The following is a 72,089-nucleotide window of genomic DNA, read 5'->3' on the forward strand; positions in this document are numbered from 1 at the left end:
CAGTAGATTATGAACAATTAGTCAATTAGGGATTGAGTTGATAACTAACATTTTACATTTCACAAATTCACAATTAGGGATTTAGGGTTCAAACATTTCACAAATTCACAATTCAGATAATGCAAAATTCTCTGAAATTGAGTTGATTATTGAACAATTAGGGATTTAGGGTTCAAATTTAGTATTACTAAATCATAATTCATAACTAACAACTAACAAGTAATATCAACAATTAAATAAATAAATAAAAAAAAAGCTGAAAGATGAGTAGATGAGTAGATGACTAACCTGAAATTATGCGAAGAGGAAGATGAAGCGAACTAGCGAAGAGGAACTGAGGTCTGAGGAAGATGCGAACTTGAGGGACGGATTTTCAGACGTTAGTATTTTTTATTTTATTTTTTTAAAAAAAAAAAAAATTTAAAATTTTTTTTGGGCCCTGGTGAGTCACTTGACCCACCAGGCACAAGCCCAGGTCCACCACTGAAGGCATATCACCCTAACTAGAGGTGGCCAGTGGGCCGGGTTGGACCCAGCCCACCCTAACTCGCACGGCTGGTGGGTCACGTGGGTCCGACCTGGTTTCAATCCGGCACAGCTCGGATTTAATCCGGGTTGTGTCGTGGGTCCAAAATTTTCGACACAACCCATTTTAACCCAGCTCAGTTTAACCCGTTTGATTCGACCCAAATCGCACAACCCGTTTTGACTCATTTAATTCGACACACCTAGCCCGTGAACCCACCTAACCCGACCCACCTGGCACAACCCAGCCCGCACGGCCCACCCGCACGAATGACCCACCCAACCCGCACGAGCCAACCCACCTAACCCGCACGCATGACCCACCCAACCCGCACGCATGACCCACCCAACCCGCACGGCCGGCACAACCCGCACGGCCCGCACAACCCGCATGGCCCGCACAGCCCGCACAATTCGCACGACCCGCACGGCCTAACATCCATTTTAAAAAAAAAAACGGCTAGTTTTTTGTATCTAACGGCTAGTTTTTTGTATCTAACGGCTAGTTTTTTAAGTGTATGATCATCCATTCTATTTTTCCTATAAATACCAATTCCATTTCACTCAAATTTCCACACAAATTCAAGCTTTCTTTCTCTCTTACTTAAAAATTCTTATTGTTCTCAAATTCTCAAGTGTTATATAGAGTTATATTTTTGTTAAAAAAAATCTCCTTAATATTATTATTAGTATTCTTAAGATTCTAAAAAAAAAAAGTTCTTCTCCATATTATAATTAGTAATCATACAAAAAAAAAATGAGCTCAAGAGGAGGAATGGGAAGGAGTCAAAGTGGTGGTCGAAGTGGTAGCCAAAGGAGTGGTGGTGCAAATTTTTCGTATGAAATTAATACGGAAAATTTAAACCAATTTGTCAATGAATATGGAGATTATGGTTTAGGAGATAGGCAAAATATTCAAACGTCTCCACCACAACATTTCTCCCACGAGTCCCACCAATCATCAAGTTCAACTATGCCACCTCCATCGCAACCAACATCTCAACCTTCATCTCAAGGTAATTTCTAATTAAATTTTTATTGTTATGAATATTTAAAAAAACTATTATTAATGATTATAAAGTTAGTTTAGTTTCCAATTTTCTATGATTTACAATTAGTTAATTACCATGAAAAATGCGTTTAAATAAGTATAATTAAAATATTTAAAATTTAAAAGCTTATTTTCATGAATAGCATTTAAAAATTAATTTTAATAATTTGATTTATGAAAGGTGGTGGCGGTGAAAGTAGAGGTCGAGCACATTTTTCTTGGGTGTGGAAACATTTTGAACGAGTTGAGGTCACACCCCCGGGATGGCAACCTGGTCAACCAAAGAGGTTCACGTGTACATGCCTAGTTTGCAAGGCGCTAGGTGCAAATGTCAAGTCATATAATTGGAAAACGGGAGATGGAACCGGAACCTTGAGTCGGCATTTGCAAAATAAACACGACTTGTTCGAAAATGGCCCCCGTCCTTCGGGGGGTGGCGTCCAAACACAATTGGGTGGATACATGAACCAACCCGGCGGAGGTACACCTTTCATTTATAATAAAGATAGAATGATTGATGAAATGAGTACTTTAGTTATTGCTAATGAATACCCTTTTAGTTACGGTGAAAATGCAAACGTTGAGCATTTTAATAAAGTTGCATTACAACCTGCATTTACTCGTGTCCCCCGAAATACCCTAAGACGTTATACACAAACTTCTTATTATAAGTATAGGAGTGGTTTGATTGAATTATGTCGTACTTTTGATGGTCGTGTTAGTTTTACAAGTGATACATGGACTTCTAGTTTTGGCGAACCTTTTCTTTGCATTACTGCTCATTGGGTGGATGATGATTGGTTTATTCAAAAACGTATACTATGTTTTCAAGCTATGGAAGAAAGGCATACCGGTTTTAACATCAAAGTTCGTATTTTGGATTGTTTAAAAGAATTTCACTTGAATAATAAAGTTTTTTCTTTGTCTCTTGATAATGCAACTGCAAACACAAAGTGTATTGACTATTTGAAAAATGACTCCGAGTTGAATTTGTTGTTGGGTGGTAGTCTCTTGCATGTTAGATGTTGTGCTCATATTTTGAATTTGTCTGTTCAAGAGGGTCTCGCTGAGTTGCAACCATTGCTAAACCCAATTAGAACAGTTATAAAATGGATTAGGATTACTCAGTCAGTTAGAAGAAAGTACATAGCTATGTGTAAAGAGAGAGGTCTTAAGAAAAGACAATGGTCTATTGATACCCCTACCCGTTGGAATTCTACTTTCAAGTTGTTGAGTGATGCTATAAAGTATCGTGATATTTTGACCCAACTTTACAATGAGACTCGTGTTGATCCTACTGAGTTAATAACCGAAAGTCATTAGACTAATGCTTCTTTTGTTCGTGATGTTTTAAATTCTTTTGATAGTGCAACTCATATTTTCTCTTATATTTATGAGCCTAACGTTCATTTAGTCATAATTGAGTGTGTTAAAGTTGTTCACACCATCGAAGAGCATATGAAGATTGATGGACTTCGTCCCGTTCTTGATAGCATGAAACGTAAGTGGCATACTTATTTTAGTGAATTTCCAATCATTTATGGAATTGCTGCTATTCTTGACCCCGGTGTCAAAGCTGAAGGTTTGGAAAATCTTTTAGAATTTTATTATACAAGTTTAAGTATCGATTATGATGTTAGTGAATATATTAACAAATGCAAATCTGTTTTGGGAGACCTTTATGATCATTATGCATCTATTTATGGTTTTGATTTGGCAACACCAACTACTACTAGCACTTCCGATTCTAGATTTGGTTTTCTTGATAAAGTTATGAAAAAAAACACAAAGCATCTACATCATTCTCATCATCATCTTCTTCAACACTTGCTATTAATGATTATTTGTCATATCAACATGAGACCAACAACAACTTTCAAATTATAAAATGGTGGCAAGAACATAAAAAAAGTTTTCCTATATTGGCGAGAATTGCAAAAGATATACTTGCAGTTCCCGCTTCATCTGTTGCTTCCGAGTCTGCTTTTAGTGCAGGTAGAAGAGTGTTAGATGAAAAAAGATCTCGCTTAACTCCGGAAAGCATTCAAATTTGTGTTTGTAAGAAAGATTGGGATCAAGCTGAAAGAAGAACTCAAGGTTTAAAGGAAGACGAAGACGATGAAGATGATCCTGTGATGATATTGGAGTCGTCAACGGATGATGCAGCTTCCGGGGATGATGATGCAACAAACATGGGTGGCTAGAAAAGTCTAAATCAGGTACGCTAAGAACTACGTGGGCTTTGATTCTTTCGGGATACGTAGGCAACTTATTTTTCGAAAATTACAATTTAATTGCAAAATTAAATTTTAGTTTTCTAAAGATAGGTCCAAGCCCCCCCCCCCAAATTTCAAAGAAGTACAATATAAGAACTACGCTGGCTTTGATTCCTTATTTTATAATATAAGGATACGTAGGCATCTTAATTAAGAGCAAGCCATCAAATTTTTAATTTTGTAAAAATTAAAACACCACACAACCCACCCGACCCTAACCCACGAACCCACCCGACCCTAACCCACAAACCCACCCGACCCTAACCCACCTAACCCACAAACCCACCCGACCCTAACCCACTAACCCACCCGACCCTAACCCACCTAACCCACAAACCCACCCGACCCTAACCCACTAACCCACCCTTCGACCCACCCTAACTCACTAACCCACCTTGACCCGTCTAACCCACGAACCTAGCTCGACCCACCCATGACCCGTCTAACCCACAAACCCAGCTCGACCCACCCACGATCCGTCTAACCCACAAACCCAGCTCGACCCACCCACGACTCGTCTAACCCACGAACCTAACCCTGGTGTGTCCAACTTCTCCGACCCAACCCACGACCCGGCCCACCCTACCCTACGTGTGTCGTGCCGTGTGTCATGAAACCCCAACCCGCGACCCACCTAACCCTAACCCAGCTCGCACGACTCGCACAGTGGACACCTCTAACCCTAACCCATTTTTCTTTCAACCGATGCTGCCAATATTGGAAATCCAACTTTCTCTTAGGGATATTGTTATTTACCCCCTTTACGTAGTCTTCCCCTTCCTCAATTGTTGATATTGCATCTCCTTGGCCGCTTAAATTATTCGTAATGCTGCTCCAATTAGCACCCCAAAAAGTTCGATTATCCAAGCACCATTTTTGAGCTCTAGCTCAAAAACAATCAAGGTTTTTAGCCAAGATAAACATACTAGAACCATTCATGGAACTAGCCCATATATCGGTAGCCAAACCTTTGATAGCGCTATACCGCAAGCACCACCTTTTAAGCTGATAAGGTCGGTTAGATTGATGCAAAGAGGGATCTGAGTCATAAAGAATTGCTGCATGATCCGATACTACTATCGGTTCATGAAAAATTCGACCTTTCGGAAAATGCACAACCCATTGATCCGTACAAAAAGCTTTATCTAAAAGCTCCATAATGAGACCATTCTCCAATTGTTTGTTAGTCTAAGTGAAACGAGGCGCAGAGAAAGGAACATTAATCACACCATTATTTAAGCGCCAATAAACAAAGGCATCTAGCCCTTTTATCACTAATGAACCCCCTAACTTGTCTTGCAAAGAATCGACTTGATTAAAATCCCCAATCAAGAGACAATTAGGAGTTATGGAAAGAAGAGTAGTAATTTCATTCCATACTCTAGTACTATCTTCTACTTTAGGCTCACCATAAACAAACATCACATTTCTATTACTTCCATTACCGTCATCGAGGGTTACACAAAATGTAGTTCGGATGGAGTAGAAATAACACAAGTACCAACCCCTTGATACTAACTAAAAACCGCTAGACCTCCCCTTGTAACATCCGCGTCCACTCTATAAGAAAAATTTGGAGTGAGCGGATCAAATAAAAGTTTACATCAACAAAAGGCATTTTAGTTTCGGATAAAAACAAGAACATAGGAAACTTAGAAGAAATAAATTAGCACACTAAATATGGATGTGTAGGGGGTTAGTGTGTCATTAAGACCCTTAAAATTCCATGAGATGATCTTCATATATCCATCGAGAGCTGATCCGGTGCAGCCACCACACCAAAACTCTCACCCATGGATCTCTAAATAGCTTGTTGAACCTCAACTTCCATGTTATCATCTTCTTGTTGTTTTCAGTTCACGTCCTCTTCCTTTCTCTTCTTAGAGGGACTTGAGAAGGAGGAGGAAGATGAGTATTGAATTCTCTTTTTCAATTCCTCTTGTTCCTATTTTCCTTTCGAAGCCGCGAGATGCACACCTTCACCCCCTAATGCCTAGCCATGACAACATCGGATATTGCCTTTGATTTAACTCGAACCCCATATCTTTATCACGTTGCCATAAACTGAACCCACCCTTCTCAAACCACCGATCAAGAGTCTTTCTCCTCTTTTTAGCAACCCAGTCAAGAGTAAAAGCACACTTACGAACATAACCATCATCACAAGACAGAGCTTCATAATGTATCTCATCTTGAACCCTTTTGCGCAGCCAAAACTGAACAATATCCAATTTAGTAGAAACATCGTTACCCCCATGGAATTTGGCTGAGACAGGGGAATTAGGAGGGTCAAATTCCATCATTGGCATCATTGGAAAAATTGGCTCAAAAAACGGAGAGGTGTCTTAAATTGGTTCTGGAAAAACCCGAGAAGACGCATGACCATTGCGAAGAGAGTGAACAAGGCTCCTCCTTACCTCAATTATATTCAGAGCGTTAGGAAAAACAGAGAAGGAAGAGGGAGATAATCGTTTTACCCTCAGCGCTGGTGGAGAAATCGCCATCATTGATTCGCCGTAGCATTGGATGTCGTTGTCGAAGCTGAAATACCCAAGTTAAGAATATCCTGTAGCAAACCAGTTTGAGCCGATTGATTTAAGTGATTAAATGGAAGAGTGACCCACTCATCAGTGGCCAAGGTATTAAACAACGTGGGCCAAAATAATTCTTGGTGACCCGCTGCATTCGAGGATTCACCAATCTCAAAGATGGAGTTCCCAATATGTGGCCTTGAAGATTCGCCCACCTCAAAGGTGGAGTTCATAAAACGGGGCCTTATGAATGGTGGAGAATCTAGGTCACACCCAACCAGTGACGGACCTGGGCTTGTGCCTGGTGGGTCAAGTGACTCACCAGGGCCCAAAAAAAATTTTAAGTTTTTTTTTTTTTTTTTTAAAATAAAAAATAAAAAATACTAACGTCTGAAAATCCGTCCCTCAAGTTCGCATCTTCCTCTTCGCCTCTTCCTCAGACCTCAGTTCCTCTTCGCTAGTTCGCTTCATCTTCCTCTTCGCATAATTTCAGGTTAGTCATCTACTCATCTACTCATCTTTCAACTTTTTTTTATTTATTTATTTAATTGTTGATATTACTTGTTAGTTGTTAGTTATGAATTATGATTTAGTAATACTAAATTTGAACCCTAAATCCCTAATTGTTCAATAATCAACTCAATTCCAGAGAATTTTGCATTATCTGAATTGTGAATTTGTGAAATGTTTGAACCCTAAATCCCTAATTGTGAATTTGTGAAATGTAAAATGTTAGTTATCAACTCAATCCCTAATTGACTAATTGTTCATAATCTACTGCTCTTCGCTAGTTTGCTCACGCCTCCAGTGCTGGCTGTGCTACTGGCCTGCTGGCTGCTGCTCGCCTAGTCGACTGCTCCAGCCTCCAGTGCTCTGTGCAGCTGTGCTCTATCCTCTGCTGCTCGCCTAGTCGCCTGCTCCAGTGCCTAGTCGCTGACTTGCTGTCTTGCTGAGTGTTGGGCATGGCCCTGCTGCAGTGCTGCTCCGCCTGCTCCGCTGCTCGCCTCAATCATTCAGCGCCTGCCGCCTGCCGCCTCCGCCTAGCAAGGTAGGTAATCATCAATTGATTCTTTTTTTTTTTTTGTGAATTTTTTATCAAATTTGCATTACTTGTCTCTTAAAATTAGTATATACGGTGAATGTTCATTGAATTTGCATTATTTGTGCAAATTGTGTTTTGACTGTTAAATTGAACTTATTAGTTTATCTGTTTATGTCATTATGTGAAATTGTGAATATGTGATGTCGGACATTGTATAAGACAACAATTAAACTATTAGTGTAAGGAGGATTATAAATTTATAATTAGATTACAGTTTGGACTGGTTAGTGCTTAGTGGTGCTAGTCGCATATTCGGCTGGAAGTTCCGTATAGACTAGTGGAGATATTAGTTTGTTGATTTTAGTCTTGTCAATTTTAAGCTTTTTAATTATTAGTTAGTATTGTAATCTTGTCAATTTTCTATTTGGATGATCTTTGTAAATAATTTTTCTGGGGAATATTGCTTGATTTAGTTGAATATTGCTTGATTTAGTTGAATATGAACCGTCCAACCAATTATGAATAGGGGTAATTCGATGTTGGGGTTATTTGCATATGATTCATACTTGTGATTTCATTTGTTTTGTTAACTTTGTGTTTGATTAGGTTGTTGAATTTATATGCAGGGAAGACTCAGCTTATCAATCATTTTCTAATCAACAAGAGTTGGTATATTGTTAATTTGCCTGGATATGGGTGAGTCTCTGTAATTTTGGTTTTAATTTGGGCAATTTCTGTAATTCTTGAGTCTATTTCATGCTGGGAATATTGTATACTTGTATTGTGAATCAATTGTTATTCGTGTTTATTCCTGATCATATGCTTGAATCATATTGAAGTGCCGAAAAAGGATTGCTTTTACGCCTTGAGGCATTGCTTCAAAATTATTGATCATCCTGTAAAACATGTTGCGGACTGATATGTATTTAGGCTACATCCGTTGTAGTTAATTTGGTCTCCAATCGTGTTGTTTATTTTCAAGTTTAGGAAGTAAATGTCTCCTTACATGTCATTGTGAAATTTTATTTTACATATTTGATTATCGATTGTGACTCACCAGTCGGAAATTCCTGGGTCCGCCACTGTATGCCTTCCACGACATTGTTTAATAGGGTTAAGCAGCGCTAAAGCGGAAGAAGATCATAACCCTCAAGAATGATAATGGTGAGTGGATTAGTGGCCAGGATGATATTTAGACTCAAAATCAAGATTCTCTTAAAAAAAATTTATTTCAAGATTAGGGACTAGTAGTCCAGTTGATGATGATATTGATCTATTATTTCGAGAGATGGGTTTTCCAAAATTGGCAGAATCGGAGGCGACGACTTTGATTAGGCCCTTTACAAGCCAAGAAACACTACTACAAAAAGAGGAATACACGTCGCCTCAAATAGGGTATATAGAGCGCCTCTAAGGCGCTCCTTTGAGGGGGTTCCATATAAAGTCTACAGAACACCTATTTGAGGCGATCTATATCTAATACAATATAGAGCGCCTATCTAAGATAACAACTCTCTATTCCATGTATAAAACAAATAAAAACAAGGAAAATCGAGCGGTTTTCTAAGGATAGGCGCTCTGTAGTTACGTAGAGAGAGAACGCCTATCATAGATAGGCGCTCCCTTTCCTTACTAATTTTTTTTAAAAAACAAAGCGATTTTATTATTATTATTTAAATAATAATAATAATAATAATTCGTACATAATTAATTAATAAAACAACATAATGAAATACTAATAACAATTGATTAATAAAAAAATTATAAGTACAAGATTACAAGTATTTTGATTACAATAACTAATTTAGGAAAAAAAATTATATTTCTATTACAAGTTTAGACAACAACCAGAAAAAAACAACCACCACTGTCACCAACACCAAACGTCAAAACGACAGCAACACCTCTACTCAGCGTTCTAATTTCTTCAACAACGATTTAGACAACCACCACTGCAATCACAAGCCGCAAGCCCGCAACACACACCTCTGCTCACCCACGCTCCCATATCAACCACCCACAAATTAACACTACAACAACATGCAACACTACAAAAAAAAGATGCATAATTATTGTTATTGTTAGTACTCCAATATAATTAAAAAAAAAAAGAATTAAAGCAGATCTAAAGATGAAAAATTAAAAAATTGGGATTTAAAATCAATTATTGAGAATTAAAACGGAATGTTAAAATGAAGATCTAAAAAATGAACAAAAACTTTTGTATACACCCGGTTTACACTAATTTTACTATACATCGAGCAGGATAAGGGTAACTTTTACCTAATTTTAGGGTAACTTTTTGCCTTTTTTTGGATAACTTTTAACATAATACAATTTTTATATAAATAGACAATAAGAAAAGTTTTATAATTGTAATTTAATTACATTTAATCACTAATAATTAATTTTTAGTTAGTTAAGATGTGATTCTTTACTAATAATTTTTATTTGTATTGGATTACTTTTATGCATATTAGGGTAACTTTTAATCAATCTAGTCTATCTTTATAGTGGATGTACAATAATTATTGTACACCCGATTTTTTTTAAAGTTTGTAAAAAATAAATTAGACAAAAATCTAAAACTTTGGATAAAAAAAGAGAAAATCGGAAATTATAACATGAAACTTAATTGATTGATATAAGATAAAAAATCATAAATTATAACATTAAAACCAAATACCCACTAAGCAACCGCACCAAACACCCACAAATCTAAAATAATTGAGTAAAAAACGAAATTTTAAAATGAAAATTAAAGAAGGAAAAAAAATCATATCAATCACTTTAAAATAACCAAAAACTGAATCTGAACATTGAAAGCTTCAAACTAAAAAGCGAATTTGGACATTGAAATTTGAACACAAAAGAAATTAATCTTTATATACCTCGGTCGACGGCTATAGTTCGTGGAAGGATTCACATCAACCCACTGCGGACAAACTGAGACAATGCATGTGCTATTAATCTTGATCGAAGCAGAGACAAATGAGGGGTGATTGAAGGGCTCTTGGGGTGATTCAAGGGGCTGTAATGGTGAACAAGTTGAAGCCTCGGAGGTCGTATAATTGAGGGATGATGTTAGAAGAGAGAGGAGAAGTAAGAGATTTAGAGAGTGATGGCTAGCAAAATGAGTTAAGGTTAGTGCGTGTGTTAGTAGTGCTTATCTTATATGAAGTGTTTTCCTTTTGTTTTAATTTTTTTAAAAGTTTTTTATAATACTTATAGATCGGTTATCTATGAGAGGAGCTCTATAATGAATGGTGTAAATTTTGGGTATATGAAACGGAGCGGTTAACCTTGGCATGCGTTCTATAGGTTCTAACATACAAAGCGCTTATCTTACATAGGCGCTCTGTAAAATTCTAGAGATCGCCTATGTAACTTGACAGTTGTGTATCGTGTGTTACTTATTCTCATTTTTGTGGTAGTGAAATTAGTTAGCGATGTTTTCTTTTCATCATCTAAAGTCTCCTGGGCTGAATGGGATCATAGTTGAATTTTTCATGTTCACTGGGAGTTAGTAGGAAGTTCAGTGGTAGCGGTTGTTCATCAGTTCTTTAGAATTGGTTTTCTGTTTAAGGAATTTAATTCTTCTCTCCTAGTTATGTTGCCAAAAGTCGATTGTCCGGAGGTAGTAGCGCATTTTTGACCTATTAGTCTATGCAACACTATTTATAAATACATTACGAAATGTATGGCGAATAGGATGAAATGGTCTCTTCTTCCGTCTATGATTACGGAATTCCAGCATGCTTTTGTTTTGGGTTGATATATGGAAGACAACATTTTTCTCATCCACAAGCTAACTCATGTTGTTTCTAGCACAAAAATTAAGGCCCCGATGGCTGCTTTGAAGATTGACATGTCCAAGGCCTATGATCTGGTTAATTGGATTTTTTTTTCTAAAAATCTTGAAGGCTAATGGGTTTTCGGACCAGTGGGTACAGTGGGTGGAGAAATGTATTTACTATTGTCTCTTATAAGTCTTTATTGAATGGAAGGGTTACAGAGTCTTTTAAGCCCGAATGCGGCCCTCGGCAGGGGGATCCTCTTTCACCTTACCTTTTCCTTTTCTGCATGGATATCCTGTCTAGGATGCTACTGCTTGCGGAAGACATTAACTTGATCAAAGGGATAAGGGTTATAAGATGATCACCTTCCATTTCCCATCTTTTCTTTGCAGATGATGCAATGATTTTCTTCAAAGCCACTTCTCCCTCTCTTGTGGGCACTTAGCTAATTTGCTAAGGCAATTTGAAAAGGTTTCGGGACAACAACTTAATCTCCAAAAATCTTTTATAAGATCCAGCCTATAAATGACAGTTCAGGATTCACAATGTTTTAAGGGCATCTTAAGAATGGATTAGAAGGAAAATTTAGGGATTCATCTAGGGGCTCCCATTGATTTCACTATTAAAAGGGCGGATAACTTTCGGCTTCTGGTGGATAAGGTTGCCAACAAAATTATGTGATGGAGCTTGGTGAGGCTTTCTCAGTCGGCCAAGCTCGTGTTAATTAACTCTATCCTCATTAGTATCTCTTCCCATGTGATGAAATGTTTTAAGTTACCTATCTCTACGGCAAATGCTATTGACTCCGTCATCGCAAGGTTCTTTTGGGCCTATGATGAGTGTCATTTTTGTCACTCCTTTGATCCTCCTTAGGGTGAAATTCATGCTATTTTATAGCTATTTTCTTTAGTTTTCCCTTAGTTTTACTCTTTATTTCTTCAGTTTGCATTTTCTTGGTTGATTTTCTATTTTTATGCATTTCTTGGTTTATTTCGCTATTTTCTCTTTTATTTGTTTGTTTTTGTTCATTTTTCAGGTTAAAATCATAATCTGAGGATTCTCGAGTCTCCTTCCCAAGTTCTACATCGTTTGAGATGCCTCTTGCCTACCATTTGAAGTTCAAGTTTGAAGGTGTGTAAAGTCCAAATCTTCTAGCTAGTGCATTCAAGCGGTGGGGGCACCATTCTTGGTGTTGAACCTACCGTGGAAGCTATTTGAAGGCTGCCACCTTACGTGTTCATCAGCATCATCAACTGGAGCGCACGACGAAAAGCAAAGTCGAGGGTGAAGGAGGTTGCCCTGCTCCCAGGCGCGGGCGCACGCGACCATGGCGCGGGCGCGCCTATTTGGGTCTTTGTTCCATAATCAGTTTTGCGCGGCCGCGCTCCCTCTTGAAGATGGTCGCGCCTATACGGGTCTATTTTGAACGATCTAACTAATTTCTCTTTGTTAGTTTTACTATATATAGACTTTCCTTCTATTTTTAGAGGGAGAATAGATTAGAGAATTAAATTAGAGATAGTTTTAGAGAGAGAAACTCTAGGTTGTAGAGAGAGAAGTTCATGGTTGATGATTGATGATCCTAAGTAAAATTTCTATTGATTTCACCAAAGTTTGTAAGGATTTCTTTTACTTTAATGCAATCTTAGATTTTGATTTCAATTGTTTTGTTGATTGTTCAAGTTTGATTGATTTGTGATTGATTTAGTTTGATTAATATGATGATGATGAATTTGTTGTTTAGCTTAGTTTTGATCTTGATTTCCACGGATTGTGAGTAGTTTTCTTGCTAGGGGAATGGTGAAGCATATATGAGTAATGGATTGATGCTAATTTGGGGAAATTGATAGAGTTGATGTAGTGATCAAATTGGTTGATAGAGTAGCTAACTTTGATTGTTGCACTAGATTGCATTGTAAGTTCACATTGATACGGACAATTGATTTGTGGCTTGCATTTGTCGATTGAGTTGGTTTGTGAAGTTCCTAGCTAGAGTCTCTCATAGTTGACGCTAGTTTGACCTCTAGGAGAATAGTTTATCATACTCTCTTGATTGCTTAATTGATTTTCCCTCGCAACACTCGACTAAGTCAATTCCAATCCTAATTAGTTGTATCCATTGCATGTATATGTGGATTCTAAACTCTAGTGTTTGATATATTTGGTTTTAATCTCGTTTTCTTAGTTGTTTTAGAGTACACACACCTTACTTTACCTCTTCGAAATAGCTTAACTCTAGCAATAGTGACCACCTTCCATTTCTAGTGGTTCGACCCTTGACTTACTCCTATACTAGTTACACAAACTTTTAAATAAAACGGATGTTCTGTAAATTACTGAACATCCATTATAAAGTGACAATAAAATACGCAAAAGTTACACTAAAATGCATAAAAGTTATCCTGATATATATGAGTTATTTATACTTCATTGATAAATTTGACAAAAGTGACACTAAATCTGACAAAAGTGTACCCGATGTATAGTAAATTACTGAAAACCGGGTGTATACAAAAGTTTTCCTACTAGTTATAAGGGGGTGTTAAGTGATATAAATTTTGTTTGGCCTAGGGAAGATTAGTCCAACTCCCTAGTCTCCACCTATAGTCAGCCTCGACGGGCGAAAAGGGCATGCATTGGATAAAGAAGGATAATCTTCACCTTCCAAAGGGGATGGGTGGATTTGGGATTAGATCGATGAGTACGCTAAATGGTGCAATGTTGTTCAAACAAGTTCAAAGGATGCACTGTAATCCTCAACTTTTGGCCTCCAGGGTGCTTTATCAAAAGGAAGTAATTAAGTCCTCTCACTAAAGGACGAAATGCGTGGAAATTGGGCTCCTCCCCATCTTGGGGGAGGAAAGGGTTGTTTTTAGTGGCCAACAGGATGGTCGAGGGTTTTTCTTGAAAAGTTGGCTTCGGGGATATGATCAAGTATGCTAACATGAAATGGGTTGATGGAAAGGTGCCTATCATGGCTTCCAACCAACCCTTAAGTGGTATAGGTGCGAGTCTAGTGAGTGATTTTTTGCTCAGCATTCCTAAAAGGTGGGATATCTCCCTCGTGAGAACAAGGTTTGAATGGTAAAGTGCCAGGGAAATCTTAAGTATGGAGCTGTCGAATGACCAGAACGAGGACTTATTATACTGGCCTAATCATAAGTTAGGGAAATACACGACTAAGACGGGGTATGCCTTTCTCCGGGGCTTGAAATTACAGGAGTCCTCTCACGCGTTGCATAAGGAGGTGTGGAAGCTTCTTTGGCGGTTGAACATCCTTTCTAAATGGAGCCTCTTCCTATGGAAGCTACTTTTGAACAGTCTGGCAGTTAAAACCAACCACCACCATAAGGGTATTCCAGTACAATTGGGGTGCGATGTTTGTGGGGAGGAAGAAGAGGACTTCCAACACTTGTTTAGAGAGTGCACGGAGGCACAGTATGCGTGGGATAATTGTTCCCTTATTTTCAACTTGAATCTTGCTGAATCTACTCATTTGCGACAATGGATTCAGAGGTATATCCCGCTTTTTTTTTATAGCGAGGATGTTATTCATAGTGATAGGATCACTAAGCTTACAGTGACCCTTTGGTGCTCATGGATAACTAGGAATGGACGGGTCTTTAGAGAAGAAGTTGGTGATTGGGTGGTGAGGCTTCATCATATGGGTAAGGCTATGGAGGAGCTTGAAACTTTCTGTGATATACAGGGTAGGCACTCTCATGGGGCAAGCTCTGATTTAGTAGTTGTAGATAATAGACCTTCGGGTTTTCTCCACGCTTCTCTGGGAACAGAGGTCTATACATTATTCCATACTCCGATTGCAATGCACGCAAGGTGTAACTGTTCTTATTGATGGCTCGTTGCAGAAGAACACAGGCAATGTGTGGTCAGGGTGGGCTTTCTCCACAAACGGTGATATTTTTCAAGACGGGGGTGGTCATTTTTGCAAGGCGGCTTTGACTTTACAAGTAGAGGCTCTTGCCTGCTTGATGGCTATTAGGTGGGCTATTTCTAAAATATTTCCTCAAGTCTTTTTTTTCTCAGATTCTTCTATTTTGTTTTAGATTCTCGGTTATCAGCACGCGGCGAACATCAATATTCTTTGGACTATACGTGACATCCAGAATTTGGCTTCAACTTTTAAGATTTGTGTTGCTTGGAAAGTAAGTAAGGATCAGGTGGGACAGGCTCACGGTCTGGCAAATGCATGTAGAATTAATCTTTATAGCTTTGTCACTTAGTTTTTGTGTTTTGCTATTGTAAAAAAAAAATCCATTATTGTGGCAACCAAAACTCCCACTCAAATTTTAGAGAAACTGAAAAATACATTTTACGCTCTCCTTTTGAGCATGACTTTGGGGGTGCAATAATCACAATTACACTAAGCATCGATGAAAAAGATAGGTTGCGTTTGGTTATCAGCATATTGAGCCAAAAAGAGCTTATTCAATACATTTGGAGGATTTGACCAAACCAATCATCTAATTGAGGTATTTGGTAAACAACGGGTCACATTAACTGATTAGCATGAATCATCTTAATTAGGAAATGCTCCTAACCCCAACGTTTTCAAATTAGCTTATTTGATTCTTTTGCATAATTACACAAATGCCCAAAAATTCACTGCAATAAATCATGGTTCTCTTGAGAATTCAATTAATAAAATTCAATTAATCAATAACATATTACTTGTAATAAAAAAAAGGATGAAAATAACAAGAAACCATTATTTACGTTCAGATAAAAAAAAAAAACCTTTAATCTACATGCAGAAGAATTTCTCCATCGATCTATCACCAAGTTTATTTTCACTTTAAAAATAGGTATGCATGTTTTAATTCTTGCTCTAGAATTGAGAATAATATTGAAATTTCACCTTCATAGTTCGGAGTAGTCAGATCTGCAAATAGATGTCAATAATTTTGATTTCCTTTCAATTGTTTTTTATAAAGAGATAGGATGATGGAGCATTACCATTAATTGATTTAGTTTTTTCACAATTAGAAAAAGGAGATAAAGATGGTGAAATTGGTTTGGGGGAACATGAAGAAGGGGTTATTCATTATGTATGCATGAGAAAAGCAATGGGCCATGTACTATGGTTTTTTCCCCTCAATTATTGATAAACTTAAGAGTTGGTACATTGATAACTTTTTAAAATGTTTATCAAAAATCTTAAATTACATAAATCAATAAATAAAAACACTATCAAAATGAATTTGTAAATCTTAAAAAACTAATTGTAGTAGTGAAATACATTAATACACTAAGATAAGAATAAAGAGATTCTCTTGATGAATTAAATACTTTTAGTGGGATTAATATTTTCTTCAATTTTATATACATATATGTCAATGGGCTAATTGGTCATTTTTCATAAGTAAATACTTATCAGCTAATAGTAGTTTACCAAACACTTTTATATTTCCTCAGAAAAAAAACTTTTATATAATCAGCTAATTAATACAATCAGTTAGTCAAATCAGTTAATATAATCAGCTAGTCAAAATCAGCTAATTAGTACAATCAGCTTTAGCTTTTCACCAAACAAGGCCATAGTGTTCCACTCCTGTCCAAGGAATTTACTAATATTTGAAAGCTCTTCACATGAATTTCAATACACTTATTAATATTCAATTGTTACAACTTATTACTTCTTTCGTTTCAGTTTGTTAGTCTTATTTAATTAGAATCTCTTGACTTTTGAAAATTAGAGCGAAAATTCTTAATTTCTTTTTATATAAAAGAATAAACATAATCATATGAGATTTAATTTTATTTGTCTCGATAAGTATATTATTAATATCTAATTTTCAGATTTTTTTGGGGGTGTGATATTAAAAATATTTACGATTAAAGATTTACATCGATCTAATAAATGGGACAAACATAATGAAACTGATGGATGTACTTATTAATATTCAATCGCCGCAATTTATACTTGTTAATAATTAAAGATTTTATTCCCTTAAAAAATTAATTAAAGATTTTAAGTAAAATTTACTAGATGAAGTTTGGGTTGACCCACGATATATTTGGATGTTTGGGTTGGGTAATGACGAGTCATTTTTAAAATACCAAATCAAGTCTGGTCGAGCTTAATTAGATTCGGGTCAAAGTTGTGTTCCAGTAGGGTCGAGTTAAACTTGAATTCGGGTCAAGTCAAATACATGTTGAGTCATGTTGAGTTCAAATGAGCTCGGATTTGAATCTAACCGGGTTTATTTGAGTCCGAATGGATTTAATAGACTTTGATTTGGGTCATATATAGTATTTGGTTATACTTCAATTCAAAATCAATCAAGTTTCGGTTAAATTTGAGTCGGGTTATGTTGATTATCAGCTCAATCTTAGGTTGAATAATTTAAGTTTTGAGTTTTAATTAACTGCGCCTTTAGGTTTCAAGTTTATGAGATAGTGTTGTATAACTTTACCTACACAAGTAATCTATTATCTTAATCTATTGTCTAACTTGGGTATTCTACCCAGTATTGTTGAGGTTCCTGTTGTAGATGAAGTGTATTACGGAAGATCAATACAATCTTATACAAATGAACTGAAAGCACTTGGTGTTGGATTGGATTTCTGTGGCACGTTGAACATTGTGGCCAATCAATTAAACGAACATATATCATCTGGCAAGATGTCACCCTCAAAAGTAATATTACTGCTGCAAGGCATCAGGAATATGTTGAACACCACACCTGATCATTTGCATCAAATTCGTGAGGCTTTGTCTGGAGAAGCACTTTTCAAGACCCACTGTGGTTTCCGGAGGCCTAGTGAATCCATTCTTTCTACTCAGTCTTGGGCGTCTATCTCACTGTTAATAGATCTTCCAATGATTGGATGATTCATACCATGGTATTGACATATATGGCTACCAAGATGAGCTAGAGATTCTTGGAGTTATAGTTGGCCTGGAAGAAGGAGCTCATTTCGTTGCTAAGGGTTTGAAAACACCGATAAAGACAGACCAAATCACTGCTGAAGGTGCTTTAACTTTGCTCAAATGTCTCAGAATTCTAATGTCACAAATCTGCAATGAGAATTTTTCACTTGCCCCCTTTCTTGAAAATGTTATGTCCAGTGAGTTTTTGAAGACCAGTGAAGGTTATAAAACCCCTAAGCAATGCGTATTACTTCATCCAGAATGGAAAGATATCCTTCAATATACTGATTTGCCATTTCTTGATGAGATTTACTATGGCAACCGTGTTTCTGACTACAAGGATGAGCTGCAAAGCATTGGAGTAAAAGTTGATGCAGCCGAGGCTTGTGCTCTCCTCTTCGAATCCCTTTACTCACTTAACGAGTCATCATCAGTAAAGCGATTCTACAAATTTTTGCACAAGTATTCCAATGATTCAATTTTTCCTGATAAAGTTAAAGAGTCTAAAGTGTGGATACCTAGCCAACATGATTCTGACAAAGGCGAATGGGTAAGTTCAGAGGTCTGCATAGTTCATGGTAAGGATGGGCTTTTCCACAGTCTGTTTCATTGCCTGGATATCCATTATGAGGACGCATTGCTTGACTTGTTCTCTCGAGCCTTTGGTGTAGTGGAAGTTCCTGGATTAGATCACTACATGCAGCTATGGCAAAGCTGGGTGAAGAGAGCGGATTGCCAACTATCTTCCTCAGAATGCCACTCTTTTTGGAGCTTTGTTCTTGACAACTGGACTCCAGAGACCGAGAAGGTTCTAAAGCAAAACCTGACTGAATTGCCTGCTGTATCATCAACTTCAGGAATCCGACTCCTTAGAAAGGAAGAGGTGATTTTGCCAGATGATTTGCTTCTTAAAAAAATGTTCATGAGTCTTGATAATTGTCCTCCATATGTGTGGTTTCCAAAAGGGAGCATCACCTCATCTTTTACTCCTGCAAAACTCCAGCTTGTATATGATTCTCTTGGAGTGCAACGCCTGTCTGAATTTGTCAAGCTTCAAGTCAAAACTTGTTCTGTGTTTAATCAACAAAGCCTATGCACTGACATGAAAAAGAAACTCATCTCCAGAGGTCTAATAATGATCGTGCTTGCTTACCTTTCTGGCCCAAAGGTTATTTTGGGTGTGAAATTGAGGCATGAAGCTGTAATGTCGATTCTCAACTTGTCAGTATATGAGTGTAATGAACCAATACTAGTGAACTATGCATTGAATCTGCCTGGTTGCAAACCATATGTAGTGGAATCTCGAAAGCTGGTTCATTGGAATAAGGAGTCATGCATGCTGCTCATTGATAAATCTTCTTCTGGAAATCGGAAGTTGACTACGGAATTCGGGAGTTATTTTTCACAGGAGCTTGCTGAAGGCCTTCTAGCTCGGGAGAGATCTGTTGCAGTGAGCGATTTAAGAATGATGATCCAGCTGGGTTTTGATTATGAGTTCGAGCAACTGTCTGTTGACTTTCTTCTTACAAGAGAGAATTTGGAGTTGTTGCTAGAAGATGAAAAATTTCTTAATGATGTGTTTCCTTTCGAGCAGCTGGAAGCGGATGGTTCCTGCAAACGCATTTGCCCATCCACTCCTTTGCCTTCCTCTAAGAAACAAAGATACTAGTTAAGAGGTAAGTTATATAGATTCAAGTTGGTGTTTTACTAAATAATGTACATATATAGTTCAGAAATTTGTAATTTTCTGAGGTTTTTAATCATTCTAATCAGCAATTGTATTGACTTCTGTTATGTTTTCTTATGCAGATAATGGCACTTTTGGTTTAATATTGTGAATAGCTTTCCTCAATGGCTGATATTCGTCTTCAATGGCATCCGAATTTGATGAGTTGCTCAATATTTTGATGTAACCAATATTGGCCTGTTTTTTGCTTGTTATCAGAAGGGATCTTTTCTGATTGTTACCTCAGCATTGGAGCTTGAATATCTATATGCTATTTTGTAAAATCTGTGAAAATGCATGGCTATTATTGACTTATTGTGTATACTGTATGAAACAAGGGAAAGTCTAACTAAAGTACAAATCTTTGTGTTTGTAGTCTTTACCTAAGCTTTTAATTTCTGTTCATGTTTCTTTAAACAGGCCAATATCAAAATCACTGGCGGAGCCAGCGTGGGACAAGGGGGGACAGTTGTCCCCCCACTTCCAAAAAAAAAATAGTATAAATACAATATTTTGTGCATAATGTAATAGACCAAAGGAGTTAGCGCAATGGTTAAAGTAAGTTGCATGAGTTTGTACTTGTAGTCTTAGGAACTGGGTTCGATTCTTCCTGTGCGCTTTTTCTTTCCTTTATTTTTATTTTTTTTTGTTTTTTTTTTTTTTTTTAAATTATTATATATATAAATCTTTATAAGATTTTGAAACCTAAATTTTTATAAGATAGTATTACTTCAATTTAATTCTTAACATTACCCCATTTACTTATTTGAATAATTGTAACTGTAGTTCCCTTTATTTATTTATTTATTTTATTTGTTTTTTAATAAATCTTTATAAGATTTTGAAACCTAAATCTTTATAAGATAATATTACTTCAATGCATTTCTTAACAATTACTCCATATACGTATTTGAATCTTTGTAATTGTAGTTTTGCATGAGCTTTACCCCAAATTACGATTGTTATAGCCTAATAGATAATTATGACAGTACTACATTTAAATAACTATATTATTTATTGTTTGAAATCTTCAAAAATTATGAACCCCTAAACAAATAGTTTATGGAGAAAAGTGGTATACGATGTTGATTTTTTGACTAAGTACTCCGTATTTTATATTTTGAGCTGTAAAACTTTAACTATTCAAGCATATTTTTGCTCCAATATTAAACTAAGTGATGATGTTTATTTGTCCCCCCGGTTTGAAATTCCTGGCTCCGCCACTGATCAAAATGATGTTGTTCTTTGAAAATTCACAACCTTCCCAAAGGGCGTGGGTGAGAATCGATCCCAGGATCTTCTGGAATCAGGAGGGAAGGTCTAACCACTTGAGCTATCCCTCACTCTCACAACAAATAGTTTCATAAAATTGAGTACTTTCATTTATATTGGTAACTAGTGTAAGACCCGTGTCATGCACGGATATAATTGAATTATTATTATTATTAGGAAATGTTTTAAATTACCACCCAAAAATGTAACCATTTTCGAACTAACTATCCGAATAATTTTTTTATTTTAAATTATCACCCCTTAAATTAAATAAATGCTCAAATTACCACCAAATTGTATATATTTTCTTATATTAGTTTATTAGTTTAATAATAATATTAGTCTAAAAAGTATAATTGGCATGTTAGAACTTAGAAGGGGTAGTGGAAGAGGGTGGAATGATAACATTTTGATCCCTCTTAGTTTCAAATAATACTTTGATAATAATAGAAGTATGAGTTTACCCCAAATAATGTGGAGTATCTACTAATTGAGATATTATAGCTTAGCTGTTGGCATATGCTTAAAATGAATCACTCTATTGTTTTAATTAAGGTGATTATGGGTTTCTTAAAAAAAAAATACAAGTACAATGGGATATTTATGCATGGGTTATGGGTATATGTTAGATTATCATTCTTTGACTTTATGGGTACAATTCAGATCATCATGCATCAATCATAAAATTTATTGATTTTAATCAAGTATAATATGTATAAGAGTAGAATCTTATTATTGATAATATTATGTAATAGAATCAATTACATTTAGAAATAAGCAACACATTATACACTAACTAAAATATTATGTCAATCCTTCTAAACAAAATTGTGTTAATAAAGATTTATATCCATATTAATCACACATATTATATAATAGAATCTAATGATTGATAATATAAATATATATATATATATATATATATATATATATATATATATATTAAAGAGTAATAAAATATAATAATTTAATAAGAAAATGTAAAAGTAGCGGGAAAATAATTGATGACATTGTGACAAGTGTTATCTTAGGTTCGCTTTAAGTATAGGTTAATAGATAGATAGATATATAGATAGATGTATTATGTATTATGTATTCTTTTTGTTTAAAAATAACTGCTTTATGGACACACCTGACAATCCTAACCCGACCTGAATGATCCGATACGCGACTCGAAAGTTGACCTGAAATCATTGACCCAAAAATCACCCAAACCCGAACTAACTTGACCCAAACCCGATCCGAAATGAAGTTGACACGAACGTGACCCGATGCCCAAAATGACCCAATGTGAAACCAACTCGAAAATCGAAGTGACCAGACACTCGAAGTGACCCGACCCGATTTTTACTAGAATTGATTAACCTGAATCAACCCGATTTAAAGTTACCCGATTTAAAGTGACCCGATCCGAAGTGACTCTATTCCTAGTTATAAGTAAATTACCCCCTTCTTATAACTAGGGTGTTAAGAATATTTACGTTTACTTATATCTTTGAGGGTTACCTTACCTAGTTATAAGATGGGGTAATTTAATTAGAATGTTAAGGTTTACTTTGATCTTTAAGAGTTACCTAGTTACGGAGTATAAATTAGGGGCTATTGAGTTAGAATAATATTAAGGGAGGGTTAGTTATATTACAACCTTCATTAACTTTTAGTTGTAACTTTAGAATATTTTATATCTCACAAATAATACCCCAAAGTTGCAACTAAAAGTTAACGGAGGTAATATTATTAATTACTTAGTTATATATGGGGACTTCTTACATTAGAATTTCAAAGGTTAATTACCTAGCTAGTAGGTAGTTATAAGTCAGGGGATAGTTAGAACTCTAAGGGTATCTTAGAATAACAACTAGCTCTTGGCCCGTACAATGTATGGGCTACTTATAATAAAATAAGCAAAAATTGTCCGGAATAATTTCACTATTGGGTTAATTTTATATAATTCGACTTTTATCCGGTTAGCTCAAAATAAGTCAACCTTTTGAGTAGCTAAAAATAGGAAAAATTGTCTAGAATAATATGACCTTTCATCAGTCTTCTAAAAATAAAATGACTTTTTGATTATTCTGTAATAAAATGACCTTTAACACACACATCTTCCATAAATAGAACAAAAAACCGGTAACTTATATTACAGGTTACATTAGACACATGACGCATTATAATTTGTTAACATTATTTTAACATTTTTATTTTACTAGTGATGATTTTAATTTTATAAAATACCTTAAATTAATAAATATAAAAAAACTGCTTTTTCTTGTTCATTAGACCACCCTTCCTCCACCTACAACTCCATATTCAGACGATCAGACCCAAAACCCCACCACCTCAAATCTACTTTGAATCAAACTACCTTGGCCCCTACCACCTCAAAACCCCTCTGAATCAAACCATGCTGATCCTATATTATCCCCTGAGCGCCCCAACACCAACACTAACCATGGCAGACCACTCCTCTTCCCGACACCTGACAGGGTAAAGTCGTATCCCCTAATCAAAAGTAATACCTAAATCCTATAACTAATGTAGATAGGGAAGTAGGGTCGATCTCCACAGGGAAACAAGTTTTTTTACTTCTAATTAATTATTATAATCTAAATTATCTAAGTAACCAATATTTATATTTGAATAAGAAACTAAACTACTAATATTGAGAATAGGGAGAAAACAGTATATAAAAGGATCTAGGGCATAAATTCACCAATAAATAATACTCCAGGGTAAAACATAATAATCAATCATTGACATTGCATAAATAACATGATTAACAGGCTCTCGCAATTTATTAACCAACATAGATCTAACAGGCTCTCGCAATTTACTAGATCTAAGTTCCTATTGAAAATAGCCTTTAATATCAAATTAACATCTGCTCGATTGATTAATTTAATATTGCTATACTTTTACAAACCGCAATTGTAAAACGTTAAAACAATTCAATAAGAAGTTATCATGCAACACCAATAATCAATAATAGTCAATCATCAATGCATCAATTAACCAGATTGTAAAGGTCTTTCGCTACGTATTACAATCACACAATTAAGTTACCGGTATTAAATCTCATCTCTCGAATCTCGACTTAACCATTTATAAATTAATTCGCCTATTGAAACTAGACCTAAACATCCACTCTCATCTGTCGAATCTCGAATCAATGTTGTCACACTCATGCATAAAAGATCAGGCCTAATCTAGTCACAGAGCTTTAAATCAATCAATAGGAAATTAATCTAGCATTGATAGTTAACAACAACAATTTACCCCTTCATATTATTTATTAGATCCCCATAAACCCTAGAAATTAAACTACTCACACATAATAGAAACTAAACTAATCAAAGCAATAAAATGAGACATGTTTAAAGGAATAGAATAAATAACTAGGATTAAGAGAAGATAAAGCGTTACCAAAATAAATCTGGAATTAATGGAAGAATTAACAACAAAGGTTTAAGAGAAAAGGAATCTAAGAGAATAATTAAGAGAGTAAAGAAAGAGTAAAGAGAAGAAGGAAAGATAGAAAGAGATAGAGATCCTAAAATCGTATTACGGAGGAGTATTTATACTCCGTACAAATCCTAAACTAAAACAAACTAAAACGACGCTAATCGTCAACTAATAAATACACGCGCCCGATCGGGCGCGCCTTTTTATCCCTAATACTAATCTCGCGCCCGGCCGGGCGCGTCACCGGGCGCCAGCCTTAGCTTCTCCCGCCCGGCCGGGCGCGCCTCTGGGCGCCAGCCTTTTTGGCCGGGCGGCTCTCTTGGGCCACTATTTGGACTACGATTGGGCTCCAATTCTTCGGGCCAATCTGGGTTTCCTCTTTGGGTCTTGAATACTTGGTCCAAATGCCTCGGTATCACCTATACCGAGCCCTTAATCACCGGTTCGATGGCTCTAACCGGCCCTGGGCTATAAAATCTGGTCGTGTTTCTCCAATGCTCGTGATTGCTCCAAAATATCTCGGGAAAATACTCCAAAAGCATATATCCCTGCAAAAGTCAACCAAATCTACGAAAACACTACAAAACACCAATTAGTAATAAAAGTGGCTCTAAAGAGCCAAAAACACTACTAATTATGACCAAGGGACGGGGGTAAAATACTATATAAAAATAGAGACATCAAACTTCCCCAAGCCAAACCTTTGCTTGTCCCTAAGCAAAGATCTCATCAATGAATCTATAAATATGCCTCACCCCAAAAAGTAAAAATCAAGCACAAACGATCCAGGGTAAATCAAATAAACATGTTTCAAAATCAACCAATCAAATCCCTCTAATTACCAATCTTCCCTAACAATTGTCAAACAGAGCATATAGAATTCAAGACTAGTGCTCACGCACTCAACTCTCATTTTTGTAGCGAGTAAAAGATGTACTCGATCGCTCTCCATCCAACCCCTTTATGTGAACAATGCCCTCCCAACTCACACTCTCGTGTGTATAAAACAATGAACGCTCAATCCTACTAGTCGACTCGAAATATGCCAAATCATAACTTGCATTGATAAACAACACTTTCACATTCATACAATTCTATGCACAAAGGTCGGAAGGTCTTTAAAGCTTGTAATGTAAGGCTAGGGTAAAGGGTAGGATAAATTTGGAAATAAGTGAGAGAAAAGCTATGCATAAAGGAGCCATATCCTAATAAAACCCATGATCAAAATAAATAATGATCATACATCTCTTACATAACCAACTCTAACATCAACCAAATATACTCCAATCATAATAAACAATCCCAACACTTACAATTTCACTCATAAAAATATAATAATGAAGAAATAGAGTGAATAAACAAACATTATTTTCAAAACTTGAATTTTTTTCATTGAGGCTCAAAATTATTTTTCTTTTGATCAACCTCCAACTGGAACATTTAAACATTTTTTTTTCGAAGTTCACTTATTTTTTCATATCTTTTTTCTTTGAACTTCTCTTTTTTTTTCATAATATCATGCTTTATTTTTTCAAGAAAATATAACTCTCAAACTCATCAAGAATAAACATGAATAACAACAAAACAACTTCTTAAAAGCCCACCCAAGTTGTGCAAATAATAAGCACACTACAAGCTCCCTCACCTCACTCACTAATAGCTCCCCCAAGCCAAGTTTGGGACTAGTAACCAATGGGGCAAAATAGGCTTGTAATATGGCTAATAAAACAACAAAAAGTTAAGGCAACAACATGGGTAGCAAGAAGGGAACAAATGTATCTACAATATCTGGAGGCTACCTAAAAGAACAAATGCCTTCGTCCTCCACAATGTGCATAATAATGAATCATATAAACATTACTTATAGTTGCAAACCAATACTCAAATTCATTGACATACCAGGAACTATGGAACTATCATACATTCCTTACAAAATCAACTAGTCAAGCACTATATTCACAAGCAGTTGGACAAAATTGACGCATGTTAAGGTTTCAAGGCAATCAAACATCAAATCATGATCAACTAATCCACAATGCCTATCATCAAATACCAGGAATCAAAACAATTTTCTCAAGTAAGGGGCACAAGGAAGCATAATTTATAATTCATTGGAACGTATTTTTGGATTTTTTTATTTTTCAATTTTTTTTTTGTATTTTTATATATAAAGAAGGCAATAAAAACTACACTAGGAAAGTAAGAAATCTAACCTAAGAAAACACACCAAAAATAAAAGAAAAGAGAAAAAGAAAAATACCAAACCAAAATCTCCCCCAAGCCAAAATCAGATAATGTCCTCATTGGCTCGGAAACTAGCCCAGCATAGCTAGTCCTCATCATCCTCGTCCATCGAGCCGAAGCCCGCACCTCCACTGCCACCTGCACCACCTGCACTAGAAGAGCTACCACCAAAATAATCACGTGAAAAGTCCCCCCCGCCGGTCCCCCGAAAGGAATGTCCTGCCCGTACCTGAAGAAAGAAGAATAGTCCGTGTAAATACCACGGGCAGTGGGATCCCTATCGTATCCCTGAGGTGGTGGCTGAAACCAGTCAGGGTGAATAACGTCGTCGAGAATGTTGCCCCGACAAGCATAATCATCGTACATAGGGTAGAGAGCTCTACCCTGGTTCCTCTCTAGATACCCTAACCTTTGGTCTAAGGAGCCCACCATCCTCCTAAGGTCAGTATGTGAATGCTCGATACGTCCTAAGGCCTGACCTATACTCTGAAGATCCCAAACTAGGTCAGAGTCAACATGAGGGATGGAATGGGACATACGAGGTGGAGAGAAAGCCACCTCGGGCTGAGGCTGGGGTGGTGGAACTGGTGGTGGTGGTGCCTGCCCCCCAGCATTGGCAACTAAAGCATCGTAAGTGTAAGAAAGTTTCCCTGGGGGAAAGGCGGTCAAGTCTGGACTGGGTAGGGGAAAAATGGGCAAAGGTTGCTCGTTCCCAGTCCGAATACACCAAAATGGCGTCTGCTCGCTATCCGGTCTAACCCACCCCACATCCTCAAAATACCTAGCAGTCATGTAGGTATCTGGTCCACAGTTAGTCAGCTGGTGGGGTCCGTCTACTACAAAACCGACCTTTTTCACCGCTATTCAAGTGATAAGGCCACCTAAACGGATAGGAGACTTGGAAGTGGTGCTGGTTGTGGCATGCCTAATCAAATGGTGAACTATAAACCTGCCTATGTTCAATTTCTCGAACCCGTATACATAGTGTCCTATGACAGCTAGTTCGTTAGTTTGAGCGTTATGAGGCTCGGCCCTACCTAAAAAACACAGACCCGCAAATCTTTGCCAGATTTTTGGGACAGGGTGGTGAATAGGTTTGGTACTAGCATGTTGGGGGTCGGGGGCAGGTAAACCAGTCAAAGCATAATATAAGTCACCCATTTTATAGTCTGCATGCCACTGGTGAGATAATTCATAATTTAATTCAAAAATTTTACAAAATTCAACAAAAGTTAAACTAATATTTCTATTATTTAACCTGAAAAATAAATTAGGCCCATTCCTACTACTAACAACATGAAAAGTGGACAGGAATTCACAGGTAAGTTCTTGGTTTGTAGGATAATGCATGTCAACAAATTTTCTCAAGCCAATGTCATTTAAAAATCGTTTAACAAAATCATACAAACCAAATGATACTAAGGTAGGGCGGTGTAACCACCGAGAAGGAATTACCTCAAGACCGACCAAATGCTCCAATCGTTCCTTTTGTTCCCGGCTCACGATCCGGATCGTCGGCCAATACGGGAGCTGCAAGTCTGGGTCGTACTCCTCCCTTGAACTGGAGCTCCTACCAAAAATGGACCTAGCCCTCTTTGATGCCATGTTCAAGAAATGGGTTTAAAATTTTGTGAATTAAAACTGAAAAAAATTTTATATGAAAGTGAAGAGGATGAAGAGAGGATCACAAATATATAAAAAGTTTTGAATTTGGGTTAGTAATGGAGGAGAAATCTTAGAGAGAAGGTAGAGGAAATTTGAGTTTTAGAGAGAGAAAGTAATGGAGGAAATAAGAAATGGAGAAAGAAAGAAGAAAAGGGGGAAGAAAAAGACGCGGAACCTACTCGCGCCCGGTCGGGCGATCTTCATTATTTAGAGGCTGGTTCTCGCGCCTGGTAGGGCGGACTCCGCCCGGTCGGGCGATCTGTTCGCTTGAATTTTGTAACCATTCGCGCCCGGTCGGGCGCCACTCGCCCGGTCGGGCGCCACTCGCCCGGTCGGGCGATCTGACAATTATTTTCTGTCTTGTTCTCGCACCCGGTCGGGCGCCATTCGCCCGATCGGGCGAATTTTAGGCCAAAATTCTTTCCCTTCTCGCGCCCGGTCGGGCGGTGGGTCGCCTGATCGGGCGGACGAATTAGTCCGTATACGACGAATTTCGCGGCCGGTCAGGCGCCTCTCGCCCGGTCGGGCAAAATTACTTTATTTTTGAACCTTGCTCTCGCGCCCGGTCGGGCGAGTTTCGCTCGATCGGGCCCGAGGCTAAATTGTCCAATCGATATTTTCTTCTTTTCTCCAAAATTTGGTTAACTCTTTCCTTCAAACCTGTACAAACACTCATAAAACTCATTAAATTCCCTCATCTCTCCTCTCATAAGAAAATAAAGAAAAGAAAAAACTAGTCTAAAAAGCATTAAAAATACGGGTTGCCTCCCGCAAAGCGCTGGTTTATCTAGGTCCCGCACCACCTTCTTACCAAGTACAATTTCTAGGACCCTTGGCCTAACGCTTGATCGGGTGGTTTCTCACCCGGTCTAGCGATGTTTAAGTTGCGATGCGGCTTCCTGACATAACCTGTGGGACGCCAAGTCGCCTTATCTGGTGGATCCTCCTTGGCTTGGACTGGGGGTTCTTCAATGCAACGCACTAAGAACCCTTTTTCGATCGAATGTTGCTTCAAATTGTCATTGCGTTCGACACTTGCAACTCGATCTGGTGGAACACTTACCGTAGGCTCGATTCGCACAACTTGCTCGATCGGTTCCACTTGTTCATCCTTGAAACCAAAACCAACATTGTAGAGTGCTCTTTCTATTACATCGACTTCCTTCTGCCATTTGTCTATCTCATCTGAAAAGGATGCAACACAAGATACCACCTCCAAGGGATCTTTTTCAAGAGCTTGGGGCTTGTTAGAATAATTTACAACCACATTAACACTGAAACATTTATCCTCAGTCATGGAGCTTTTAGGGGCATTATTCAGATTAAAAACAACTTTATCATCCCCTACTGATAATTTTAACTTACCACTTCTTACATCTATGACTGCTCCTGTAGTGTTAAGGAATGGTCTACCCAAGATAATTGGGGTTTGCATATCCTCATCCATATCAAGAACAGCAAAATCTACAGGTATATAAAATTTACCTATTCTAACGGGGACATCCTCTAAAACACCTAAGGGGTATTTGAAAGAACGGTCGGCCATTTGTAGAGTTATATTGGTAGCTTTTAACTTACCCATATTCAACTTGGAACACACAGATAATGGCATGACGCTAACACTAGCACCCAAATCACATAATGCATTATCAATCAAGAGATTGCCAATATTACAAGGGATAGAAAAAGTACCCGGATCTTTTAATTTAGGTGGAGACTTATTTTGAAGTACGGCACTACACTCTGCAGTGAAAGCTACTGTCTCTACCTCACTAATAGACCTTTTTCTCGTCAAAATTTCTTTCATAAATTTTGCATATGAGGGGATTTGTGTGATCAATTCAGTAAAGGGAACTGTTACCTTCAAATCTTTAACCACCTCCAGGAACTTACCAAACTGCTTATCCAAGTTTGTCTTCAATTGACAATTGGGGAAAGGAAGTTTGATGATTGGCTTTGGAGCATTCTTATTCTTGTCTGGAGTAGCCACCTTCTCTGGAGTTGTACCATGCAATGTAGAATTAGATATGTTAGTATTATCCTTTAGCCCTGCAGGGCTATCAACTACATTGTTTGGTTTAATGGAATCAAGATTAGCATTATTTAATAAAAAAGGTTCATCAACTCTGGGCATAGAGGGCCCTTCATAGTTCGAACCACTCCTTAGAGTAATTGCAAATGCTTGATCCGTAGACTTGTAGGCTGTGCCGGCAAGGCTCCTTGTTGGCGGGCTTGTAGAGTAGCGGAGAGTTGTGCAATTTGATTATCTACAATTTTATTATGTGCTAAAATTTGATCAATTGTCGTATCTCTGCTCTCCATGTGCTTTTGCATATTGACCAACATTGCTTTAATTTCCGCCAGAGAAGGGTCAGAAGATGAGGAGGGTTGTCGTGGCTGGTTCTTCTGGCTAGCATTGGGATGATAATATTTCTGCTGTTGTTGTTGCGGCGCCTGTGGTTCTTGTGGTGGTGGATTTTGACCATTGGTGCTCCGGTAGGAAAGGTATGGATGATTCCAATACCCAGGATTGTAAGTGTTGGAGTATGGGTTATTCTGCCTATAAGCTTGGAAGGCATTAACTTGCTCCACGGAACTCCTGCAATCCTGCTCCTAATGACCTACAATCCACAATTTTCACAGAAAGCCTCATTAGAATTATTATTAATCGCAAAAACATTAGCTACATTAGCAGTGCTCAGGTTATCTAATTTTTTGCAAATAGAGGTTAATTGAGCTTGCAAAAAGGATACAGAGTCGACACTATGCTTCCCCTTGTTAGCAAATCCTCTGGGATTCCCATATTGGGAATTGTGTATCGCCATATCTTCAATAACCTGACCTGCATCATCAACATTAAGATTCATAAATCTCCCACTAGCTGCAGAGTCTAAGATTATTCTAGAGGAATTTCCAATGCCGTTATAAAAGGCTTGGATTAACTGCCATTGTGCTAAATTATGGTGAGGGAATTCTCTTTGTAAGTCCTTGAACCTCTCCCAAGCCTCATATAAAGACTCATCGGCTTCTTGGGCAAAGTTCTGAATCGCACTCCGTAGTACTGTTGTTCTCTCTGCAGGATAATACTTGTTATAGAAATTCAAAACAAGAGATTCCCAGTCAGTTATACCAAGTGTAATTCAATTTAAGCCATTAAACAACAATTTAGCTTTTCCAGTTAAAGAAAAGGGAAAGAGAATCTCCCTGATTTGGTCTTGAGTGACCCCGGCTTGCCTGATGGTGTTGCAATATTGACAATAGTCGGCAATGTGAAGATTCGGGTCTTCACCCTTGGCTCCACTGAATTGCTTCCTCTCTATCATCGTTATAAATTGAGGTTTGATTTCGAATTGAACCCCATCAAGAGCCGGAGTAGGGGTGAGAAGTGGAAAATCCGTAAGCTTTGGTTGTGAATAATCACTAAGCTTCTTTGGAGCCGTCATCTCTAATTCTGCATCTGATGATGCCTCTAAATCGTTGGAATCAGTTGGAGGATCGCGGTGATTATTGTTATTATCACCAGAATCCGCCAGGATTTGCTTGTAGAAGTTTTGTTGTCTATGGAAGGAACGTTCGATCTCAGGATCGAATGGGATGTAACCTGATCTGGAACACCTGGGCATAAAGAAAAAAAACTAGAAGCAAAGGTGAGATTTGTCTCAGAGAACTAACGCTCTCTGAGACAAAGAGGGAAATAATCTAGACTACAAGAACAATCAGAAATAAAAATAAAACCGTTTCCCCGGCAACGGCGCCAAATTTTGACAGGGTAAAGTCGTATCCCCTAATAAAAAGTAATAGCTAAATCCTATAACTAATGTAGATAGGGAAGTAGGGTCGATCTCCACAGGAAAACAAGTCTTTTTACTTCTAATTAACTATTATAATCTAAATTATCTAAGTAACCAATATTTATATTGGATATTTTGGATTTTAACACCTTACAAAAGGCTGAAAATGTTTTTTTAACACCCCCCAAAAAAAAACTTTTATTTTAACACCTCCCAAAAATATAAAAGTTGGAAGTTAACACCAGTTAACGATTTCCGTCACGGAAATTTAACGTGGGTCCCACAAATTGGCTTGAACTTCAATTTTCACCCAGCAAAACACGAAACTTCTTTCTTCATTGAATTCGCAGCAACCTTCTGCATTGAATTCTTTCTGAACCTTCATTGATTTCGCTTTTGAACCAAAGGAGATCTTGGCTGAGAAGTGGAGTGTAGGGTGGTGTCAACGTTGGAGAAGATAAGCTCAGGAGGGTTTCTTCATCATCTTCTTCAACTACAAAAGTGCGAAAGCCGCTTGAAATTCACAGAAAATAAGGTAAAATTGCTCTCCTTTGATAGCAATTTCGTCAATTACTGGTGCTTCATTGCTGTAAACCTTGCAATAATTGGGTAATTAGGGTAAATTTTGGGACCACAGTAGGAAAGCCTTGATAAATCAATTTCTGTAACTGACTATGCGACTTAGGTTAATTGGATTTCGTAATTGAAAGTAGAGATTAATTAAGGTGGTTTATTGTTAATTAAACTAGCAAGTGTGGTTTGTTGATTAATTTATGTTACTGAGCACCTACATTGGCTTGTATATGTTTATTTTCAATTTTTTTATGTGTTTGTTTGTGTGGCTGTGATGGATTTGTTTATTCGTATTGTGCATGTATAGTTACATGGCTTTTAATATGTTTTATATGTTTTTCACTGGTGGGTAGATAATGGGTGACAAGGATAGTTTGGTTGACATCTGCCTTAGAGTGGGAGGTGCTTTTGTCCCTAAAAGAGTAACCAAAAACAGGCAGCTGCTGTGTTGGTGTGGTGGTTGGTGTTACTGGAAGAGGAAGGTTCAAGTATCTAAGTTGGATGTGCATTTGATTAGAACAGCTGCAATTCATGGTTTTGTTAATGGTGATATGGATGTGCCTATGCATTACAGCTGTTGGTATAGGCAGAAGGGGAAAACCTTTAACACTGGGAAAAGGGAACTAGTTAACAGTGAAGAGGTTAAGGGCCTTTTGGAGACAGTAAATGAAGAGGGGTATGTTGAGGTTTTTGTAACAACAGAAGCTCCTAGTCAGCCCATACAAGAGGCCCAACCCAATCCTGCAAAGACAAAAAAAAAGGATAAGAAGGTAGAAAGTTCAAATACATCGACTATTAGGAGGAGCCCTAGGTTTAAGAAGACAGAAACTGAACAAAGGGAGGAGAGTCCACCTAGGAAAGCCTCAGCTAATGCTAAAGTGTTGAGGTTTGATGAAGAAAAGGATGATGGATGTGAAGGATCTGGTTATTCAAGTTCAGATTTGAGTGATGAGGGACAAGATTGGGAACCTGGTGAAGAAGAATTTGATGAAGGGGATGAGGAATGGTATATTGAAGGGTCAAAGGAGATCTTGGCCAAAGTGAACAAGAGCCTTAGGAAAGGTTTGGAGAGTGCAGTAGATGACAGGGTTGGCAAAGATAAGAGAGTAGAGTTGAGAAATGATTTGGATGTTGGAAAACCGAAGGTGAATCCAGAAAGTGATGCTGATTCAGATGATTCAAGGAGTTTGTGTGGATCTGATGAGGAACAGGACTATGCTCCTTGGTTTAATGCTGATGTGGACTTTGACAACCCAATCAAGTTGAAGTTAAATCAGAAATTCAGTAATGCTTCAGTCTTGAGGAGGGCCTTAAGACTTCATGCCATTCAAAACAGGTATGAGTTCTACTACTTGCATAATGACAGTAAAAGGATTACAGTTCAGTGTAGATATAGATGTGGCTGTGAGTTCAATAGCTACACTTGTAGAATGCCTGCTTGTACATGTGTGGGGGGGGTAAAGTGTCAGTTCAAGGTGTTTGCATCAAAACTTGTTAAGCAGCAAACTTGGCAAATCAAAACCTTGAATTTAGACCATTCCTGCTTCAGAGTAAAGAAGAACAAGATGCTTACTGCTGAATACATAGCAGAGAGGTATTTAGAAGAGTTTAGGAGTAACCCTGGTTGGAGAATTAAGGAGATTAGGGCTAGGATTTTGAATGATTTAGGAGTTGATGTGAGTTACTATAAGGCATGGCTAGCTAGGTGTAGGGCAAAACTACTGATATTTGGTTCAGCTAGGGAGCAGTATGCTAGGGTGTGGGATTATGGGAAAGCTGTGATGAAGTACAACCCTGGTTCAGGGTGCAATGTTGTTGTTGATGGTATTGACAGGCCAGAGCCACCATTGTTCATGAGGATGTTCATCTGTTTAAGGCCATTGAGAGATGGATTTGCAAAGGGTTGTAGGCCTTTAATAGGGTTGGATGGTTGTCACCTCAAGGGTGCCTTTCCTGGGCAAATTCTGGTGGCAGTTGCTAAGGATGGGAATAACAACTTGTTTCCTCTAGCTTGGGCCACAGTGGAGATTGAAAACCAGGAAACTTGGGGTTGGTTCTTGGAATCCCTTATGTCAATGTTCACACATGATCAAGGAGCTGGGCTGACCATCATGTCTGACAGGCAAAAGGTAATGCTTCTGTTTCCCTCTTAACTATTTAGGTTCAATTTCTAAGTTTTCATGTGTATGTATGTGATTGACTGATGATTATACTTTTGTCTGCATTTGGTAGGGTTTGATTAAAGCAATGGCTGATGTTATTCCCAAAGCTGAGCAAAGGTTTTGTGTGAGGCATATTTGGGCTAACTTCAAGCTCAACTTCACTGGATCAACCTTTGTTTTTATATGTATTACACCAAGAGATTAGGGCTGCTAAAAAGGTAACACAAGCATTACACCAACTCCCCCTTTGTTTTATATATGTATGTGTCTTTTCCATTGACTTTTTATTTTTATATGCATGTCATAGAGTGCAATTGGGGCTGGACCAAACAGCATAGGAAACAAAAAGTTTCCTCAAGAGCAAGAAGGTTGTCTGCCATTCAGCAAGCGCCCACAGCCACAGTCTTCCTCAGCTAAGCATTCCTCAGCTCAGCCATCCTCTAGTCAGCCATCCTCAGCTCAGCCTTCCTCAAGTCAGCCTGCCTCAAGCCAACCAAAAAGAAAGACAAGGTCTTCCTCAAGTCAGCCTACAACAGCCACAGGTGTTGTAACAAGGGCCAGGCTGCAATCCCTCAACAACCTTACTCAGTGATGTACTCATGCTGGATATCAAACATTATGTCTGTTGAACAATTTCAAACTTTTATTATGTACTCATGACTGGTTATGTAACTTGCTAGTTTTTTAGTGGCTTCCCTTAACAAATTTGAACAATTAGATATTGAATTGTAATGGTTGCATGGCTTTGATTGCCATTGAAACATGTTGAAGTAAGGTTCTTTTGTCAACCTGTACTTGAACTATCTTAGTGTTTCACATATTTCCCATGTTTTAATGTTTCACATGTTTAAATAGGTTGATTAAAAGACAAGGCATAAATAGGAACTTAGACAAGGCATAAATAGGTTGATTAAAAGACATATTTATAACACTTCAAGTCATTACAAGAAATTATAACTACTTAATACAGCTTACTATTACACACCCCTAGCCATTAGGAAAATTACACCCATTGACAAACCTATACAAATGGCCATGCCCACCCAACCAAAACAGCTGATTGAAGACACCTTCCCTTCATTGCACTCCCTGTTCATTCTCTTCCTGTCAGCGTTCAAGGCCTTGCATCTCATCTTCAAATTATCAACTTCATTAAGTAGGCACCTCCTTTGGCCACTGATTTCATCAACTTCCCTTTTCAATTCATTAACTTCACCCTTTAGCAGCTTCTTATCCAACAACAGGTTGTTGATAACCCCTGTTTGCCAATCTGTTCCATCAGGTTGATCAACCCATTCGAAAGCTTTGCAACCCCTTGTTTCTGTTATTGGGTCATAAAACTTACATGATATGAACTTCCTGCCTGGATTCTCCCTTGTCCAGCTAGTGAGCTTGGCCATTGGCACACCACACTTACATTTTCTGGCCTCAGGAGGGGAAGAGCTAACAAACGACATAATCTGCATCAATTTTAGATCGACAGTCACATTTACAGATTTGTACACTGACGAATTAACATTGACAGCAACAAAATTCATTTTTAATTTCATAATACGAAAAGCCCCAAATTCAATTTCTGACGAACCCTAATTTCGCAATTGGGCATTTAGATGCGTACATAACATAATCCAACCATTAATCTGAGTACGAAACAATTGCAAATAATAATTGAAGAGAATTTAAACCATAATTACCAAACAACCGAACAATTGACCGCACTCACCTGTTTCAGCAGCTTCAATCTGTTCCTCTTCTCAAAAATCGTGGAAGAATCGTGAAAGAATTGTTTCAAGTATCGTGCAACAATGCAATGCGCTGCTGCTATTCAATAAGAACAACGATTTCGTTCATTGGGGGAGAATCGTGCAAGAATGGTTCTTATATATCGTGCAAGAATCGTGGAAGAATGGTTCTTATATACAGATCTTTTAAAAATATATCCGTTGGGGTGGGCCCCACTAACAGTTCTGTTAACGGAAGATGGATTTTGGTGTTAACTTCCAACTTTTATATTTTTGGGAGGTGTTAAAATAAAAGTTTTTTTTTGGGGGGTGTTAAAAAACATTTTCAGCCTTTTGTAAGGTGTTAAAATCCAAAATATCCATTTATATTTGAATAAGAAACTAAACTACTAAGATTGAGAATAGGGAGAAAACAATATATAAAAGGATCTAGGGCATAGGTTCACCAATAAATAATACTCCAGGGTAAAACATAATAATCAATCATTGACATTGCATAAATAACATGATTAAGAGGCTCTCGCAATTTATTAACCAACATAGATCTAACAGGCTCTCACATTTTACTAGATCTAAGTTCCTATTGAAAATAGCCTTTAATATCAAATTAACATCTACTCGATTCATTAATTTAATGTTGCTATACTTTTACAAGCCGCAATTGTAAAACGTTAAAACAATTCAATAAGAAGTTATCACGCAACACCAATAATCAATAATAGTCAATCATCAATGCATCAATTAACCAGATTGTAAAGGGCTTTCGCTACGTATTACAATCATACAATTAATTTACCGGTATTAAATCTCATCTCTCGAATCTCGACTTAACCATTTATAAATTAATCCGCCTATTGAAACTAGACCTAAACATCAACTCTCATCTGTCGAATCTCGAATCAATGTTGTCACACTCATGCATAAAAGATCAGGCCTAATCTAGTCACATAGCATTAAATCAATTAATAGGAAATTAATCTAGCATTTATAGTTAACAACAACAATTTACCCCTTCATATTATTTATTAGATCCCCATAAACCCTAGAAATTAAACTACTCACACATAATAGAAACTAAACTAATCAAAGCAATAAAATGAGACATGATTAAAGGAATAGAATAAATAACTAGGATTAAGAGAAAAAAAAGCGTTACCAAAATAAATCTGGAATTAATGGAAGAATTAACAACAAAGGTTTAAGAGAAAAGGAATCTAAGAGAATAATTAAGAGAGTAAAGAAAGAGTAAAGAGAAGAAGGAGAGATAAAAAGAGATAGAGATTCTAAAATCGTATTACGGAGGAGTATTTATACTCCGTACAAATCCTAAACTAAAACAAACTAAAACGACGCTAATCGTCAACTAATAAATACACGCGCCCGATCAGGCGAGGCACCGCCCGATCGGGCGCGCCTTTTTATCCTTAATACTAATCTCGCGCCCGGCCGGGCGCGTCACCGGGCGCCAGCCTTAGCTTCTCCCACCCGGCCGGGCGCCGACCTTTGCTTCTCCCGCCCGGCCGGGCGCGCCTCCGGGCGCCAGCCTTTTTGGCCGGGCGGCTCTCTTGGGCCACTATTTGGACTACGATTGGGCTCCAGTTCTTCGGGCCAATCTGGGTTTCCTCTTTGGGTCTTGAATACTTGGTCCAAATGCCCCGGTATCACCTATACCAAGCCCTTAATCACCGGTTCGATGGCTCTAACCAACCCTGGGCTATAAAATCTGGTCGTGTTTCTCCAATGCTCGTGATTGCTCCAAAATATCTCGGGAAAATACTCCAAAAGCATAAATCCCTGCAAAAGTCAACCAAATCTACGAAAACACTAGAAAACACCAATTAGTAATAAAAGTGGTTCTAAAGAGCCAAAAACACTACTAATTATGACCAAAGGACGAGGGTAAAATACTATATAAAATAGACACATCAACACACAATTTCATCATGAAATCCCACCCAACTCTAATCACCCTACTGTATTAAAATCCCACTGCCATCCCTTATATTGATACCCCACGACCACCACTACATTGAAACCCCACCGCACGATTTAAATAAGGTAGCTAGGGCTCGCTGCTTCAATGGAGAGAGGAAGAGGAAAGTGAAGTAGAAGGGGTGGGTAAGGCTCGGCCGGCACGCGGTCAGGCGTTGGGAGGGGGGGGGGAAGGAGGAAGTTATTTGTGAGAGTGGGGGATGTACCTAGTGGTGTTGGTTTTTTACGAGGGTGGTTGGGTTGTTAACAGGATGGTGGGAGGGGGGATGTTGTTTTTTTTTTCTTTTTTTTTCTATTTTTATTTTTAGAAAATCAATTGTATTTTTTAAAAAAATAGTAAAAATAAAATTAAAAAGCTAACCAATTATAATGTAGGAAAATTTACCAAGAATAACACCACCTTTTAGCGGTCTTCCAAAAATAGTATGACCTTTAGATTATTTCAAAATGGAACAACCTTTGACACACATCTGCCATAAATGGAACAAAAAACGAGTAACCTGTTTTACAGGTTACATTTGCCACGTGTTGCGTCATCATTTGTTAATATTGTATTTTTTTAAAAAAATTTTAATTTAAATATTAATGGTTTAATTAAAAAAAACCTTAAAACTAAAATAAAAAATTAAAAAAAATCCCTTTACCTAGCCCCTCCCCCTTTGACCGGAATACACCTGCTCCTTCCACCAAACTCCTCACTGGAAACCCTATTCCCCTTTCCATCCCAATTTTCCGTTCCCCCACCCCTTCTCGTCATTGTTTGCGACCCCGCATCCCCTTCCCATTTTCGTTTCTGGCCACCTCCCTTTCCCATCCTTGATTTTGACACCCCCTTCCCTCCTTGTCCACGATTTCGGCCCTCCTCCCTTCCTTATCTTCAATCACGACCCAACTTCTACCTCGTCCTCAATTTGCGCAACCTCTATCCTTTCCCGATAGGTTAGGGTTTCGAGGAAATGGGTTTTGATAAGGTGGTTGTGCGGCAATAGGGAAGAAGGAAAATGGTTTTGAGGTCATTTCTGGCAAGGGTTGCGGGGTTGTTTTCGGTAAGGAGATAGGTCCGAAATTGGGGAAGGGAAGGGGATGTGGTGCCGGGAATGGGGACGGGAAAGGGAAGGGGTTTGGAACAGGGTTGTGGGCTGGTGGAAACCGATGAAAGGGAAGGGGAGGGGGTTAGTTTTGAATTTAATTTAATTTTAAGATTTTTTTTTCATTTTTGTAAAACAAAATTATAAAAAATAAATTGGCCAATGATATTGTGACACGTGTCATAGGTGACCTATTAAACAAGTTACTAGCAGGTCATGTTCCATTTATAGAAAATGTATGTTAAAGGTCGTCCCGAAATAATCAAAAGGTCGTTCTATTTTGGGAAGATCGCGTAAAGGTGGTATTATTCATGGAAAAATTTCCTATAATGTAACACGTGTCATATTTAACCCATAAAACAAGTTACCAACCGGTTGCACCCCATTTATGGAAGATCAATGTCAAAGGTCATATTATTCTGGAATAATCAAAAGGTTATTTTATTTTTGGGAGACCGGTGAAAGGTCGTTTTATTCTTGTCAATTTTTCCCTAAAAATAAGTCGTTTGTTCTAAAATATCTTCACAAAATGAGTCATTACCTATTGAATTTTTGGCTAACCAGTTGTTTTGATAATTATTCCATGTGTCATGATGTGGTTGGCCCATTTTTTAAAATAAATTAATTAAGAATTTTTTATTAATTATTATTTTATAAAAAATTTCATTTAATTGTTATTTTATAAAAAAAAATTCATTTAATAAGTAGTCCCGTAAATTGAAAAAAATCTGAGGGAGGGAAAGGGTTCCTGACTTACCCCCTCGAAAAAATGAGAAAAGAAAAAGGAAAAATGAAAATAAAACACAACAAAGGAAGGAAAAAAAGAAACAAAGAAAAAGAAATTAAAAGAAAATAAAAAGAAAATAAAAGGAACAAAAAGGAAGTTAAAAACAAAGATAAAGAAAAAAAAATAAAAAGAAAATAAAGAAAGGAAACAAGAGTAGAAAAAGGCAAGCTTATGGATTATTCATAAGATTTCGTTGAATTTCGCTATTTCGTAGTCTAAAATATGGAAATAAACTAAACAGCATGTCGCGACAGAACAGGGCGCGCATAATTGGGTAGGTTGTGTGCTACTGTCGCGCACATGTGGAAAAGTTTTCGCGCGGCAGGCGCGTGCAACTTATGAGATGCGCACGCCACCTACGGGTAAACTTTCCTTTGGGTGAAAATTGCCGAAAAATTGCCCCGTTTGGGTCAATTTAAACGTGGTTTTGTGTAAGCTTGTGATCATCTGAAATTCATTTGTTAGTAGTACTATCAAGAAAATTGTTGTTCTTTTTCTACCCGTTCCTCTTCTTTCTCTTTTTTTGGTTTGAACAATGGTGAAAACCTTTAAGCAACATTTGAACAAGGGGTCACTTCCCTTTTGTAAGGAGGGTGTCCTCATCGTAGGGAATCCTTCCTTAAATTCCCATGGCTATTTAAAGCCTAGGACTTTACACTTGTTAGGGTGTATTAGGATTTGAATTCCTGACTGTTTGGGGGACCTTGAATTAGAATTGATTTTATCATCACGCTTTTTTGTAAGAAACAAGTAGGACTCGCTAATGAGTTTTGGGAAAACCCACTCGTTCATGCCTTTCTCTCATGTGGAGTTGATGGGATATTTAGCACAAATCATAAGTTTATCCATGTCCAAATTGGTCAACATAAACCAGAAATGAGTTCGGGAGCGAGGGTACTAAAATAACGTTCCCTTTAAAGGAGAATCTCTATTCTAGCCCTAGTGCGACCTCTACTAGCTCTTCCTTTTTTACAATTTCATAACCAAAAAATATATGCAATGTGATACCTAAAACTAAGTTAGTTGATTTTATTTACAAGCATTAATCACGTAGGAATTACATTGCAAAGTCGTTATTCTTTATTTATTTCAAATTCGTGAAAGAAGCAAAAGTAAACAAGATTCTCCTTGGCTTAGGTGATCAATCAATCAATAAATTATTCAATTCTAATCATATTTAACACAAGATACTATGTGAAATTAATTAAAAGTTTGTTTAAAGTGATCAAGAAACACTATTTATTCAATTAAAGTTATTTAAGCAATAACAAAAAAGTGATTTATCTAAGTGCTCAGGAAACTAATCGTTCTTCTTTTATGTTAAATCTCCGTTTAATGTGTTAATGGAATTTCTTTCTTATTTGTACCTCCAACGACTACAATGGATTCAATTAGGGTTGGAAAGTATTTGAGAAGAGAGAAGAAAAAGTGGTATGATAGTAACAAAAGTTGAGAGACTAGGGTTTTGAGAATACTAGGGTTTTTAATTCTGATTTTTTTGTGCTTTTAGAGCTGAACAAAGACCCTTATTTATAGGCGTAGGAATCAAAGTTTAGGGTTTTACAGCCGCGGCGTCAGGTGGCGCACACAACTCTCTGATTCGCGCTGGGTACCGTGCGCATCTGAATGAGTCGCGCGCGCCAGGCGCGCGCAACTTATTGTTGCACTGGTTTGCGGTTTGCCTTATGCGAAAACGCGTTTTTAAAACTTTTGTAACTTTTGATTGCAGAGTCGGAATAAGGCGTGTGACATATCATTTGAAATCTCTGAATGTCTACTTTCCAATTACTTTAAAATTAGGTTAAAATATTTTATGGATCAAAAGTTATGGCCGTTGGAGTGCAAGGGTGTCGATTTTAGAGCCCAGCTTAGTGTTTTGATCATAACTTCTTCGGTTTGGCTCGGAATTGGGATTATAATATACCATTGGAAAGATCTTTGAAAGGTCTATTCATCTTTATAAGCCTTGAATGGGAATTTGATTTTTGTTTTATCTGTTTAGCTCGGTTTTCCACAATGTAGGTTCCATTGGATCCAATCATTCCATTTGTCGCATTTGGGTCGGTTATTATTCAAGTTTAAACATCTATGAGCACGTTTTAGGATTAATTAGTAATCGGACAAGGCTCTAAGATAAATTGGTCTTAAATATGGGTTTTAACTTACTTCATAATGCACTTCGTAGTCCATGAATACTTATACTTTGATCTAACATGAAGAACCGATTTTTGTAACGTCATCGCACTTCCTTGTAATACGAATTCACTTTAAGCAAGTTTGTTGATGAAAAATATCAAAAAAATTCACGAACAATCATTAATGTAACATCATTATTTGTGTTGACTTCAACAAGGTAATCGTCTAAGGATTTTACTTTAAATGAATTGTTTCCGAAAAAGGTAGAAGAGAAACACAAGAAAGTTGGATTGAAAATGCTCTTCAAATTTTAGGAATATTAATCATCCCGAACATACTCCTTAAAATGATCAAATATACTATGGTATTTGTTGATCTTAGATTGCAATAGAGATCTATATCATTTTTTTTTCAATTATGATTCTCATATTGCTCATCTTTAAAGGATAAATATTTCAATTTTTTTAAAGATGAGCAATATGAGAATCATAATTGAATCCAATGGAAGCCACATCCACCGTATCGAGTATGTCACTCAAGGCCCTACATATATATCATGTAATAACATTATAAATGGTAATAAAGTATATATGGGAAGAGTGAAATTTGAATATCTTACATCATAAAAACTTGCAAAATTGAAATATTCAGCCAAGCTCCCGTGAGAAGTTGATTGACATCTTCACGTCTGATAATGATGTCCTTACTGTCTTCATAACCAAAGGTCCAAGCATCAACCTTTACCTTAATAGTTTCATCTCCAGGTAATGAAGATAACAAACTATTCAAAGACCCACACTTCTGAGACAAGTTTTCCAAAGCATAATCCATAAGAAAAACTTTTTTTTGGATTGGTGTTGGACTCTTTTGTTTTGTGACCACTTTCAACTACTTTCACTTTGTCTTGCATGTTTTCTTTGGTCTCTTTACTATTATCATCGTTCTTATTTGATATGAATTCCTAATCAATAGTAAAGCAAATGTTTTCAACAATTTGCTATATTTTGTATGGCAAACTATGTAAATTGTTATAAAAATAATTTACCTTATCATGCATGAGTGAAACCAAGTGTTTCGGCCATTGAGTAAAGTTACCATGAGCATGCTTAAGTTTCTTGATGACCGAAGAAGGAACCGAAACCGAGAATTCTTTGAACTCATCAAAAAAATCATCAACACTTACCCTCACATGATCTGGAAGGAGGTTACTATGATGATCAAGGATTAACTCGGGATGATATGTACCTTCAGCGACAATGACTTTCTTAGAGTCATTTTTCAACAATGATAGCCGACATGAAAGTGGTTCCTTACAAAGATAGAAAAAATCATTACAAAAAAAAGAATATCGTAGACATAAATCATTACAAAAAATTAAAAAAAAAATAAAATAAAAAGTTTGGATACCTGTATGTTTGCAAATGGATCATCACCCACTGATTGGGAACTACTAGGATTTTGTGGAGTCGTCTAGCCTATGTTATTCATTGCCATCAATTCAGTTGGAATTTGAATACCAATATATTTAGCAAATAACATAAACTTCTCTTGAACCATGGAATCCATTTTATAGTCCATCATCTGCATAGTCTCCTCTCGTACCCTCCGGGCTACTCTTGCCTCTAATTCTTCTAACTCAGCATCTCCGATTTTCCTACCCCGTCGGCCACTACGCCTCTCTCCGGATCCCCATATATCTTTAATGCCAATTCCACTGCCAAATGCTATTTCCCGACCATTACGATCTTTTTTCCCAAGGGCACGAGATAAGATATCATCATGCCTATTAGGAACAAATTTTCAATCAGCTTGTTTCTTTCTCCAATTATCCTACACAAAGACTTCTAGTTAGTAAACTTTGGTTGCAATACATAAACTTAACAAAATATATTCAAAATTGAAATAAAGACTTATTATATACTTACAATGGATTCTTTCACCTCTCTTGTTTTCTCATCCGACAAATAAGGATTTCCATTATCATCTTCTATTGATCTTACTAGAAGCCAAGCATACGTCCTATTCGGCAAACTAGACAAAACCAAAGAACAAGATGAAGTACTGGATGTTGAAGATGTTGTGGAATATACTCTTTTCTACGCCATACAATATTCATTTCACCATATGATTTGGCTCCTAAATGGTGAGGGTATTTGTTAAAAGACTGGCTTTGTCTTGCCTTCTCACTGATTTCCTATTTTCACAAGCATAAATGGAGAATAGTACATAAGAATCCGTTAATAAAGTATTAATAACATGCATGATCATTAATATTAATATACACACAAAATTTTAAATCATCTGTACTATGCTCCTCCACAAATGTTTTCCACATATCTTCAGATATGAAATCATAGAGTACATACGTCATTCTTTTCTCCTTCGGCATATTCCTAGTACATGTGATCCAACCACTGACCAATTTTGTTTTAAAATCTCTCCAACACTTATCACAAGTGCGTAGGACCTTTTTTTTTCTTGTCTTCATCTTCTTCCATTTGAATCTTTCTCTACAAAAAAAATAAAAATAAAATAAAAAAAATAAAAATAAAAAGTTAATAAATAATTTCATCATATTTAAATAAATTGTTTTCATCATATTCAAATAATGTCAAAATGATCATATAATATTATAACATTTAACATTTAATAGTGAATATTATATTAACATCTTCCCACAAAGTGTCTTTTATTCCTTGTGAAACTGGATTCCAATCTTTATACAATATAGACACTTTTACACGGCTTATTTCACCAAGATGAGTTTTGTATGCTTTTTCCCACTTTCCAATGGGTCGACACAATTCATCCCATTCAAACACTCTAGGAACATTTGAAGGACCTCTTAGCTTCTTTTTCTTTTTTTGAGAGTCGGTTGTTTGTTTCGATGATTGTGATTGATTGTGTGGCTCATCTTCCTCACCTTGCGAAGTCATGGAACGATTATGCATATCCTCATCCTCCATTGTTACTTACCTGAAAAAAATACATAAATAAATTAAGACATCGATTTGCATCATGTATAAATTATAAACTTGTACACATAACAATAATAAGCAATTTATGCAATAAGTAACACATAATTCATACCTACTTAATACTTCTCTTTTGTGACATAAAATCCTACATTATGATCTTTACGTTTCAAAGTTGTGTCAAAATCATCGACTATTTAAGGGATGCTCCAAACGGAAGGTGGTGAATCATTTAATTGCTCATCATATTCTTCCTCGTCCACCACATCTTCAATGCCAAATGCCCATTTGTGTCTCCCCAAAACCAAACCCAGTGATGAGTACCTTTCACGTCGAATCATAATCAAATGGAGTGAAAGTGTGGAAAGTCTAGTGTTGTGGATAATTTTAATTTCTTTTATTTTCTCTCTGTTTTTGAAAACCTATTTTAAGAAAACAGTCAATCCAGTTTTGTTGGTCCATGATATGGGTCCAATGGTAGTGTAGTTGGATAGGGCTTGATAAGAGCTTTCCAACGATATATTATAAGCCCAATTCCGATGAATATTGAGGAAGTTATGGCCAAATTACTAAACTGGGCCTGGTTTGAGCCTTATATGCGGCCCAATGATCTAGAGGAGGGCCTAATATGGATTTATCATTCTTAATGCAATTAGGAATGGTTTTAGTCTTCTAGATTCTTCTAGAATGTTCTTTTCCTAATTCAATTAACATTGATAAATTGACTTTTGTTGACTTTTTAAAGTTTTAATCAGAATAGGAGAATGTTTTGGAGGAAAATACGATTTTATCCTCCTGTACGGTCAATTTCTATCTGATTTTTAGAAAACGCGTCAATAATTAAGTTGGCGCCAAACGCCAGCATTAGTGCCTGACGCTAAGCTTGCCGCCTAACGCTAGCGTTAGCGCCTGGCGCTAATGTCAGCGTTTGGCGCTAACCTCGTTTTGCGCGTCAGAATTCTGTTTTGATTTTCTATCTTTTTTGTTGATTTTCTCTATAAATAGCCTTCTAAAAACTCCGTTTTCATGCACCAATTCTCTCTTTTCCCCAACTCTCATCAAGAAATTCTTGATTACTCTTTCTCTCTCTATTTTCTAAACTAGCCTTTTCTCAAAATACAAAATTCCGCATTCACAAGACCTAGACACACCTAGCCTAATTTTTAAGTTGCCTTCGCCCTAGACGTGAAAGGTTTAATTTCTGAGGGTTTGGTCCCTAATCTTTATTTCAATTATTTAATTTAATTGTTTTGTTTTTATTATTTTCCTTGAAGTTACTAACGCGTGTATTTTGTTATTAGAAAGAGGTACAAGGCATCCAAGTAAGTGCTTTAATGGTTTATATTGATGTTATGATGTAGAAATTATGCTTAGGTTGTTATTATGATTCCTAGTATCATGTTAGGATGTTTTCCTTAATTTGATGTTTAGGGTGACAACAATAAATTCCTAGTATCATGTCTAGGGTAACTTTAATATCAAGTATGATTAAAAGTATGATGCCTTTTATATTCTTCCTAATATTTATGATTGTTAGTATCATGTTAGGGTTAAAGCCTTGATTTTTATTGCTTAGTGACATGCTAGGGTTTATTATTAATCTTGTTAGTATCATGCCTAGGATCTTGCTATTATTATTCTTTAACATGATTATTTTTATAATTGTTATAATAATTTTTATTGATATTATTTATTATGTTGCTTGACATTTCTTATTATTGCTTGATCACGCCTTTTATTGCATGTTTAAAGGGAATTGGTACTTGTAATCACGCTTAATAAGATAATTAATAATCTTGTTCAGGGTTAATTTGATTATAATTCAAGTGATCGCCAATAATAGGTTTATTTGTGCATTAATATTCAACCAACATAGATAAATAGGTTTAGGGTTAATCCTATTGATTGTATGTTAGTTATAAAGTGCACATGAATACGATAAGAATTAAGTAGAGGCCTATTATTGGGGTAGGTTTAATCTCTTTTAGGTTGGATTTGTACCTTCATCCCCAAAATACCAGTCATGGTTCAAGACCTATTGGAGTTGACGATCTCCTGGATCGTTAAGGGGTGTAATCTTCACCTCGTGAACGGTTTACAAGTTCCTTAAAAAACTTGTTGGCGACTCTTTTGCTCTATCTTCTTTCCCTTTGGACGCCACCGTACTTTAGTGTATGATCACAGTGGGGTTCAAGCTAGGGATAATGCTTGAAATATTCCCTACACCAAGTATCCTTCTTTTACCATCTAAAACAACTGACCATTTACAATCAGCTGGGTCAGCCATGTAAAAAACTTATTTTGCTTGTGATGCTAATAAAAATGGCTCAGCTAGATGCCCTCGTCGACCAAGATTTACAAGGGTCTAGTTCCCTTGTTCATATTTTTTTACACCACGGCTTCTATCTTTCCACTTACATCGAAATAGAGAAATCTTGGAATCAACATAGTCTAGCTCTATTGTTTCTTCAATGATTCTATAATATAATTTCTTCTTATTCATAAGTGTTTTATCATGTGCACTAATATACTTAGATGAAAAACCTATTACATTAACACCACTATTTTGCATTGTTGACTTGTCATCTTGTTGGCTAATGTAAAAAGAATACCTATTGATGTTGTATCCCTCGTATGACATGACTTGACATTTAGCACCATATGCCAACCATCTTAATGTGTTAGATATATCGTTAGGTGTGGTGGACATTTGGGACATCACTCGTTACTTGAACCATGTAATGAATGAACAATTATGCTCCTTTATCAGCTGAAAATCACTTTTGGAAGGATATTTATTTTAAGAAAAAGCATGTGCTCGTCTAAGTAAGGATGAACCTAACTAAGATTTTGCAACACAAAAAGCTCAACCTTATTTTTCATTTTAAAGCCCATGGATATCCTTTTCCTGCCAATAGTACCTTGACCTCCAAGCCTGCTATCGTGTCGAGACTTTGGTAACCCAATTTTCTGTTAACGTGCAAGATATTGAGCAACCCATGATTCCACTTCCTCAGCAACTGTTCGTTATACAATACTAGCTTCAGGTTTGGCCGGATTCATGACTTTTACCTTTAAGTCACCCAGTTCTCTTTCAAAAGGATACATGTATCTCATACACACTGGTCCACAAAGTTTAATTTCACGTACAAGATGAATAACCAAATGAGGCATCACGTCAAAAAAATATGGGGGAAAATACATTTCAAATAAACACATTGTCTCAAGTAAATCTGCTTGCAAGTCATCTAAAATACTTGGATTTATGACCTTGCTATAGATAGTGTTAAAAAAGACACATAATCTTGCAATCGTATACCTCACTTGAGGTGGAAAAATTCCTCGAATGGCGACTGGTAATAATTGTTGCATCAAGACATGACAATCATGAGACTTCATGCCACCCAATTTCAAGTCAGACATTGACACAAGTCTATGAAAATTTGAAGAATATCCAACCGGGACCTTTAAACCATGCAATTACTCACAGAAGCTAGTTTTTTCCTTTTTAGACAAGGTAAAGCAGGCTAGGGGAAGATACTAGTGTTTTCCTCGAGATTCAGGTGCCAACTCTGAACGACCCATAGCAGCCATGTCTTTACGTACTTTAACTCCATCCTTTGTCTTTAATGTCATATTTAATAAAGTTCCCACAATGGCATCACATACATTTTTCTCAATATGCATTTCATCTAGACAATGTCTAACTTCTAAATGTCTCCAATATGGAAGAGACCATAGCTCAAACTTCTTCTTGTAACCCCCAGTTGATTTGCTTTTGTAAGGCTTACCAAACTCATTCTCAATGTCTTTGACCCACTGATAAACCTCACTTGCACATAAAGGGCCACAGGCTTCTCTCAACTCCACTTTTCCATTAAAATCATCCTTATTGAATAAAAAAGGGAGGTCTTTAGGAAGATGTCTGCAATTATCCATGTATACATGCTTGCCACAATTTTCTAAGCGTAATGCCTCCAAATCATCTTCACAAATGGGGCAAGGAGTTGTTCCCTTCATAATGTACCTCGACAAATTCCCATAAGCTGAGAAGTCATTTCTCGTAAAAAAAGTCATGGCACGTAAAGTGAAATTGGTTTTACTATATGCATCAATTATTAGGATACCTTCATTCCACAACAATTTCAAATCTTTAATGAGAGGCGCTAGATACACATCAATGTCATTTCCAGGTTGTTTAGGCCCAGATATTAGAAGGGACAACATAATGTATCTAAGCTTCTGTAGGGAATATTTCAAGCATTACCCCTAGCTTGAACCCCACTCTTATCATACACTAAAGTATGGTGGCGTCCAGAGGGAAAGAAAATAGAGCAAAAGAGTCGCCAACAAGTTTTATGAACTTTTAAACCGTTCACAGGGTGAGGGTTACACCCCTTAACGATTCAAGAGATCGTCAACTCCAATAGGTCTGGAACCATGATTGGTAGTTCGGGGATGAAGGTACAAATCCAACCATATGCAATCAATAGGATTAACCTAAACCTGTTTATCTATGTTGGTTGAATATTAATGCATAAATAAATCTATTATTGGCGATCAATTGAATTATAATCAAATTAACCCTAAAAAAGATTATTAATTATCTTATTAAGCGTGATTACAAGTAAAAATTCCTTTTAAACATGCATAAAAGGCGTGATCAAGCAATAACAAAAAATATAAAGCAACATAATAAATCATCATAAAAATAATCATAATTAAATTAATCATAATAATTATAATAAAAAATCATCATCATCATGTTAAAACATAATAATACCAAGATCCTAGGCATGGTACTAACAAGATTAATAACAAACCCTAGCATGTCACTAAAACAATAAAGATCAAATGTTTAAGCCTAACATGATACTAACATAAATATTAGGAAGAAATAGGAAGCATCATAATTGTCATATTTGATATTAGAAATTATAGTTGTTACCCTAAACATGATACTAGGAAGATCAAAACGCCCTAACATGACACTAGGAATCATAATAACAACCTAGACATGATTTCTATATCATAATATCAATAAATCAATTAAAGCACTTACTTGGATGCCTCGTACCTCATTCTAATAACAAAATACACATGTTAGTAACTTCAAGGAAAATATAAAACAAACAATTAAATTAAATAATTAAAAGAGAGATTTAAAGAAAGTTTAGACTAGATTTGGGAACAAGCCCTCAGAAATTAAACCCTTTCACGTCTAGGGCAAAGGCAACTTCGAACTTGGCTAGGTGTGTCTAGTGTTAATGTGTGAGGAATTGTGTTTGTAAAATGTTAGGCTTAGAAAAGAGGGAGAGAGAATCAAGAAATTCTTGATGAGAGTTGATGAGAAGAAAGAATTAGAAAGAATAAAAATTGATGAGAATTGATGATTCTTGAGAATTGATGATTGAAAACAGAATTTTGGGAGGCTATTTATATAGAAAATCAGCCAAACGGATAGAAAAACGAATCAGAATTTTGACGAGAATAAAACACGATAAGCGCCAGACGCTGGTCATTAGCGCCAGGCGCTGAAGGTTAGCGCTAGGCGCTAATAATCAGTTTCACGCGTTTTGTGTTTTTCATATGTTTTGAGCGGAAGTCCAAATAAGGCATATATATGTCGTTGGAAACATCTTAAAGTCTACTTTCCATCCCAATTAGAATCAGATATAAATCTTTTGTAGATAATAAGATACGGTCGAAATAGTTGAAGGGTGTCAGTTTTGGATAGAGTTTCATATATCATTCATATCTTTTTCGTTATAACTTGTATTTAATATTATAATATGTCATTGGAAAGATAATTTATCCAACCATAGAAAATTTGGATAAAGATTATGAGGCACGAAAATAAAATCTGAATATATTCCACTTCGTACAAAACAAGGATTCTAAAAAGGAGTAGTTTTATTCAATTTCAAACTCTTTAAACATAATTATCAATCCTAACTCCATTAGAATTTAAAAGAATATTCTAGAGTATTCTAGAAGACTACAATCAATCCTAATAGCTTTAGGAATGATAATTAATAATAGGCCCTCCTCTAGATCATTGGGCCGCATATAAAAACCAAATCGGGCCCAGTTTAGTATTTTGGCCATAACTTCCTCATTATTCATCGGAATTGGGCTTATAATATATCGTTGGAAAGGTCTTTTCAAGATCTATCCAACTACACAATTATTGGACCCATATCATGGACCAAACTAAACTAGAATTCACGTTTTTCATAAATAGGGTAAGAAAAGAAATATTTTCAAAAACAGAAAGAAGCGATATTTTAATAAAAACATCCTCATCACTAGACTTTTCTCATTTTCGCTTTGTTCGATAATCAAATGACATGAAAGATATTCATCACTGGGTTTGGTTTTGGGGAGAGACATTTGGGTGTCTACAGAAGCCCCCACTTTGACTGAGTTTGGAGAAACGCAAGTTTCGAAAACAAAAGTCAAAGTAGCGATAGGGACGGAGAATAATTCAGAACGTTCTGCGATCCTAAATTATTCTTGTAACGCTGATACCTACAAAACTAGCGTTAGTTAAAACAGATAAAAGAGTTAAGAAACGTGTATCTTGCACCGTCGAGCACATGACTCTGGGAGTAACCGATTGTTGCATTTTTTTTGTTGTGACAACCTTCCACAAGCCAGAGAAATTCATCTTGCGATTTTGGTGTTCACCGTCTCTGAACAATAGAGCTTTTGGAAGAAATGTCCACGTGTAGGCGTCATTTGAAGCGCGCCTACACTAAAAGCATGTGTGAATATGCTTGGCACTCATAGGAAGTGGGAATTGACATAATACGATTAGGGACAAATAAAGTAGGGAGCCGCCAACAAGTTTTTAAGGAACTTGTAAACCGTTCACGGATCATAAATGGCAACCACGAATAAGGGACAACGATAGTCAACAACGATTGACCCATGAAGGTTACACCCCATTCATAATCCATGAGATTACTAACTCCATATGGTTCGGAACCACGAAAGAAGGATCGGGGATGATGGTACGAAGTAAGTCATGGAGTCGCATTCGCCCGTATTGGCCTCTACTCGATTCTTATAGTGAAAAGTGATTCCTGCGATCTCAAAGGCATACAAACAAAATATTCAATTTGCTCCAAACTATTATTAAGCTAAATTGGTTTAATATTAATGCAACATATAATTCTAAAATATTTTTGATCACTTTAATTAAAAACAAGAATAAAAAGGATCCTAAACCGGTTGTCCAAATTATCTTATTAGGCGTGATTTTCAATTACATATTCCCTTTAAACATGCAATATATTGATCAATAAATATAATAAAATAATAAACATTAATATTGAAAGCAATTCAAAGATAATAGCGTTAGTAAAATTAAATACAAAATAACCTAATCATGATACTAGAAATAAGAAAATAAAATAAGAGTAATTAAATTAATTAATTACTCACATTCCGCGCGTTCCTTTAAATTGCTACATCATGAATAAATTGTTAGTAACTTCAATAAAAATATAAATCAAATTGAAACAATTAAATTAAATAAAAAGTAGAGTTGATTTAGTCCAAACCCTTAGTATTGTGTACCTTTCACGCCTTGGTTTAAGGACGAAACCTCGGGTTAAGTATGGACTCCTTGGAGTGCTTAGGGAAATTATTATGGAAGAATAAGGAGGCTAGAAATTAGGTTAAAGAGGGAGAAGAGAATTATTTGATGATCAAGCTTGTTGATGATTGGAAAATGGGTGATATGACCTCTATTTATAAAGAAAAAAAAGAAGGGTCGGAGAATTAAGGTAAGATCCGAATTAAATCGGAATAAAACTCGATAGACTGCAATTTTTACGATTTTTGTTTTTATCATATCTTTTTATCCAAAAATTGGAATAAGATGAAAAAAATATCGTTGGAAATCTCTTGAAGTCTAATTTCTAATTCAATTGGAATAAGATTAAAATATTTTGTAGAATAAAAGAAATGGCCGAAATAGTGAGATGGTGTCAGTTTTGGATAGAGTTTGACATTTTATACATATCTTTTCCGTTAAGCTCGGAATTGATATTACAATATATCATTGGAAAGATAATTTCAAGGGATATACAACCATATAAAATTTGGACAAAAACTATGAGGAAAAAAATAATATCTATCTATCTTTCAACATCTTTCAATTCGGATAAAAATAGGATTTTCAAAAAGAAAAGTTTTATTCAATTTCAAACACTTTAATCTTATGTTTTCAAAAAGGATATTTAAGATCTTTTAGAAACTTATAGAAGCTTCTAATTAATCCTAATTGGTTTAGAAATGGGATTAAATGAATTAATTACTCACATTCCGCGCGTTCCTTTAAATTGCTACATCATGAATAAATTGTTGGTAACTTCAATAAAAATATAAATCAAATTCAAACAATTCAATTAAATAAAAAGTAGAGTTGATTTAGTCCAAACCATTAGTAATGTTTACCTTTCATGCCTTGGTTTAAGGACGGAACCTCGGGTTAAGTATGGACTCCTTGGAGTGCTTAGGGAAATTATTATGGAAGAATAAGGAGGCTAGAAATTAGGTTAAAGAGGGAGAAGAGAATTATTTGATGATCAAGCTTGTTAATGATTTGAAAATGGGTGATATGACCTCTATTTATAAAGAACAAAAAAGAAGGGTCGAAGAATTAAGATAAGATCTGAATTAAATCAGAATAAAACTTGATAGACTGCAATTTTTACGGTTTTTGTTTTTATCATATCTTTTGATCCAGAAATTGGAATAAGATGAATAAAATATAGTTGGAAAGATCTTGAAGTCTACTTTCTAATTCAATTTGAATAAGATTAAAATACTTTGTAGAATAAAAGATATGGCCGAAATAGTGAGACGGTGTCAGTTTTGGATAGAGTTTGACATTTTATTCATATCTTTTCCGTTATAGCTCGGAATTGATATTATAATATATCAATGGAAAGATAATTTCAAGGGATATACAACCATATAAAATTTGTGCAAAAAATATGAGGCACGAAAATAATATCTGTCTATCTTTCAACGCCTTTCAATTCGGATAAAAATAGGATTTTAAAAAAGAAAAGTTTTATTCAATTTCAAACTCTTTAATCTTATCTTTTCAAAAAGGATAATTAAGATCTTTTAGAAACTTATAGAAGCTTCTAATTTATCCTAATTTGTTTAGGAATAGTATTAAATAATTTGGACCCTCCACATGATCAATGGGTCGTAGGTAAGGTGGGCTTAGGTTCGGTTTGGGCTCAGTTTAATATTTTGGCCGTAACTTATTCGTTATAACTCGGATTTGGGCATATAGCATATCGTTGGAAAGATCTTTTAAAGCCTCATCCAACTATTAAATCATTGGATCCACATAATAGACCAAAATAAACTAAACTAAATGTTTTTATAAAAAGGACACGAAATGAATGATTTTAAAGGACACGAAATGAACTATTTTGGGTTTAAAGGCACGAAAAGAGGAAAATAAGTTATGGTTTTGGGAAATGGGATAGAATTTGGGTTGGTTTATGAAATTGAAATATGGATTTGAATATGGATTTAAGAACTCCAAAGATTAAATACTCAACCCGACCAATAATGGCGATGAAAGGTTGTTCATCATCGGGTTTAGTTTTGGGGAGACATTTTTAGGTGTCTACACCACGCGTCTCTGAACAAAAGAGCTTCTTTTTTAGGATTGTTCACTCGTCTCTTAAATAAAGAGCTTTTATTATATGTCCACGCGTCTCTGAAGAAAAGAGCTTTGATGATATGTCCACGCGTCTCTGAACAAAAGAGCTTTTGATGATATGTCCACCTGTCTCTGAACAAAAGACCTTTTGATGATATGTCCACGCGTCTCTGAAAAAAAGAGCTTGAAAGGATTGTCCACGTGTCTTTGAACAATAGAGCTTTGATACTTGAATGTTTGTTGCGATAATATTCCGAAGAAAACTTCTGAAGACCAACTTACGCTTTTCGATCTTTAAAGCTCGCTTGAACTTTACTTCCGCTATGCCAGTACGTCGGCGCTTTTGCTACTTGTGAACCATTATTTCGGTTCCTCTGCTGTTTTTTGAACCAGTATGTTGGTGTCTTGCGATGAGCCAATGTTTAGGCGCTTTAAGCTAAGTGAGACGATCTTTCGTTAGGTCGATCACTTATTGCGATTGTAATCAAGCCAACTACTTAATCATGTCAAATTGCTTATAGGGGCTAACTGGCGTACCAAGGAACCCTAAATTACTGAAAGAGGTTAAAATAACCGTTCTGAGTGGCTGAGCGTTCTGTCGTCGCTGCAATGCCTCTAGCGCCGCGATTTGGCTCTGTCGCCAGATGCTAGGATCTAGCGCCAGGCGCTAAAATTTGTTTCCAGACGCTAGATGTTGTCGTCTGGAGCTGGAGTATGGTCTTCTCTATTCTGCTCTTGCTGCCACTGGGATGCACCTGTATTTATCTTTGACTATAGGACTTTGCTAATCTCTTTAATTATTTTAGGGTTGACCTAAGGTTTAGAGTTGCTTGACTCATCGACTTGACACGAATCAAGGAATAAACTTGACTCACTGTGATTGACTCGTCTCGGAGTAAAATAACACGTGTGACTTATGACCCGTGTGTGCATTGTATTGTGATCGTGCGACTCGAAAATGCAAAAAAGCAAAAATTTTCCATCATTTTTGTGGAGGGTACTGACTTTCTCCCGAAAAAGAAAGACGCGAAAAAAGAAAGAAGCGAAATTTTTGAAGGTGCATGTTGAATGAGCTTAAGCCGTTAACGTTGTCTCTCATAGTACATGGATTGTAACGTCTTAGACTATCCTAGTTGACTCGATGAAATTATTTAGGTAACTTAGGCACGGAGGCTAAGCACTTCATACTTCATGATGCAATGATGATTGATGAGCGATTTTGACATGACAAGGCATGCTTTAGTGTAATGTTAAGATTTTGTGACAAAGGGTTCCTAAGGGAAGTATATTTGGTCATGTATCTGTGCGGTGTGTGAAAGTGATACTAAAGTTAGGCCGTAAGGGCTAAGTGTGTGGGAAAATATTATTTCAAGAAGAGTCAAATGATGGTGACTCTTTAGGCTAGGTAAGCTAATGATGTAAGGATCAAGCCCCCAATTTTAGCTCTAAGTAGATAGGGATGAGCATAGGAGATCTTGTGATATGATCAATTATGTGAGTGTGTGGATGTGAATATGAATGCATTTTTATTACGGCCGCACCTCGATGTGAGGTTGCCTACGTATCCGTTAGGAATCAGGTCGAACGTAGCTCTAGCCGAACCTCGCACAAGTGTGTGTATAAGGTCTTTTTAAGGGTTGTAACGTGGTTAAGCTAAAGGTTATAGAAGAAAGGGATAAAGGTTCAAGACCCTATATAAGCCTCTATGGTGTGCAATCTGGCTTTTGAATCTTTATATTTTTATGGTTGAGGTTTCTCACTCTTTTTTATTTCTTTTTGCTTTAGTATTTATATTATTTTTGTAAGTGTGGGCAATCTCGATCGTGCGGTCTATCACTCACTTGGCATTCATATTTCTCAGGCACGGTACCGAGCACTCGATAAGAGACGCAATCTAAGACATGCTCATATCAAAGACATTGGAACACTTGCCCTTTTTGTACACTTTTATTTATTTTTTGCTTATTTTATTTATTTTGATCTTTTGAAGTCACTCAAGCTTTTTATGAAATTAAAAATTTCATAAGTTGCACACCATCCCATCCCAAGGTTAGGTAGATATGGGTTGAAAAATGAAAGGTCTATCGTTAGACGAGGCTCAAAGTGGTTTATGAAGATAGGATTGTAAATTAGAGAGGTGAAAGGAAATATGATGTGGCTACAAGGGGTGCCTCAAATCATTGGTATACCTTGTGCTTAATTCGACATGGAATTTTATTTTTTTTAATGCAATGTAATGAAATGATCATATGCAAGGAAATAAATGCTCATTTTATTGAAAGGGAAAAAAGAAAAAAATCCTACAAAATAAATCTAAGGAAAGTGAAAGGTGCCTATGCTATACTTTATTGGGGAAAGGTTTGAAAAAAGAAGAAAAATCCATGAAATCTTAGTGAGAAGCTTGCCTTGTGCATTTGTTTCATCATTACCCTCATTTTTTGTTTGTCAATCACATGACTCAAACTCGATTCAACATGCATGGATGGAAGAAGGTAAGAAGAATGAAGGTTGTGATATGGAGAAAGCATGTAGAGAATGGAAAGGTGATGTAGATGGAGAGATGAAAAAATTAGGAATAGAATGTACCCCCAACTCAAATGACGGAAAAAACCGACTCATGCATGAACCTAAGACATGGTCATGGTGTGAAAAGAGTTTGTACAAATTGTGTGCTAAGACTAGTGAATGTAGGTGACATTTAAGACTCTTGTCATGACCATGTGGCTAGACTATGTGACTTGACTCGAACAAAGACTAAGTTAAGACCTCACGTATATGCATTAAACCTGACAGCCTGTGGTATTTTAGTCATAACTTTTGATCTGTGACTCTGATTGGGATGAAACCAACGCCAAATTAAAGATGAAACCAATGCTAAATCTGTGACTCGTAGTTATTTCTAGAACTCCGGCTATGACCGAAACAAGTTGACACTTGTGCAGTATACGGGAATAAAAATCCGGGTTGACTCAAAAGAATTATGACTCGATTTTAGACATATTTTTTAGCTCAAATTAATTAATTAATTAATTAGGAAAAGTTCTTTTAGTCATTAATCAGTATTTTTAGTCTTAAAACAAGTCAAACAAACAGTTAGGAAAAAAAACTCATAGAGTATGCACAACAAATAATGCATAATTAGTCAAGTAGGCACAATATGATGCAATGAGTTTGCAACCTAACCATGGCTCTAGTTCTCTAAAGTTTGGGATATGGGTTAGTCAAAGAGGGTCCATGGTTAATTGTCCGGATGCACCGCGCGGAAGCCTAGCCGTGAAGGGTTGGCGCGAGTGGATGGGACACCGCGAGTTAAGAAAAACTCGCTTCCATGGTTTGGTGAATTCAACATTCTCGGATATACCCTTTGTTGTTCAGAGCGTTCAATCAGCTAGATGGGGCATGAATTCCTAGAGGGTTATGTCCATATGTAGAACACATATGGATTTTGGAAAAGTGGGAAACACTCAATCAGGAAGTAGAATCGAGCAAACAGTGTTAAAAGCTGGTCAAAATTAGAACGCATATTTCTGGCTCGGTATTGGAAGAACTTGGAGCCAGCAAAAAGAGGCCGGCGCCACAATTTGGCTTTAACGCCTGGCGACAGAAGCTGTCGCCTGGCGCTAAAGTTAAATAAGTGGCGCTAGACTTTGTTTCCTTATGCTAGTTCCTACATGCCTCAGCAGCCTTCTCTGCTCGATAAAATTTTCTAGTTTCGCGCAGCATTATTTCGATCCTAGTTGTGAAAGATATTCCTCAAATTTCCTATGTGTAAAAATCCTATGTTTTTAACTCATTACGGATGGTCTATCCAATGAGATCTTTTTTATGCATATGACAATAATATTAATCAAAATTACGCACATGAAATACTTAGATCTTTTTGAGTCTCATCCACTCATTCTAAATCATTGCCGAAATAAATTTCAGGACTTAAAATAGAAATCCTTCCCAGTGGAGTCGCCAAAAAATGTAGGGAATATTTCAAGCATTACCCCTAGCTTGAACCCCACTGTGATCATACACTAAAGTATGGTGGCGTCCAAAGGGAAAGAAGATAGAGCAAAAGAGTCGCCAACAAGTTTTAGGAACTTGTAAACCGTTCACAGGGTGAAGGTTACACCCCTTGACGATCCAAGAGATCGTCAACTCCAATAGTCTGGAACCATGACTGGTAGTTCGAGGATGAAGATAAAAATCCAACCTAAAAGAGATTGAACCTGCCCTAATAATAGGCATCTACTTTATCTTGATCGTATTCAAGTGCGCTTTGTGACTAACATGTAATCAATAGGATTAACCTAAACCTGTTTATCTATGTTGGTTGAATATTTATGCACAAATAAATCTATTATTGGCGATCAATTGAATTATAATCAATTTAACCCTAAACAAGATTATTAATTATCTTATTAAGCGTGATTACAAGTACAAATTCCCTTTAAACATGCATAAAAGGCGTGATCAAGCAATAACAATAAATATCAAGCAACATAATAAATCATCATAAAAATAATCATAATTAAAATAATCATAATAATTATAATAAAAAATCATCATCATAATGTTAAAGCATAATAATAGCTAGATCCTAGGCATGATACTAACAAGATTAATAACAAACCCTAGCATGTCACTAAAAAATAAAGATCAAATCTTTAACCCTAACATGATACTAACATGAATATTAGGAAGAAATAGGAAGCATCATAATTGTCATATTTGATATTAGAAATTATAGTTGTTACCCTAAACATGATACTAGGAAGATCAAAACGCCCTAACATGACACTAGGAATCATAATAACAACCTAGACATGATTTCTGTATCATAATATCAATAAATCAATTAAAGCACTTACTTGGATTCCTCGTACCTCTTTCTAATAACAAAATACACACGTTAGTAACTTCAAGGAAAATATAAAACAAACAATTAAATTAAATAATTAAAAGAGAGATTTAAAGAAAGTTTAGACTAGATTTGGGACCAAACCCTCAGAAATTAAACCCTTTCATGTCTAGGGCGAAGGCAACTTCGAACTTGGCTAGGTGTGTCTAGTGTTAATGTGTGAGGAATTGTGTTTGTAAAAATTTAGGCTTAGAAAAGAGGGAGAGAGAATCAAGAAATTCTTGATGAGAGTTGATGAGAAGGAAGAATTAGAAAGAATAGGAATTGATGAGAATTGATGATTGTTGAGAATTGATGATTGAAAACAGAATTTTAGGAGGCTATTTATAGAGAAAATCATCCAAATGGATAGAAAAACGAATTAGATTTTCGATAAGAATAAAACACAATTAGTGCCAGAAGCCGGTCATTAGCGCCAGGCGCTGAAGGTTAGCGTTAGGCGCTAATGCTTGGCGTCAGGCGCTAATAATCAGTTTCATGCGTTTTGTTTTTATCATATATTTTGATCCGGAAGTCCAAATAAGGCATATAATATGTAGTTGGAAATCTATTGAAGTCTAATTTCCATCAATATTGGAATCAGATTAAAATATTTTATAGATAAAAAGATATGGCCAAAATAGTAGAAGGGTGTCATTTTTGGATAGAGTTTTATATCTCATTCATATCTTTTTCGTTATAACTCGGATTTAATATTATAATATATGATTGGAAATATAATTTCAAGATCTATCCAACCATATAAAATTTGGCTAAAGATTATGAGGCACCAAAATAAAATTTGAATATATTCCACTTCATACAAAACAAGGATTCTAAAAAGCAGTAGTTTTATTCAATTTCAAACTCTTTAAAACATAATTATCAATCCTAACTCCATTAGGATTTAAAAGAATCTTCTAGAGTATTCTAGAATACTATAATCAATCCTAATAGCTTTAGGAATGATAATTGATAATAGGCCCTCCTCTAGATCATTGGGCCGCATATAAAAACCAAATCGGGCCCAGTTTAGTATTTTGGCCATAACTTCCTCATTATTCATCGGAATTGGGCTTATAATATATCGTTGAAAATTTCTTTTCAAGACTTATCAAACTACACCATTATTGGACCCATATCATGGAACAAACTAAACTAGAATGCACGTTTTTCATATACAGGGTAAGAAAAGAAATATTTTCAAAAACAGAAATAAGCGATATTTTAATAAAAACATCCTCATCACTAGACTTTTTACACTTTCTCTTTGTTAGATAATCAAATGACATGAAAGGTGTTCATCACTGGGTTTGGTTTTGGGGAGACACATCTGGGTGTCTACAACTTCATGCATAACCAAGGAGGCAAATTGTAGATAGTTAGAAGAATCGGCCAAGTGCTATATTGGGTACTTATTGTCCCAAAGGGGTTCATTCCATCTTTACTAAGACCAAGCCTAAGATTTCGATCTTCTTGACCAAAGTCCTTGAACTTTCGATCAATGTTCCTCCATGCGGGGAATCAGCTGAATGCCTCATTAACCCATCTTTCTTCCTCCCATCAGCATGCCACCTCAATAATTTTGCAGTTTTTCATAGAACAAGAGTCGCCTAAATCTCGGCTAAATTGGAAGATACCATAATACCTTAGCTGGAGACCCTTTCTTACACAACTCACCAGTATCATTCATCTTGTAACAAGAAACTCCACACCTTGGACACTCATGCTAATCAGCATACTCATTTTGATACAACACACAATCATTGGGACAAGCATGTATCTTCACATACTCCATATCCAAAGGGCACATAAGTTTCTTGGCCTCATAGGTGGAGTTTGGAAGTGCATTCCCTTTGGGAAACATTTCTACTAAGGCTTCCAACAACTGCGTAAAACCCTTGTCGACCCAACAATTGCTCGCCTTTAAGTTGAATAACTTCATAATACCACCAAGTTTAGTGAATTTTGTACAACTAGGATATAAGGGTGTTTCTGCAGCTCTCAAAATACTATCATTTGTCCGGGGACACTATGTGAAATGGTCTTCAACATCATGCATCATTTCATCTATCTTGTCCTTCTCCACTTCACTCTAACTTTCAACACCAATATCAGCTGTATCGATATCCTCACCTTAGTGCTCATTATCATCATCACAATGATGCTCATATTCCCTCGGGCAATAACTAGAACTTGCCTTAATATATATGCTCTCACCATGCCATGTCCACCTTGTGTAGTTTTCTTTAAACCCATGCGAATTAGATGATCTTTAACATCATCTATATCACGATATCCCCTCGAATTATTATAGTAAAGAATAATCTTTGATGTACTCTTTGTTTGGTGTTTTAAGGAAACATTACTAAACTCTTCAATTTCTCATAAAAAACTTGTAGAATTTCGTTTACCATACATCCAACATCGATCCATTTTCAACCACTGAATAATAAAATTAATTTTACGATAATGTGTATATTTTCTAACATATATAGCTCTTTAACCATAAACAATAATATAAGGCATCAAACATTTTCATTCAAAGTTTTTATGTAAATGCAATGACATGATCCAACAAGGTCCTTATCACTCCAACCTAACCCATTCTTGAATGTCCTATCTCACTAATAACTACTTGTAAAGTTTTCTTCTAAAGAAAATCTGGCAGCATTTCCCTATAGTTCTCCAAGCTCACAATGTAGATAATCGACTATCTACATATGTACCCACAGAACGATCAGGAAATAGTGAGCCATGATCTTCTTAGACCCAAAAATAGTTCAAGTAGTTATCACCTAAATGAAATAGAACATTCAAGAACAGTCCCAAACCGGGGACTATTCAAGATTTACTCCTAATGAGTAAGCCCTGAACGGGTAGCTAAGCCAATTATATCACAATTAAAAATCTCTGTAGACACCCATTTGTGTATCCCCGAAACCAAACCCGGTGATGAGTACGTTTCATGTCGAATCATAATCGAATGAAGTGAAAGTGTGGAAAGTCTAGTGTTGCGGATAATTTTAATTTCTTTTCTCTCTGTGTTTGAAAACCTATTTTAAGAAAACAGCAAATCCAGTTTGGTTGGTCCATGGTATGGGTCCAATAATAGTGTAGTTAGATAGGGCTTGAAAATAGCTTTCCAACGATATATTATAAGCGCAATTCCGATGAATATTGAGGAAGTTATGGCTAAACTACTAAATTGGACCCGGTTTGAGCCTTATATGCGGCCCAATGATCAAAGGGAGGGCCTAATATGGATTTATCATTCCTAATGCAATTAGGAATGATTTTAGTCTTCTAGATTCTTCTAGAAGGTTCTTTTCATTCCTAATTCAATTAGCACTGATAAATTGACTTTTGTTGACTTTTTAGAGTTTTAATCAGAATAAAAGAATGTTTTTGAGGAAAATACGATTTTATCCTCCTGTACGGTTAAATTCTATCTGGTTTTAGAAAACGCATCAAAAACGGGATTAGCGCCCAACGCCAGACATTAGTGCCTGGCGCTAATGTTAGTGTCTGGCGCTAATTGCCAGCGTCGACGCTAATAAAGTTTTATTCATGTCAGAACTATGATTTATTTTTCTATCTTTTTGGCCGATTTTCTCTATAAATCAACTAACTTAGTTTTCAGGTATTACATTTCATGTATTGTTTGGTGATGAGATTGTGAAAAAAAGAGCTAGTAGAGGTTGTACTAGGGCTAGGATAGTGATTCCCCCCTAAAAGGAGCGTTGTCTTGGTACCCTCATTCCGGAACTCATTTCTGGTTCATGTAGACCAATTTGGGCATGGGTATATTTATGAGTTGAGCTAGATACATCCCTTGAACTCTACTTGGGAGAAAGGCGTGAACGAGGTTTATGAGTTTTCCTAAAACTCATTGGCGACTCCTACTTGTATCTAATAAAAAAGCGTGATGATAAGATCAATTCTAATTCAAGGTCCTTCAAACAGTCAGGATTTCAAATCCTAATACACCCTAACAAGTGTAAAGTCATAGGCTTTTTAAGGGCCATGGGCATTTAAGGAGAAGGATCCTCTACGATGGGCACACCCTCCTTACAATGGCGACTCCACTGGGGACTTAGAGGTTACAAGATTAATTTTTAGTTATGGTCCAGGGTTTCCAACACTAGGTTGCCTATGGGTTGTAACGGAAATTAACTTGGACAATCTCTAGTTAGAGAGGGAGACTTAAACACATAATGTCTTTCTTTTCTGCAAAAGTAAAAACCAAACAAGCAACATTGCATCATGCGTAATCATAGCACACTATAACCCTTGGGAATTGGCTAATTGACTAGGGGTTTCCAACGCTAGGCTTCTATCCCGAAATCAATAACAATCATCCTTCCCATATTGCCAACAAAATGTTGGGAGGGCTATGCCACGAGTCAACACGTTGAGTGATTGATTTGTGCATCGTTCCTTAAGATATGGTACCTTTGGACACCCAAGCTTGTGACCTTAGAAGGAATTGCGTGAACCTTGGCTTATGGAAAGCTTATGTGATTACATGACTATGTGTGACGTGCTTAAGATAGCTTTTTCTTTTAGTTTGGTTTAGGTTCCCAATTACAAAGTTTTCCCTTCATAGTTTTGAGTCATATTCTAAGGGTAGCATAAAAAAAAAAAAAAAAAAAAGATGAAATACAAACAAAAAAAGCCTTCTCGAAAAAAAAATCGCATGAGCAGGTGGCGCGCCCAACTTATTCAGTTGCGCGACCACCACTAGCACAAAATCTAGAGATGCGCTGTAAGGAATATTTCAAGCATTACCCCAAACTTGAACCCCACTGTGATCATACACTAAAGTACAATGGAGTCCAAAGGGAAAGAAGATAGAGCAAAAGAGTTGCCAAAAAGTTTTAGGAACTTGTAAACCGTTCACGAGGTGAAGGTTACACCCCTCAACGATCCAGGAGATCGTCAACTCCAATAGATTTGGAACCATAACCGGTAGTTCGGGGATGAAGGTAAAAATCCCACCTAAAAGATATTGAACTTGCACTAAAAATAGGTCTCTACTTTATTCTTCTCGTATTCATGTGCGCTTTCTGACTAACATGCAATCAATGCAATAGGTTAACCCTAAACCTGTTTAACTATTTTGGTTGAATATTAATGCACAAATAATGCTATTATTGGCAATCACTTGAATTATAGTCATATTAACCTAAACAAGATTACTAATTATCTTATTAAGCGTGATTTCAAGTACCAATTCCCTTTAAACATGCATAAAATGCGTGATCAAGAAATAACAATAAATATAGTCAAGCAACATAACAATAATCATAATTAAAATAATCATAAATCATAATAACAATTATAATCATAATTAAAATAATAAAATTAATCATAATTATGATAAAGCATAATAATAGCAAGATCAAAGGCATGATACTAACAAGATTAATAACAAACCCTAGCATATCACTAAGCATAAAAATCAAAGCTTTAACCCTAACATGATACTAACATGATATTAGGAAGAATATAGGAAGCATCGCAGGAAACACAATTGTCATATTTGATATTAGAAATTATAGTTGTTACCCTAAACATGATACTGGGAAGATAAAAACACCCTAACACGACATTAGGAATCATAATAATAACCTAAACATGATTTCTATATCATAATAACAATAAATTAATTAAAGCACTTACTTGGATGCATCGTACCTTTTTCTAATAATAAAATACACACGTTAGTAACTTCAAGGAAAATAAAAAATCAAAGAATTAAATTAAATAATTGAAATAGAGATTTAGGGCTAAACCCTCAGATTTTAAACCTTTCACGTCTAGGGCGAAGGCAACTTCGAACTTGGCTAGGTGTGTCTAGTGCTAATGTATGAGGAATTATGTTTGTAAAAAGCTAGGCTTAGGAAAGAGGGAGAGAGAATCAAGAAATTATTGATGAGAGTTGATGAGAAGAAAGAATAAGAATAAGAATTGATGAGAATTGATGATTGTTGAGAATTGATCATTATTGAGAATTGATGATTGAAAACAGAATTTAAAGAGTCTATTTATAGAGAAAATCAGCCGGATGGATAAAAAAACGAATCAAAGTTTCAACGAGAATAAAACACGATTAGCGCCAGGTGCGGAAGGTTAGCACCAGGCGCTAATGCTTGTCGTCAGGCGCTAATAATCAGTTTCATGCTTTTTTTGTTTTTATCATATCTTTTGATCCGGAAGTCCAAATAAGTCATATAATATGTAGTTGGAAATATATTGAAGTCTATTTTCCATTCCAATTAGAATCAGATTAAAATCTTTTGTAGATAAAAAGATATGGCTGAAATAGTAGGACGGTGTCAGTTTTGGATAGAGTTTTGTATTCCATTCATATCCTTTTCGTTATAGCTCGGATTTAATATTATAACATATCATTGGAAAGATAATTTCAAATCTATCCAATCATATAAGATTTGGATAAATATTATGAGGCACAAAAATAAAATCTGACTGTCTTTGAACATCTTTAAATTCGAATAGAATTAGGATTTAAGAAAAAGGAAAGTTTTAAAAAAGGAAAGTTTTTATTTAACTCAAATTCTTTAATCTTATCTTTTCAAAAAGGATAATTAAGATTTATTAGAAACTTATAGAAGCTTTTAAGAAATCCTAATTAGTTTAGGAATAGGATTAGACCTTTGGACCCTCCACATGATCATTGGGCCGTAGGTAAGATCCAGTTCGAGCCCAGTTTAGTATTTTGGCCATAACTTCCTCATTATTCATCGGAATTGGGCTTATAATATATCGTTGGAAAGGTATTTTCAAGCCCCATCCAACTAGACCATTATTGGACTCATATCATGGACCAAAATAAACTGAAATGCACGTTTTTCATAAATATGGTAAGAAAAGAAATATTTTCAAAAACATAAATAAGTGATATTTTAATAAAAAAATCCTCATCACTAGACTTTTCACACTTTTTCTTTGTTCGATAAACAAATGACATGAAAGGTATTCATCACTGGGTTTGGTTTTGGGGAGACACATTTGGTGTCTACAGAAGCCCCCACTTTGACTGAGTTTGGAAAACGCAAGTTTCGAAAACAAAAGTCAAAGCAACGATAGGGACGGAGAATGATTTGGAACGTTCTGCGATCCTAAATCATTCTTGTAATGCCAATACCTGCAAAACTAGCATTAGTTAAAACAGATACGAGAGTTCAGAAAGGCGTATCTTGTACCGTCGAGCACACGTCTCTGAGGGTAACCAATTTGTTGCATTTTTCCGTTGTGACAACCTTCCGCAAGCTAGGGAATGCCATCCTGTTGTTTGTTTTGATGATCTTCTGCAAGCTAGAGAATACCGCTTGAAGAGTGCTACGCCTGTAACTGCCTCCAATTCCGCCGTGATTGTCTTCGAAAAGATCACTGCTTGTTGATCCTTAATGCTGCTTGAATTTTGTTGTCGATGAACCAATATTTCGGTGATTTTGCTATGATGACAATCCTCTTTTCTTTGGGAATAATTGCCAACACAACTCTTGTATGATGTATGAAAAACCGATTTAGGGAAAGTTGTCAAAGCCTCGTAAAAATCCATCCTTGGAAATGTTGCCACGATGAAGCGACAATCCGTATCTTGGAAAAATTTGGAAAAATCCATTTTTGGGAAAAGTTGCCAATGCTTCATAACAATCTGTCATAAGAATTTTGCTACGATTGACAATCCACATCTTGGAATATAACTCTTGAAAGCAATCCACCTTGGAAATTTGCCAACGCTATGCGACAATCATTTTGGGAAAATATTGCCACCATTGACAATCAGCGTCTTGGAACATTTGCAAAAAAGAGTCGACCGACAATTCACTTCGGGAAAATTTGCCACTTACTGAAATGAATGACAATCCACGTTGAGGAACCTTTGTCGAAATTTATTATGAATACAGTCCTACAACAATACTTTGGGAAATTTTGCCATAGGAAACTGGGTGTATGACAATCCAATCTCGAAAAACTTGCCAGCGTTGACAATCCGAACTTGGAAAATATTGCCAAACAGAGAAGGAGCACGAAAATCCACGCTTTGAAACTTTGCCAGAGATACCAATCCAATCTTGGAAAAATTGTCGTTGAAGAAGATGCACGACAATTCATTTTTTGAAATATTGTCAGTTGGGGATGACAATCCAATTTTTGGAAAAATTGTCGTTTAAGAAGAATGCGCGACAATCCATATTTGTAAATATTGTCATTTAAGAAGAATGCGTGACAATCCGCATTTAGAAATATTGTCGTTTAAGAAGAATGCGTGACAATCCGCATTTAGAAATATTGTCGTTTAAGAAGAATGCGTGACAATCCATATTTGGAAATATTGTCGTTTAAGTGCTTGCTTTTAAACCGATACGTTGGTGCTTGTAATGAGCCAGTGTTTTAGGCGCTTAAGCTAAGTGAGACGATTTTTTGTCAGGTCAATCACTTACTACGGTTGTAACCAAGCCGACTATTAATCATGTTAATTTGCTTATAGGGGCTAACTAGCGTACCAAGGAACCCAAAATTGATGTATGAGGTCGAAATAACCATTCTGAGAGGCTTCGAGCTCTGTCGCTGCTGAAATATCTCTGGCGTCAAGAATTGGCTCTGTCGCCAGACGCTGGGATCTAGAGTGAGGCGCTGAACTCTATTGCCAGACGCCAGATGTTGTTGCCGGATGACAGCCTTGTCGTCTGGTGCTGGAGTCGGGTCTTCCCTATTTTGCTCTTGCTGCCACTGTTCATTACTCGGTTTTGCTCCGAACTTTGAGCTTGGTCGTTTCCTTTCAACCAAATGCGCTCAAATCTTTTGTAAATTAAAGCTCTTCATCTCTAATTTACTGATCTATGTAACTCCTCTTATCTTGGAGGAATCTCCAGTATCATATTCGCGGTTTTTTCGAAAAAAAATCTGGGAATGTCCTCGCCTGCTGGGATGCACCTGCATTTATATCTTTGACCATAGGACTTTGCTTATCTTTCTTTAGGGTTGACCTAAGGTTTAGTGTTGCTTGACTCATTGACTTGTCGTGACTCAAGGTATGAACTTGACTCGCTGTGATTAACTTGAGGTTGACTCGACTCAAAGTGTTTGACACATGTGTTAGACTCAAATCAAGGTGATATGACACGACATGGCTCAATGTGTACATGACTCGTGTGTGCATTGTAATGTGATTGTGCGACTTGAAAATGCAAAAAAGCAAAAATTTTCCGTCATTTTTGTGGAGGGTACCGACTTTCTCCCAAAAAGGAAAGAAGCAAAGTTTTTGAAGGTGCATGTTGAATGAGCTTAGTTAAATGTTGTTTGATACTATCTCTTAAGTTGCAAGGATTAATCCATCCTAGGCTATCTCATGGTTGACTCAATGATGAAAGTATTTGGGTAACTTAGGCACGGAGGCTAAGCACTTCATACTTTGTGATGCAATGATGATTATGATTGATGAGACAAGGCATGCTTCAACGTTGTGTTAAGATTTCATGACGAAGGGTTCCTAAGGGAAGTATATTTGGTCATGTATCTGTGCAGTGTGTGAAGGAGGCTATTAATAAAGAAAATCAGCCAAAAAGGTAGAATAACAAATCAGAGTTCTAACGTGAATAAAACTTGATTAGCGCCGACACTGGCAATTAGCGCCAGGCGCTAACGCTAGCGCCAGGCGCTAGGCTTAGAGCCAGGCACTAATGTCTGGCGTTAGGCGCTAATCCCGTTATTGACGCGTTTTTTAAAACCAGATAGAATTTAACCGTACAGGAGGATAAAATCGTATTTTCCTCAAAAACATTCTTTTATTCTGATTAAAACTCTAAAAAGTCAACAAAAGTCAATTTATCAATGCTAATTGAATTAGGAATAAAAAGAACCTTCTAGAAGAACCTAGAAGACTAAAACCATTCCTAATTGCATTAGGAATGATAAATCCATATTAGGCCCTCCCTTTGATCGTTGGGCCGTATATAAGGCTCAAACCGGGCCCAGTTTAGTAATTTGGCCATAACTTCCTCAATATTCATCGGAATTGGGCTTATAATATATCGTTGGAAAGCTTTTTTCAAGCCCTATCCAACTACACTATTATTGGACCTATACCATGGAACAACAAACTGGATTGGCTGTTTTCTTAAAATAGGTTTTCAAAAAAAAAGATAAAAGAAATTAAAACTATCCGCAACACTAAAATTTACACACTTTCACTTCATTCGATTATGATTCAACGTGAAAGGTATTCATCACCAATTTTGGTTTTGGGAAGATACAAATGGATGTTTACAGAAGCCCCCACTTTGACTGAGTTTGGAGAAATGCAAGTTTCGAAAACAAAAGTCAAAGTATCGATAGGGACGGATAATGATTCAGAACGTTCTGCGATCCTAAATCATTCTTGTAACGCCGATACCTGCAAACTAGCGTTAGTTAAACAGATAAAAGTGTTAAGAAACGCGTATCTTGCACCGTCCCTATCGATACTTTGACGAGTTAAGAAACTGCAGCAAACCGTCGAGCACACGTCTCCTAAAGTAGCCGATTTGCTGCTGTTTTTGCTGTTGTATTTTTTTTTGACGATCTTCCGCAATCTAGGGAACGCCATCAATCAATGTTGCTACATCTCGAGCCTTTTCTTGACTTATAGTGACAACCTTTCCAATCATAGAAAAAGTCGTCGAAGACCGCCTCATCAAGAACCATCCTTCTCAAATCTCAGGGACAACCTCCACAATCTTAGCGAATGCCGTCGAAGACCGCCTATCTCGTGCTATCTTCTCAAATCTTGGTGACAACCTCCACAATCTTAGCGAATGCCGTCGAAGACCGGCCATCTCGTGTTATCTTCTCAAACCTTGGGTGACAACTTCCACAATCTTAGTTAACGCTGTCGAAAATAACTTTACTTGAAGTCATCCTCAGTTGTTGACATAATATTCCGAAGAAAATCACCGAAGACCAACGCTTGTCGATCTTTAAAGCTCGCTTGAACTTTGCTTTAGCCAGTGCGTCAGCGCTTCTGCTACTTGTAAACCAGTATGTCGGTGCTGTGAATTGTGAACCTGTATGTCGGTGCTATGAAACATTACGTCGGTGCTTCTGAACCAGTATGTCGATGCCTTTCTGATGAGCCAATGTTTAGGCGCTTTAAGCTAAGTCAGACGATCTTTTGTCAGGTCGATCACTTATTTACGGTCGTAATTAAATCGACTACTCAATCATGTCAAATTGCTTATAGGGGCTAATTGGCGTACCAAGGAACCCGAAATTGTTGTTCTGAGAGGCTTCGCGCTCTGTCGCTGCTGAAATATCTCTAGCGCCACGATTTTGCTCTGTCGCTTGACGCTAGGATCTAGCGTCAGGCGCTAAAATCTGTTTCCTGACGCTAGATGTTGTCGTCTTGCGCTGGAGTCGGGTCTTCCCTATTCTGCTTATATTTGCCGTTGTTGCTCGGCTTCGCTCCGAACTTTGCACTTGGTCGTTTCCTTTCGACCAAATCTGCTCAAATCTTTTGTAAATTAAAGCTCTTCATCTCACATTTACCGATCAATGTAATTCCTCTTATCTAAGAGGAATCTCTTGTATCATATTTGCGGTTTTTTTAGAAAAAATCCGGGAATGTCCTTGCTTGCTGGGATGCACCTGCATTTATATCTTTAAGCATAGGACTTTGCTTATCTTTTTTTAGGGTTGACCTAAGACTTAGTTTTTCTTGACTCAATGTGATTGACATGACTCAAGGTATAAACTTGACTCGCT

At 36.5% G+C, this 72,089-nt stretch overlaps 2 protein-coding genes and 1 long non-coding RNA gene across 3 annotated transcripts; 2 read left to right on the top strand and 1 right to left on the bottom strand.

Moving 5' to 3' along the window:
• Nucleotides 1-6,357: 6,357 nt before the first annotated feature.
• On the top strand, nt 6,358-8,435 carry LOC110732021. Its single transcript, XR_002513415.1, has 2 exons — nt 6,358-6,876; nt 7,175-8,435. It is a non-coding gene; the product is annotated as an uncharacterized LOC110732021 (long non-coding RNA).
• A 24,771-nt stretch (nt 8,436-33,206) lies between these two features.
• On the top strand, nt 33,207-35,786 carry LOC110732098. Its single transcript, XM_021912013.1, has 2 exons — nt 33,207-34,979; nt 35,083-35,786. The coding sequence occupies exons 1-2, from the start codon at nt 33,207-33,209 to the stop codon at nt 35,215-35,217; spliced, it is 1,908 nt and encodes a 635-aa protein (XP_021767705.1). The 3' UTR covers nt 35,218-35,786.
• Nucleotides 35,787-35,918: 132 nt separating this feature from the next.
• Nucleotides 35,919-37,076, bottom strand: LOC110732057. Its single transcript, XM_021911970.1, has 2 exons — nt 36,736-37,076; nt 35,919-36,472 (listed from the first exon to the last, which is right to left on the bottom strand). Exon 2 carries the CDS (start codon nt 36,467-36,469, stop codon nt 35,990-35,992), a length of 480 nt encoding a protein of 159 aa, XP_021767662.1. The 5' UTR covers nt 36,470-36,472; nt 36,736-37,076; the 3' UTR covers nt 35,919-35,989.
• Between the last annotated feature and the right edge of the window lie 35,013 nt (nt 37,077-72,089).

This window comes from Chenopodium quinoa, unplaced genomic scaffold, assembly GCF_001683475.1.
Source record: "Chenopodium quinoa cultivar QQ74 unplaced genomic scaffold, ASM168347v1, whole genome shotgun sequence".
NCBI classification, from domain to species: Eukaryota; Viridiplantae; Streptophyta; class Magnoliopsida; order Caryophyllales; family Amaranthaceae; genus Chenopodium; species Chenopodium quinoa.

Bases quoted from the DNA above. Each gene is read 5' to 3' on its own strand.
- LOC110732098 (XM_021912013.1), top strand. From the start codon at position 33,207: ATGGGTGACAAGGATAGTTTGGTTGACATCTGCCTTAGAGTGGGAGGT. The intron at 34,980-35,082 runs GTAATGCTTCTG...TGCATTTGGTAG, and splicing joins TCATGTCTGACAGGCAAAAG to GGTTTGATTAAAGCAATGGC.
- LOC110732057 (XM_021911970.1), bottom strand. From the start codon at position 36,469: ATGTCGTTTGTTAGCTCTTCCCCTCCTGAGGCCAGAAAATGTAAGTGT.